The sequence below is a fragment of the Opisthocomus hoazin genome, chromosome 8 (genome assembly GCF_030867145.1).
Source record: "Opisthocomus hoazin isolate bOpiHoa1 chromosome 8, bOpiHoa1.hap1, whole genome shotgun sequence".
NCBI lineage: Eukaryota > Metazoa > Chordata > Aves > Opisthocomiformes > Opisthocomidae > Opisthocomus > Opisthocomus hoazin.
In genome coordinates, this window is record NC_134421.1 from 31925487 (window position 1) to 31997575 (window position 72089).

The following is a 72089-nucleotide window of genomic DNA, read 5'->3' on the forward strand; positions in this document are numbered from 1 at the left end:
TCTTTTGATGCAGCCCAGGATATGTTTGACCTTCTGGGCTGTGATCACATATTGCTGTGTCATGTTGAGTTTTTCTTCAACCAACACTCCAAAGTCCTTCTCCTCAGGACTGCTCTAAATCCATTCTCTGCCCAGCCTATATGTGTGCTTCGGATTACCTTGACCCATGCACAGGACCTTGCACTTGGCCTTGTTGAACCTTATGAGGATTGCACCGGCCCACCTCTCAAGCCCACCAAGGTCCTTTTGGATGGCATCCCTTCCTTCCAGCGTGTCGACCATACCACAAGGCTTGGTGTCATTGACAAACTTGCTGAGGATGCACTGTCCATGTCACTGACAAAAAAGTTAAACAGCGACGGTCTCAATACCAATCCCTGAGGAACACCACTCATCACTGGTCTCCACTTGGACATCAAGTTGTTGACCACAACTCTTTGAGTGTGATCATCCAGACAATTCCTTATTCACCAGGTGTTGTATCCATTAAATCCTTGTCTCTCAGTTTAGAGACAAGGATGTCGCATGGGACAGTGTCAAATTGTTTGCACAAGTCCAGGTAGATGACATCAGCTGCGCTTCCCTTCTCCACTGACGCTATAGCCCTGTCAGAGGAGGCCACCAAATTTGTCTGGCGTGATTTTCCTTACTGAAGCTGTGTTGGTTGTCATCAATCACCTCCTTATTTTCCTGAGGACATGGACTCTCACAGGGCTCAGACTGATAGACCCCAGAAGCTGCTCCTGCCCAAAGCTAGAGTCAGTACTCAATACAGTTAATTTTCAAAGAGTCAAGTGTGGAGATAAATCCTGGCTTAGGCATGCCAGCTAGTAGCACTACATAACAAACTTAGAAAGACTAAATTAAAGGATGCTTCATTCAAAAGATATTGCAAGGAAAATTTTGTACATAGAGCATAAATGTCCATGCTTCACTGCATGAATAAAGCTCTATTAAGAGTGTCCTGTAAATCTTTCTGCTACTTTATTTCCCCTCCAGGTAACCACCTGTTATAAGTCTCTCAGCCTACATTTTCCCCTCTGTTGTGATATTTCTGCCTTTGTCTCTGTGATTCATGCCAGCTTTGCTACCATTCAGGCATCATAATACAGTGTTACAATTAAGTCTGTATCTTTCATATTTCAATTAAAATATAGCATTCAGGATTTTGTCTGTTTCTCTAAAGCATCTGTACACCTTTCAGTACTGAGAAATAGCTACGACACAGGTACCAATTCATATAACCTCTGAATGTTATACAATCATTAGATTGCCCTGTTAATATCTAGGGCTGACTTCAAGCTGATAAACTGCAAACAATCACATCTATAAATCAAAGTCTAGGTGGAAGAGTTGTCTTCACAAATTTGGTTTTGCCAGCTGCCAGGACTAAGGAGGATTGTGGCTATATGGCAAACATTCTGCAAAGTGCTATGTATATGTGCTTTGCAGCTTTGGTGGTCAGGTGCTTGCAGAGATGTCTGTAGTAGGTTGATGCTTTCAGTAATCTTGCCTGTCACAATGAGGGTCTGAAAATACCACCCTCCAAGGAAATGAACTAAAGGTGATCTGAGACAAGCCATGACTGCAGCAGTCCTTTAACTTGAGACTAGGTAACTATGTCTACCAGCATCGTTTGTACCTTATATGAGCAAAATATTCACTATTCTTTTAAATTCTACAAGAAGTCATGCTGCCTTAAATTCTGAAACTCTTTCCTCTCCTGTACTATTTCACTGTTCCTGTCTGTTCAAACTACAAGACCATCACAATCCGAGATAGTGATTTTTCTATGAACAATAACCAGATTAACTGAACATATCGTTCAATGCAATATTGAAAGCATGCTGTCCTTAATTTCTTGAAAGAATTGAGAATCACTGTGAGAAAGTTAGAAACTGTTCTGAATAAACTAATTAACAATGGCCAAATGAGACCCTGACCTTGTACAACTTTTGCAAACAATCTTGTATAAACTTCTGCAAAGTGTGAAAAGTCTTTTGAAACACAACTTTAATAGTTTCACGGTTTCTTCCTTCAAGACGTCTGTAAAGAAATGTGGCTTACAAGGAAGCATCTGTATTAAGAAGAGAAAAAATAGTCTTCAAAATCCACCTCTAAAACAGAGCTCAGAATCTCCATCACACTTGCTGTTATGATTTAATAATATGAAGAGAAATTTCAGTCTTGACATGTGCTAAAACTAGCAGGCCTCTCATTTTTCCTCATTCTCGAGGCTATGTGGATGGAGGACACCTCAATGCTAGTCAAGTAGCGCTAAGAGATCCAGAGCCTTCAGGATCAAGTCCAGTAACAGGGTTGGAATGAAAGCTGTTTCTCTTACACCTTTTTAACATTGGGCCAGTACACAGCATCAACAGACAAAGTGTTTTTTTATCCAGTCTGAATCCTCAATACTTGACATTTTAGATGTACAGAAAATGGAAACCAAGTCAGGCTACTAAGAGGATAGAACAAACATGTAGGGTTGGAAATTAGACACATCAAAACTTAAGAGAGAGAAGAAAGGTAAGAGACATCAGAGATTCTGAAAACTCATATGTTAGTCATTAAACGAAGTGCAGAGGTGCTAGTCTGTTACTCCATGATTTGGAAAGATGTTGCCATAAGATACTGAGATGTCTGACGGTGTTTACCATGTTTTTGCATCTGCCTTTACTGAAAAATTCATCACAAGAAAGTAGATGATGTCAATCGAGCAAGTAAAAGGCTATTGCAATAAGAAAATGAATAATCTGTTCCATAAATATCATGGCAGGTATGACAGATAGTGGTGGGATTTAACTGCAGCAGGAAAGATTCAAGTTAGGAAGCAGAAAATCTTTAGAAGATTAGTATGGATAATGAGGGACCGGATTAATTTGCCTGGGGAAATTGTGGAGTCTTCATCTTTGGACCTTTTTTAGGACAGCTCAGGCAATCATTTGTCAAGAATAGTTCATGATAGGAATAACATCTGTCACAATCTGACTCTGCCCTGGGGCAGAAGGAAAGTCTAGATGATGCTCCTAAGGATTCTTCAGTTCTTATTTTTCTGTGACTTTTGTAGTTTACTCATATTCAGAGAGCTAATAAACAAGATTGTAGCTACTGGCTTTTTGTTACATGCATACCTGCAATCTCCAGAATTCCTCATTGCCTTTGGGAAGAATTATATGGCTATTGTAGCGGCATCAATAATTTTTATATGATCTATGGGACAAGTTAGCATTTGTAAACAAACCCATTGTGAGACAAATTAAAATCAGCCTTTCTTTGACTTCAAGAGGAGCTCAGTTGCGTCATGCAGATTCAGGCAACTAAACTGGCAGCTGGTCTCCCAAAGCTGCCTTTGTAGTCAGCACAGATAGGCACTTTCAGGGAGCAACTGAGAGCGTGAGACTAACTTATGTGCTCTGAAGACTCGCCAAATAACTGAGTAGGTTAAGTTAATTAATTTGGAAACCAGTAGCTGGACAGTGTTAATACTCTTCTTCCATACCTTCATAATACTTAAATTACCAAGCAAGTGGCTCTCATAAATAATAAATATTTAAAGAGAAAATATGAAATGTATTGTGGAAAAAATAACAAGAAATTAATCCCGTGGGCCAGGGCTCTCGAAAGCAGGGGGGTCCATGACTGCTGGTCGCTCTTTAAACAACACTTCTTCCATGCACAGGAGCAATGCATCCTCCTGAGAAAGAAATCGAGCAAAGGAGGCAGGAGACCTGCATGGTTAAACAAGGAGCTTCTAGCGGAGATCAGGCAGAAGAGAAAGGTCCATGGAATGTGGAAAGAGGGGCAGGCCATTTGGGAAGAGTACAGAAACGTGGTGAGAGCATGCAGGGATGCGACGAGGAAGGCCAAGGCCCACCTGGAATTGAAGCTGGCAAGGGATGTCAAAAACAACAGGAAGGGCTTCTTCAACTACATCAGCAGCAAAAGGAAGGCTAGGGACAACGTGGGGCCGCTGCTGAATGAGGCGGGTGTCCTGGTGACGGAGGATGCGGAGAAGGCAGAGCTACTGAATGCCATCTTTGCTTCAGTCTTCAGTGCTAAGACTGGCCCTCAGGAATCCCAGGCGCCTGAGGTAAGAGAAGAAGCCTACAAAGAGGATGACTTTCCCTTGGTCGAGGAGGACTGTGTGAGGGATCGCTTAAGTGATCTGGATGTCCACAAATCCATGGGCCCTGATGGAATGCACCCATGAGTGCTGAGGGAGCTGGTGGATGTCATTGCTGAGCCACTCTCCATCATCTTTGAGAGGTCCTGGAGCACAGGAGAGGTGCCCGAGGACTGGAGAAAGGCCAATGTCACTCCAATCTTCAAAAAGGGCAAGAAGGAGGACCCAGGGAACTACAGGCCGATCAGCCTCACCTCCATCCCGGGAAAGGTGATGGAGCAGCTTATCCTGGAGGCCATCATCAAACAAGTGGAAGAAAAGAAGGTTATCAGGAGTAGTCAGCATGGATTCACCAAGGGGAAATCATGCCTGATCAATCTGATAGCTTTCTACGATGGCATGACTGGCTGGGTAGACGAAGGGAGAGCCGTGGATGTTGTCTACCTTGACTTCAGCAAGGCTTTCGACACAGTCTCTCATGATATCCTCCTAGGGAAGCTCAGGAAGTGTGGGCTGGATGAGTGGTAGGTGAAGTGGATAGAGAACTGGCTGAATGGCAGAACTCAGAGGGTTGTCATCAGCGGCGCTGAGTCTAGTTGGAGGCTGGAGACAAGTGGTGTCCCCCAGGGGTCAGTACTGGGCCCAGCCTTGTTCAACTTCTTCATCAACGTCCTGGATGAAGAGTTAGAATGTACCCTCAGCAAGTTTGCTGATGACACCAAACTGGGAAGTGTGGTAGATACACCAGAAGGCTGTGCTGCCATTCAGCGTGACCTGGATAGGCTGGAAAGCTGGGCAGAGAGGAACCTGATGAGGTTCAACAAAGCCAAATGCAGGGTCCTGCACCTGGGGAGGAACAACCTCATGCACCAGTACAGGCTTGGGGTGGACCTGCTGGAGAGCAGCTCTGCGGAGAGGGACCTGGGTGTTCTGGTGGACGACAGGTTAACCATGAGCCAGCAGTGTGCCCTGGCTGCCAAGAAAGCCAATGGCATCCTGGGGTGCATCAAGAAGAGTGTGGCCAGCAGGACGAGGGATGTTCTCCTTCCCCTCTACACTGCCCTGGTGAGGCCTCATCTGGAGTACTCTGTGCAGTTCTGGGCTCCCCAGTTCAAGAAAGATGAAGTGCTACTGGAGAGAGTCCAGCAGAGGGCTACAAGGATGATGAGGGGACTGGAACATCTCCCCTACGAGGAGAGGCTGAGGGAGCTGTGCTTGTTCAGCCTGAAGAAGAGAAGGCTGAGAGGGGACCTAATAAATGCTTATAAATATCTGAAGGGTGGGTGTCAGGAGGGTGGGGCCAAGCTCTTTTCAGTAGTGCCCAGCGACAGGACAAGGGGCAATGGGCACAAACTGAGGCACAAGAAGTTCCGTCTGAACATGAGGAAGAACTTCTTCCCTCTGAGAGTGATGGAGCACTGGAACAGGCTGCCCAGTGAGGTTGTGGAGTCTCCTTCTCTGGAGATATTCAAGACCCGCCTGGACAAGGTCCTGTGCAGCCTGCTGTAGGTGACCCTGCTTTGGCAGGAGGGTTGGACTAGATGACCCACAGAGGTCCCTTCTAACCCCTACTATTCTGTGATTCTGTGATTCTGTGATATTCACAGAGTTTATAGATTTTGCTGCAGTCCCTCCTCCCATTTATGTGCAATAAATTATATCAGGACAAACTAATTGTTTTCGCTAACATCTTAATGTGAGAAATCTCAAAAATAGGCTGGCTAAGTAAGTATCTAGTCAAGAGTAAAAGAAAACAAACCTACTCTATTTTGGCTCACACTCAGAATAATAGTAAAAATAAGATAGTGTTAAATACAGAAGTTTTAGGCCTTTTTAGAAGTGTTTTGTAGGAAGAACAAAGTAAACACATTCAGCATAATTTCTTTTGACGCTCTTTTAGATATAGATTCCCACTTTGAAGTGACAGAGTTAGGGAAATATTAAAGAACACAGAACAAGGTTTTTTATCCTTCAGCTTCCTGGTATACATCAATTATTATCCTAAGATCAAGAGTTCTCCTGTTTCCATCTATAAGATTCAGTATTCTTTTCTTATCTAGCAAGGTCTTGCTGAGTAAATGCTTGACACTGAGGGAATATTGATGAGTGGCAAAATAACATTTTCTTCTTACTATCCACTAAAACAATCGCTCTGAAGACTGTCAGGCAGCATTCTGCACATGGAGGAACTGTGTAAAGAGTAAGGATCAAGTTGTGTCTGAACAGCACAAGAAAGAACCCAGTACTGCCTTGTTTGTTTGTTTGTTTATTTTTCACAGGATAAGTGTATCATCATTTGATCATATATTAAAATGGTTATGTACATTCCATCTCACTATTTCGGCTGGATATCACACTTCATTGAAACATTTATTCACACAGTCTCACTAAGACACTGTGTAACCAGTCTGCCACTGAAAAGCAAAAATTGATAGAGTTTAACAGAAAAATAAAATGTTTGCTGTCTATAAATAATGGGAAAGCCCACACAATTCTGGGGACTATAGCTGGAACTGTGATATTTAGAACTACTAAATACAGCCATGAGAGAGTTTTGATCCACTGAATTAAAAAAGATATGTGCCATATTAATACCATCATTACTGAGCAGATTAATCTAAACATCCATATTTATTCTTTCATAAATACTCCTTTAGTATACAATTTGTATAGATGTAAAAAGTTTTTAGCTTGCAGTATGAAATCCAGTAATAAAATTGAAATTATTTTTTTGTTGACCATACTGTGAAGTCTTTGTCACAATGGCAAAAATATCTTCGAAGGGACTTCACTATGGGGTCTTCCTTGTGCTGAGGGGGTCATAGTCACTTACATAGGCACCAGAATAAAAAGTGGTGCATATGGAGGGTTTTATTACACCCTGCTGCTACTGCTAGGGGAGGAGTGCTTCTCCCCAAGATCTCTCGTAAAAGGATATTGCTTCTGGACTGCTAACAGCAATGTTTCACATCTCCCATGCTAGTGCCTTGCAGAGTTGTGCAGGTTAACAACTTCCAAAACTTGGATAATGCTGCAGGAATTGATGCTGAATGAATAATTCATATCTACTTTTTCATGACAAGAAAAAAGAAGAAAAACTTGTGTAGCTTGACTCAGTTTCAAGTTACTGGTAAAGTGTTTGATTTTATCATAAATGTAATTTTTGCCCATTTACTGCTTTTGGCAGCAAGGCCTCTTCCAGAAGCTTGGTGGTAGCATAATGAAAAGTTAATAAACAGATTAGTACATTGTTTTCATTCTTTCCAGATGTTTCCTTCGTTATGCCTGACACATTACTTCCTAAGCAGAAAGCTGTAAAGAGTGCAAATTTTAGTATCTCTTAGAAGATAAAATGTACAGTTGCGAAAGCAGTGTGCAACCTTGTTTGACTGGAAGAAAATAGTTTGTTCTGGATAGAATGGGATATACATCAATAGACACACTTAACAAAAAAGAAAAAAAAGTAAAAAGCTGTGAAGGTCTCCAAAGAAACCAGATATGGAAAATCTTATTATATGTGTTTTAATGTAGATGGGACAGCGACTATACTGACTGCTTCCTCCCGATATCTACAGGTATCCAGCAAATGCATTCGGTTAACACTCCTTACTATTGTATTGCTACTACTAGCTGTTTTAATCACAGCAGGCTAGACAGAAGCAATGTTAATAAGCACTCTGTAAAATCTTTTCGTGTCTGAATTTAGAGTGTGGTTACTGTTTTATAGGGTCTAGACGTGAAACTGTAAATGATGTTTGCTACCAAATGACAGAAAAAAAGATTATACAGGAACATTCAAACCTTTAGTAATTAATTGAATAGCCTGGGGCTCATTCTCCACAAAAGTTAATAAAAACAAAAGCAGGAATAAGCTCTATTTCCTGCCTTTAAGTTATATTATGTAACCCACTTTCTGTTTAGAAATTAGACCATGAGACTTTATTGTATTTCAAATTTACTGTATTTTCTGCCTGGACAAGGTCCCATGCAGTCTGCTGTAGGATACCCTGCTTTGGCAGGGGGGTTGGACTAGATGACCCACAGAGGTCCCTTCCAACCCCTAGCATTCTGTGATTCTGTGATTCTGTGATACTTCAACTGGAATTTGCATACGAATACATAAACACCAGTCATATTCACCTATTAGTACAGAGGTTGCTTCAAAAGTCTTCTCATTATTTTCTTCTATGATTGTCATAATGTTTCTTGATATAAGTATGTGGTGTGAGTAAAATTATTTTAATAAGATTTTGAAGGAGTATTTCTCCTTTCAAAGGTTACTTATCCTGAAATGTCCAGCCTTAAGCCAGGTACCTATTTTCTCACATGAAATCTTTAAACAGTCCATGTTTGTCACTTTCCTATTTTATTGAGGCTTTTCTGTACAGCCCTGGATTTTTGGTTTAACCTCTTAGAGTGAAACCTGCAGCCTTATCATTTCTTTTCATTCGAGAATATAGAAGCCATCACTCTACAGCGCTGTCAGCTTTTCTGCTTCAGAGCTCATGTAGTTTAGTTGAGTCCTCTAATAGGGTTATATTTCATATATGCTGAATACACCCTTTATGCTTGTGTTACTTCTCTGAGAACTTACAGATTAAAATAAAGTAGTTTATTGCATAAAGAATAGTGACTGTATTTGCCATTAACCTCAATAACTTGCATAGACTATAGTGGGGCATATAAAACACTCCTAGCAGTGAGACTTGAATCAGTACAAGGCGTTTATTCAAGACGAAGTATTGCTTATAGAAAGCAGGCCACAGATATCTGTACTATTGTATGCTGCCATCTTCTGCAGCCGGGTAATTTGTGTTCTGGTATGTACCATATTTGAATGTCATGCCTCAGGCAGCTTATTTTCGTACAACAGTTTCATCTTCTCCTATGAAAATGATACTGAAAAAAGTTATGCAAAATACCTGCTGTGCTATAATTAATTTATAAATGAATTTTTGTCCATTAGTATTGTACTTAGAACTTTACATGCAATTATAATGAAATTACTACTAGGATATTTGTTAACTGGTTACATGAAAAACATGTATCTAAAAATCAAACCCATTTCACATCTATTTTGCATGTAAGAACATACTCAACTCTTTATTTTTTAAAAATTTGAAAGCTATATTAAATTTTGAAAAGAAGAAAAAGGACGATGCTTCCACAATCAACAGCCAAGCATTTCACTGACTGCAAATATCGGTTTATCTTTTTCTAAAATTTTATGTAAATGCATGCAACTCCAAGTTTTGGAAAAGTGAATTTTCTGCTCAGAGCCCAGTGACACAAATCCTCTGTGCTGCTAGGTATTCTTCCAAGTCTGGCAGAATTGGGCTATTTATAGAAATTTATAGAAAATACTTTTAAAAAAAGTTCTATGTGAAAACATCATTGTGTAGATTATAAATTCAAATATTCAGAAGTTAGGAATTGTCAGTTTAAGACAGATAAATTGTCTCTCTCTTTTTTTGTAAACTGGCATGATAACACAGGCAACTTTCCTGGTAATGCACTATTGCTTTCTGCAGGAACCCTGCCCCCTTTTGTGAGTCAGATTTACAGTATTGTTTGAGTGTAGTGATGTACAACTTTTTCCTCCATTTTTGAAAGTATCTCCTCAGCTACTGTTTGCTTAGTGCTGTCTCAGTCTTGAATTAATTTCCTTGACGTTTTTTATGTAAAGTTCTGGAAAAAAGATCTTAAACTTCTATTCCAGAATGAATGCCCCAAATCTCATCAGTCTTGACAAAATTCACATGCTTAGTTCTTAATCCACGTTTAAATCAACTCTCTGTCTACCAAGATGTTCTTCCACCTGCCTCCTTCCAGGCACTCACTTCAATGAGTTATCTTAGAGGTCCCTTCCAACCCCTAACATTCTGTGATTCTGTGAAAACAGCTACTGGATGGAGTCTTGCCCAGAATGTAATGACGGAGAAGGTTGTCCATGAAATGGAGATGTCATCCTCTTTAATGGTGTATGGTGTCAGTAATAGAAGTCTCCTAATTCCTAAAGAATTCTAAATTGCTTTGTGCAAAATGAAACAACTCTAGACAGGAAGGTACTTGCCAAAGAGGGCAGCTGGTCAATGATTTTGTCTCCCACATTCTTGGTGACATTTCTGATTCCTGTTTGTGTGCTTGGATGAAGGTGCTTTCCTTTCATTGTATTGTTTTTCAGTGGAAACTGTTGTCATCATTCAGCTTTGAAGTTACCAGCTGTACACAGTTGATCAGGAGAGGACTCAAGCCTGGACTGAATGGAAGTCTTTGGATTAGTGTTTTGTCAGGACCTCCATCAGCTTCCTGCCCCAGATGACTCCTCTCCCAGAGTTGCCCAAACCTGGGCATCATTTTGAAGTACCTATTTTTGCCCTTATTCTTCTGGATTTGCAGTTGAGATTGCGGGTGTTTAGAGAGGTCACAGGCTCAAAGCAAAATCACTCTGGGCATTTCTGATCAGGAAGAAACCTTCCGTTTAGAGTTCTTAGGGAGCCCTAAGGCTGCTGGTTATGCAAAGAAGCGAAGTGGCTACTCCACCATAAGCTGACAATAAGTTTTTGTTGAAAGCAGTTCTCAGCGACTGATTAAATGTTAATTATTTTTCTTTTATACAACCACTTGTTCACTCTTTCGACCCAATTTCCAGCTACCTACACACTGTGTTACCTAGAGAAACAGGGTGTTTGGCTGGTCAACAGGGAATTTGCTGGTCATTTCACAGCTTGCAAAGTGACAGGTGAGTAAGATTGAAGCTGAAAACAGGGTGCTATAAAGGCTAGGTGGGAAATGCCACATATAAGAAGCAGTGCAGCAAGGAAAAATCATTACAAATCCCTTCGTAGGAGAGAATGAGTCTAAGGACAGCTTCCACTGTCAACTGGAAAAATACTGATTTCATACTTTGATGCTATAGTGTCCTCCCCCAGCGTTAACAGTCATGTTGGAATATTGATGTCACCCCTACTGTCACTGATAAAGTTGGTGGGAGCTGTTGGCATGAGCTGCTAGCGCTGCTGTGCTGTAGTCCCACAGCTGTTTTTTAGTCAGAGATCTTGGAGGTTCAGGAATTATGGTCTCAGTTCCCTGATATACAAGGGACTGGGTTTCTTCAGTTGGAGACTGTAACCTCTTACTCCTGTAAGTGAAGGCTTCAAATAATGCTCTGGTCTGCCTCTGCAGTCCTCGGATGGAGCATGTTCATTTGCTCCTGGAGATGCAGTCTTGTTGTCAGTGCAGGCTACAAAGGAAAGGAACATGTTCCCTGTCAAGTAAAACTGCACAGAATTGACTAGAAGACTAACAATTCCCCTCTGTAGTTATGAACAGACCATTTTAAGGCCTGATAATTTAACCAAATGTGAACAAATGTTTAAAAGGTGAGAAAAACAGAAATTCCTGAGATGGAAGAAAATTGTCTTCCAAGGACCGTGTTGCCAGCTCTGAAGTACTGCAGCTTCTCAGTTAAAGGCTGCAACAACCAAAACTGGTTTAAATACCAGGTTTCACCCTGGGAATACCTAATAGATGTACTTTTACAAATAAATGGAGTTCAACAAACGTGTTGGGAATACCTGGTTAAATCCTCTGTGGTATCAGCTTGGCAAAGTCGTAAACTAGAGAAAACAGGGCTTAATAATAGAAGTTTTAGGCAACCCTGATGGTAGACAAAGGCTGTTTCAAAGGCATGTGGGCACAGTCATACACCTCGGACAGACATGTAAGGAATGTAAATAATGCTTGCGTGGATGCATTTAATCTACTGTGTTTACGGTAGCAAGGATTGTTCCTGAGGTAAGGGCTGCAGGATTTTATTATTCGTACATGTCATAGGTAAAAATGCATTACCTCAAAATATTTGAATATAAAATTAAGTACTTGGAAAGCAGGAAACAACTATATCATACAATACAACACATGGCTGATTTACTGAAAGTATCAACACAACACAGGGCTCAGAGAAATTTTTGGCCAGTGTAACTCCAGAACTGGAAAGGGAAAAGATATGTCAGAAGCTAACAAGGCTGAATGAGAAAATTACTGCTATTGTAGCTGGACTGCTTTCAGGGTGTGAGATAGTCTCCTGCTCACTCAAAAAACGGTTTAGCAAGTACTATACCATGCTCTGCGGCCCAGTGTAAACGTGTGCTCAGAGACCTAGTGAACTCGTCAAATTTTCAAGGGCTGCAAGAAGTACAGATGTAGCTAACAGCCACCACAAAAGCTATCATCTTTACTTGTACAGGTGTTACCAACTGAGACATAGGAAAGAGGTGAAGAATGACAACAGAATTTGAAGTGTAATAAAGTCAAAAAAGAAATAAAGTTATGTCTAATTTATGTTGGTTGCTCTGGAAAGTAATTTGCAATTAGGAATAGTAACATGTAATGTACTTGCACCACTGCCATATATGACAGATTATCTGTTTGATCCTAGCATTAATAACGACCTACAGAAATCATGTTGTCAAACTGGATTCTGCTCCACATAAATATATATATGTCTGTCTGTGATACCTAGGAGATTATATTGCCATTTACAATTTGAAATGACGTAGTCTGAATTTGTAACTAACATACAAATTTAACTTACAGAGCTCTCCCTGCTGAAATCAGATGAGGCCTTGCTTTAAAGCATTTCTCATGAAGCATATATGAGAACAATTGGAGCAGCTTTGTTTTGAAAAGACTTTCCTCAAGCAAACAGGCTTCCATTCTGGAACACAGTCAAGATGAATTTAATTCATTTCAGCCTAGGAAACATTAAACCTTAAATATCTCTCTCTTCAGTTGCAGGGTATCTGGGGAATTAATTGAGTTCTTTAAACTTATCCTTACCAATGCTTCATTGATGAGATCAGTACAGATCTGCAGTGTTCAGAGAATCTGTCATGTCACTTGTTCTATGAGGTCATAGCATAAATGAGAAATTACTCAGCAGCTGGACACCTTGTAAAGTGAAATAAATACATTAAGACAAAGCAAAATTTAAAAGGAGATAGAGGAATGCAACAGAAAAAAATCTGCCAGCAAAATGTGACCATCACACAACTCTGCCTCAGTTTTGGCCGCCTTCAGAACTGAGATCACTTCCTTGTTACAGCATTTCAGTGTGAGAACTCTAAACTGCACTAGGTTACACAAAACTTTTCTGTATTCTAGCAATGGCATTGTTAGATCTGGTCCTTACCTTTATAAACTTCCTTCTGTGTGCAGACCTTTTAGTTTCTGTGGAACTGCTCATAAAAATAAGTAGCCTCCAGGACAAAGTTAAGTCTCCACCACCTGGCATTAAAATTGTGGCTATTTGTCATTTAAATATTTGTAATAGCTCTGCTTGTAAAAACAACAGTAAAACTTCTAAGATTAAACTTATTTTTATGCAATTGATTGTAAAATTATAAGATTTCATACTATAGCTTATTACAATAATTTCATGGCACCCAATTTACTGGAACTATATTACTTTACAATTTATGCTCTTTTCTACAATAGTTTTTATAAAATATTTAGGTCATATAGAGTCCAAGAGATATTTTCTGTTATGAATATCAAAATCACAATTAATATTAAACAAAAATGTCTCCAATAGCATAATACATAGCTGTTTTAATCCATTTATCAGGGAATGAGTCTGTGCAAATGAGACTTTCTTTATGTAATCATATACATAGCAAATTGTCTTAGAACTATTAGTGTAGTCTTTAGGAACTCTCAAGTGTGTATTTAACATTCAGGATTCATTGTATGTTGGCATTTGCACAACTGTTGTCTCTAAAAGCTAATACTGTAAATCATCACAACGACGATTCCTTAGAGAATGATTCTTTCTGCCATGATGTATTCTATTTTTCTGTGAAATCTTGAAAACTAAACAGTTCTTAGTATTTGGGTTTAGAAGATTTTAAACTTAGAACTTGTTTGCACACGTGCATTTGGAACATACCTGCACCTAGAACACTGCTTTCATTTAAAAGAAATCAACTGTTTTCAAAAATTACATGCATGATCATAGCATACATGAGTTCCTGAATCTCATTCACTTTTTACAAATGTTACATCTACATGTTAACTTACACCTTTTTTTTTAACCAGTGCAGTAGATAATATCTCCCTATATTCATGATTTCTTAAATTAGCTTTCACAGAATTTCTACACTTATTGAGGAGATATGTAATATATGCCATATCGGTCCCAACAGATTTTAGGGGCAGGCTTGTGGCACTTCATCCAGAAAAGGCCAATGCAAATGCACACCAACTCAAGATGTGCTTCTGGAAGGAAAATGCTTCATTATAAATACTTTGGAAAGGAAGGCACAATACATATGAAGGTGCATTTACCTGATCTCTCTAAAGGCAGCCAGCGATGCCATCTTCACATATAGATAAAAAAGAAATTGAATAAGGAACAGTCTCACGCTCTTCTCTCTTACTCTTTTAACTTTTTTCAGAGAGCAAAATATCATAGGAAGATGAAATATCTTGTTAACTGATTGAAACTGTTAGAAAACCAAACAGGTTTTCAGGTTTAGAGTTCCACCATCAGAGAAGAAATAAATTAATGGATAGATACATAAATAAATAAATATTCTAATTATTGTCATTGTTCAGTCTGGCTTCTTTTGATTTCATTTCACATGGTCACCAGTCCAAACTACTTCCTCTTAGGCATAATCTTTAGACCACTATGGCTGTAACAACAGTACAAACACAAAAAAGGAAAATATTTATTTTTTCTAGTTCTGGAAGGCTTATACAACTCCAAAAAACAGTCAGTACCAACAAATCCATAGGTACCTGTTCAGTGAAATTTTGTACATCAGGTTGTAGAAATTGAATTTAAAATGTAATCTTACATCTCTTAAATATACTATCTCAGGTTTTTAAAACACTGTAATAATCTCAATATGATAGAGAAAAAACACCATGGCTTCTAAAGGAGTAGAAAAAAATGAATCTATTCCCCTGGATTCCTTGATTTCAGGAGAACAAGACTATTTCATTTATTTCTCTGGATTTTCAAAAAGACTTTGATAATAAGTGTATCAAAAGGCTAAGCATAAATATAATAATATACTTGCATTTGAAGAGTTGGAATTTTCTCCTATAGACAACACACCAAGAATACTAATGGTAACGGGATAGCATCAAAACATGTATCTTTTTAAGTGGCTTCACAAAGATACAGCTCCTAAAGTAATTATTCTCATTTTGAAGATCTTTGTTCCATCAAATCCTAACTTCAACTTATCGTTCCCCCAAACAGCAGAGTTTCAGAGTTCGTATTCAAATAAAGCATTGTACAAAAATATAGGATAGTCTATAGAATAAGAAAAGAATCCCCACTGCATTTCACATTTTATGAATGAGGAGTTGCCTAGCTGCCATAAGATCTCCTCTCTGAGACACTTAAAAGTATGATGCACCACACCTGGATCATGGCAAGCTACAGAATTTATATAGCAATAGACTTGAAGACCAGAAGTGATTGATGTGGTCATCCTGTCTGACCTTCATATCCCAAGTGGAAAAACTTCTCAGAAATAGGATTAGTGCCAGAATTTGAAACATCTTTCACCTCATTTTGAAAACAGAAATGTCATCTCCCTTGGGAAGTCTTGTTTCAATGTTTAGTTGCACTTTCTGATTGTTATTTGTGTCTTATTTAATCAAGTCATTGGATATTGTTATGTCTTTGCCTGCCATACCAACAAATCTCTCCTTACACATCTTATCTATGTGTTGATACCTGTAAATGTAAAATTTCCACTTACTAGAGTGATTGTAATTAAAATAAAGTAGATCCTTGCTGTTTTGACAAGACAGGAAAGCTCTAAGATAAAGAGGCTCCTAAATAACACTACTTAGACAAGCTTGACTTGCTGTTTTGGGGGGGACAGAAAAGCTCTAAGATAGAGAGACTCTTAAATAATGTTATTTAGACAGCTCGGCCTTGGGCGGGCAGATGCACCAAACTACAAAGAGAACGAGGCACCAAGAGGGCAACAAGACCAGAGCAAAACAACCTGGAAGGACATGGTATACGTGATCTTAGAACTGAGTTTGTGCAGAAACAAAGGTCAACCAGTGGACACTGTAAAGCAGAGAACAAGCCTTCATCTAAAGACTCCCGACAACCACTCAGGGATGCTAACAGACATGTGCAAAAGACATTAACATATGCTAATTAGTTCTTGGAAAAGTTACTAATATGCTAAGTATTTCTCAGAAATATAATAAATACGTATATTTTGACTGTATTTAACCTGCAATGACAGGGTGTTTGGCGTACACTTTTGGAGGAGAGATTCCCCCGTGCGCCCAGCACTGTAATAAATAGCTGCTTTATAGTCTTCCGACTATTGAGTCTTCAACTCCAGCTTTTCACAGCATCAGTGTAAGTACTACTGTATCAAGTAAGTTCTCGACCTTCTTTATGATAAGACGAAAAGAGGAGTTGATATTAGAAGACCAGGCCAATGTGCTGCAGTCTAAGATGAAAAAAAGAACTGTCATCATTACATAAAATGCTCATTTTTACGCTATGCAGGAATATTAGTGAGGAATTGAAACAGCCACAAGTGATGTAATACCAGGAGAAAATCCACAGACACTTGAAGATCTGGGGGACCTGAGAAGCAACAGAGAAAGTACATGGAGGATCTTCTCAGAAATGTCTCTCCAAAAAATGGGAAAGAAAAGCATATTGAAGTTGAATCTTTGGTTAGGTAAACAGTATCCAGGGACATTTTCTTTCATAGAAGAAAAAACAGTATTTATGGTTCTGGTGCAACACAAAATTTTTAGATAATCCCTTTCAAATACAGAAGTTAAAAAAAAAAAAATCAAAAGAGAGAGAGGTACAAATTCTAAAGTTTCCTTCATCCAAAATGTACTTGCCTGTTTTGAACAGTTGTTCATCTCAAACCCTTTCATTCTCTTTTCCCCCCTTAAAAGAGAGAGGGCATAAACTCAGCTCAAAGTGGAAAATATTTCCTGGGACATTAAGGGTCAACCACATAATCACTGGCATCAAACAGAGTTAGACTGAGCCTTTAAACATGGAGACACTATGTCAGCTTCATAATCTAATTTTGAAACCTTCTGGATGAAAGTAATTATCGTTATTGTTGAATTTTATCCATTTAGAGTGTGTCCTCTAGGGTGTTGCCCTAAATGACTTCTCTATAACTGTGACTATATTTTTATGCATTATGAGTCATATTAATAAACAAGCATTATAATTATAATGGTCCCAGCTGGGACTACTTTAGTTAAAGGTCATGTTTTGTTCAAAAGGTATATAGTTTAAATGTTATCAAGTTTAGAATTAAGAGGATAAAATGCAGTTAAACTTCCTTTTATCTCAACTGTTCTCCCTGAAATTATTCCAGAATAACTAGTCAAAAGCATAATCAAACTCACCTTATAAAGTTAGATTTCATGTGTTCTGTGTTGAAGTCTTGTGAAAGACTATTTTTTCATGATTCAACATGATATTTTAGACAGAAAAATAAAATAAATTGGAGAAATTTAAACCTTTTCTATTGAACAGACCAAAATTCAGGAGTGACATTCACTGCAGACTACACAAGCACAGCTGATTCCTGAGTTTCTTGCTCTGTCCTATCTTTATTAATTTTTAATTACATGTTTACCTCAAACTAACATTTAGGCTTCCAGAGAATGCATTCTGTTTTCAAGACATCAACGCTTCAGCAGTAGCTCTTATATCTGGAACCTGAGCACTGGAATCTACAATACCATAAGACTGTTTCAAACCAATATGTTGACCCAGTATGGGATTACCTTCATATTCTAATGGCAGTTTAGAAGATGAAGTCACTAGATAAATCACCAAACTGGGAAAGGAAGCAAAAATAACTGTCACTGCTTAATTCAAATCCACACAATATTATGATAATTTCAGGAAACTGAAATTGTTTTATAACAGGAATTTCAAAAAACCACCAAGAGCAAGATGACTCCACTACAATTTTTAAGACATCGTCAGGATTGTATAAAAGGTTTATTCTACTTTTTTCAAGACTTTATCACTTAGGGCAAACATCCCAAGGTGGATGGTACACAGCAAAATTTCTGAAAACATTATAGCCTGGATAAGTACGGTTAGAAAACTGTCAGACAGGACATAGCTACTACACAGTGGCAGAGCCTCTGCCAGACATCAGCTTTCTGAATATGGATCCAGTTAAGGGAACGAGCTTTAGAGATTCTGGCCAAAAGCTTGTGAAGAATACTGTCTTTCTGTTTAAAACATTTATTTCTGCAAAACCTACAGTTTGAGAATGAAACATATGAGCTCTGAGCACATGAATGGAAAATAAGATCTTCCAACTAAAGTCCAAGCCAAGCTGGATATGCTGTGGGAACACAGAATCTGCTAAAGTGCAGGGTAAATGAATACTCTTTCGTGTTTATAACTGGTACATTGAATTTAGTTGTCCTGTGCATTTGACTAATCATAGAGCTATCTGCCTCATAGTGATTTGTCTGACACAAATATGGCTGTAACTTCCACACATTTTTAATAAAGTTCTTGATTTTCACTCACTCAAGAGCCTCCTGGTGTCACTGTATATTAAATTTGCTGTGATTACTACTCCACTGACAAGGCATGACTGTATATATGTATCCCAAATATGAGACAATGGGATCCAATAATTGGCCGCTACCTCCAATGTTGCTCTGATTTTAGACACTAAACTGTATCCTTTATTTACACAAATGTTTGATTTCAATGTCATGAGCCTATTCTTTGACCATTAGAGGATACTCTCCCTCCTCTTAAATCCCCTGCAAAGTCACACAAAAGGCAGGAAAATCTTAACTATTCTAGGATCTTTTCCTTTGTAAACAACAGATTTCTATAGAGGGTCAGAAAGTGTGGAGGAGGTGACAAATGCCCACACAGAGTAGTAAGGAATAGCATACACTGTTCACTGACTGCCACACCATGGACACTAGAGATCAAGTGTTTTCATATTTGTTAGGAAATTCTGAAGAACCTGTTCTGGAGGCTGCTTTGGTCAGTCAATCTCCCCATAAAAGTCTCAGCAGAACAATCCTCTAATGCAGTCCGTAACATGCCTTCGAGAATACTTGAAGAAGCATACGGTACGCCTTTTATGCAACCAACCAGGAGCATCACTACATTAAAATAAAATGGTTACTTTTCACAGAATCACAGAACGGTGGGGGTCGGAAGGGACTTCTGTGGGTCATCTAGTCCAACCCTCCTGCCAAAGCAGGGTCACCTACAACAGGCTGCACAGGACCTTGTCCAGGCGGGTCTTGAATATCTCCAGAGAAGGAGACTCCACAACCTCACTGGGCAGCCTGTTCCAGTGCTCCATCACTCTCAGAGGGAAGAAGTTCTTCCTCATGTTCAGACGGAACTTCCTGTGCCTCAGTTTGTGCCCATTGCCCCTTGTCCTGTCGCTGGGCACTACTGAAAAGAGCTTGCCCCATCCTCCTGACACCCACCCTTCAGATATTTGTAAGTATATATTAGGTCCCCTCTCAGCCTTCTCTTCTTCAGGCTGAACAAGCACAGCTCCCTCAGCCTCTCCTCGTAGGAGAGATGTTCCAGTCCCCTCACCATCCTCGTAGCCCTCTGCTGGACTCTCTCCAGTAGCTCTTCATCTTTCTTGAGCTGGGGAGCCCAGAACTGGACACAGTACTCCTGATGAGGCTTCTCTAGGGCAGTGTAGAGGGGAAGGAGAACCTCCCTCGACCTACTGGCCACACTCCTCCTAATGCACCCCAGAATGCCATTGGCTTTCTTGGCAGCCAGGGCACACTGCTGGCTCATGGTTAACCTGTCGTCCACCAGAACACCCAGGTCCCTCTCCACAGAGCTGCACTCCAGCAGGTCCACCCCAAGCCTGTACTGATGCATGGGGTTGTTCCTCCCCAGGTGCAGGACTCTGCATTTGGCTTTGCTGAACCTCATCAGGTTCCTCTCTGCCCAGCTTTCCAGCCTATCCAGGTCACGCTGAATGGCAGCACAGCCTTCTGGTGTATCTACCACACTTCCCAGTTTGGTGTCATCAGCAAACTTGCTGAGGGTACATTCTAACTCTTCACCCAGGTCGTTGACGAAGAAGTTAAACAAGGCTGGGCCCAGTACTGACCCCTGGGGGACACCACTGATTACCAGCCTCCAACTAGACTCAGTGCCGCTGACGATAACCCTCTGAGTTCTGCCATTCAGCCAGTTCTCTATCCACTTCATTGACCACTCATCCAGCCCACACTTCCTGAGCTTCCCTAGGAGGACTTCTACTGCAATCTCATTAATTTCAATATTTTCCAGCAATGTTGTGTTGGAAACAGTGTCATCTAATGGCTTAATAAGCTCATCCTCCCATTGGGAGAAGTGCATGTAATTCGTGCAGGTATAAATGAAGCTGCATCCTGTTAACTAGCGGGGGTATAAGTGCTTGGAGACACTGGGTTCTGTACAAAAATAGCTCCAAAATATGTGGTCAGTCTTACACTATTTACTTTGCTTTAAATTTGCCTTATCTTGAAGAAGAAATTGTAGCATTAATGAGAGCAGAGTTATCTTTCTTGGGATTCCATAAAGGGTCCCCTCTTTTCCAGAGTTTGAGAGAAGAAAGAATCTTTAGGATGCCAAAAATGAGAAGTGGTTCTAGTGACAGGCTAATGGTATCCTAGTTGCACTGCAAAGCACGTGTCTTTGATTCCCACTGGATGTGGCCTGCAATGCGACAACTCCGTTGTTCCTGAAGAAAAAAACATCTGCTCTTTCTGCTGGGTCATATAAAAGAAAGGCAGGCATGAATTTGTGTGCTGTAGTATCATTACTGTATGGAAACATTTCAAAAGCTTTCCACACTGAATGAAGCCAAGAAAACTTGTGTATTTTTTGGCAAGTTTCACTTCTCAGAAGTAAATCTGCAAGGCTAAGCATTTTGGGTCACAGTACATACCTGAAAAAAATGAAATGAGAGAAAGTTGTTCTTGAGCATTAGCAAAAGGTAAGAGTGATGTTAAGTGTAATAAGTTTGAAACACCAGGAACATACAATTGTTCTGAAATCCAATTATGGAGATGTATTATTATTAGGTTCTGCTGTTGCCTCACTAAGGGAAAGTGTTTAAAATACAAATCACTGGGCATAAAGGTTGGTATGAAATCTTAAAGACATCAACTTTCTAAACAAACTCACAAATCACTTCCTTTGCTTGGGAAGGCAGATGCACCATTTTGAGGAGCCCCAAGAAAGAGGATGTAGAACACGTCTTGCTGTTTTAGACTTCACAGTCTAACGGGAGAAACTTACTTTGTGCCAATAGGCATTGCAAACAACTCACTCAACTTCTCTGCCAATATGGCAATTTGCATAGCATTACCCATAATGCTTCACATTGTGCCTTTGCTTTGAAAACAGATTTAATTGAGCCTTGCTGAGCTGCATTAATGTGTCTGTTTAAATTGAGCAAATCTAATTAGCTCGAATGAAAGTTATGCCACCTCTGGTGCAGCAAAGCTAATGCAATTAAAGTCAGCCAGATGTATTGAGTATTGTAAACATGCAGTCTGACTGGTGGAGAATAGTTCAGTATTCATCAGAGACTGGACAGTTTTGTAACACATTAACAACAGCTGCACTCTCTACAGTGTAGAAGTATATACTACGTTGTGTATATGACTTTTAAAATTCCAAGGATTCTGCATTCTACAACAGTACATGTTATAAGATCACAACAATCTCATCTACATCTGTGTAAACCCAGGTCTACTATTTTTTTAAAGAGGTCACTACTTGTATATATGGCAGTGCTACAAAATCAGTATTTACTTAACATTACATACAGAAAGACTATTTATACCAGAAATAATTTCTAAAGCCATTGACTATTTGTGTGCCTTTATGAACTGGATTTCTGAAAAAGCTGGAACAGGACAATAATTAGAGTAACTGAGGAAACTCCAAGATGCTCTTTGAAAACAATCAGAAGATGCTTCATAAGGTAAATATGTATTTTATTGTAATGATTAATTTTTTTCACTACAGATTCCTTGGATAAGACACCATATTCTAGTTAACTGCTATCTTTTAACAGGATGGTGCTTGAAAAGCTCAGATTATTTCTTATTCTTATATCGACTTGTTTTTAAGACTGACCTTACTATCCAGTTTTCTAGATGTCATGCAAAAAAGATATTAATAATTCCTGAAGGTCAAACTTTGTCCTGTCAATAAGGCAATTTGCATAGCATTACCCATAACACTTCAAAATGTGGTTTTCTTTGAAAACCTCATTTAAGAGAGGTGCAGAGATGGCTGCATGTCTTCTATACATTCACTGTTTCTGACTTAGATTCCCTTCCTAGAATGCCAAGATAAGTGAAAAAAATTGACTTTTCCTCTGCTAATTGATAATATTCTTCTTCCTCCTCATTTATTCCACTAAGCTATAATTTCTGTCAATAGCAATTAAGTCTGGAGTTTTACACTGTGGAAAAGACAGTCTGTGGAAAATGAGGTAGTTTGTGTTCTCTTTGTTCTCCCTAGATCTTGAACATACCACTTTCTAACTTTATGACTTCCCTGTCTGTAAAATGGACATAGCAGTACCTAAAGAAATTATGAGTTTGGTTTCCCTGTCGTCTGCTCCAAGAAATTCTCAGAGGCATAAACACTATAGAATGAAAGACACTTGTGTAACCAAGTTATTCAGAAGTAGTAGGTTAATCATAGATTAGAAAAATATCTACTCACAAAACATCTTGTGTGCATGTTTTAAAAATCATCAGTTTTATAGAATAGGAATAAAAGACATAAGCATAGGACAATTTAATGAGGAATTTGATTCTTTAAAACTAATAACCTTTACACTTCAGGAAGAAAGTTGTCTTAAACGTGCTCAAGAAAAAGTTTCCTCTATTTAGCTGCAGACCTCAAATTCTAGACTTTTTGTTGCCTGAGGATTTCTAAAGGTGACAAGGTAGCAAAAATCCATCTAAATGCTTCTTTACTGGATTTTTAGATTTTTCTACAGAATCTTCACTATAGACAAGGAAGGGATTTGATGAAGGGATGACTTAACACATCCTTTCTTTCCATGCTGTTTTTCTTGCTGGATGTCTTGAGTCCCTGAAATAAGTGTCAACAGCTTAGAAGCCGCTCTAAATGCTTTGTCCAGTGATCCACTGCTTTATTACTCCATACTGATACACCTTCCATCAACATACAGCCACCTTAAGGAGGGTCTAGGGTGTCAGTACAATCTTTCCACCATTCCTGTACTAAGAGTGTTGTAGTTAATTCACTCCCACCTCTTCTCTCCCGGGCCAGCTCATGACAGTGGGCTTGCAGTGGTATAAGGGTAGCAAGAAAGTCACAGTGACTTGTTTATCCTAAAGAAACATCTTCTGAAGAAAATTCATGCTGGGGGGTGAAAGGGGCAAAATGCTACACACAGAGGAAAAGAGTCACTGAACTGAATGTTAGTTAAAGTAACAAAAACAATTATTTTGAACTTAGCAGGATACACCTCTCAAAAAACAAGAGAAAAGAAGAGCTGCAACTTGACATCTACTGCTGCTGCTTCAGCCCTGCCACAGGTTCATTATTGCCTTCAGAAACACCTGTATTCAGACATAAAGGGGTCTTTTTTTCATGAGGAAAAAGGGACATTCTGTACCAGCTAAATGAAGCTCTATTTCACCTTGTGAACAGGTAGCATGTAGCAAACAACAGAGATACTGAAAGATTCAAGACCAATAAAAGAATTATGAAAGACCTGTAGGTGGCCAAAACATAAAGACTTCTCTCACTTAATGTGTCCTTTCTTTTCAAAAGAGGCAGTATCTTCAATACTTGGTAATTAGTAATTGAGATATCACTGTAGCTAGCCATAGCTCCAGTGAATTTATTATCTCCAGCCTTTTAAAACATGAAAAGGATTGTCCTATCAAGCCACATAAATTAAAAAAAATAAGTTTTAACCCACAGCCAGATACTTAAGAATAATTTACAAAGTATTGTGTAAATCTTACAGACGGCACAGTTGAGATGGGGAAAGGGATGGGACCATCTAGTTTGTCAGTGTGTATAATCCAATTTACCTGAAAGAGAAATATAAAGGGTTCCCCACTGTGTTCCAACAGTAAGCTCTCGGGTTTGCCATGTTGATATGCAATTAACGGCTAACTGAAAATAATGACTGCGCTGCAACATCCACATGAAGTCCTTGTTCAGAGAACAGCAACTTCAGTATTTGTCTCCTGACTGTGTGGGCTCCAGGCTACAAGGATATTGCCTGTGCGGGTGAAGGAGGGAGCTGCACGCCCTCCTTGCCATCTCTTCTCTGGCTTTGTTCACTAAAGCAAAACTGGTGCATTTTCTTCCCTTTCTGGCAGCATCTCTGGAGAGGTAAAAGGTGCTGTCATGCTTAATTATCAACCATTGTTTCCTTGGATTGTTTGTTTTAGAAAAACTATGATGTCATCCCATAAAGGAATGGGAAAGAGTATTTTTGGTTTAAAAATCCTCACTGCATGCAATTTTAAAAGCTCACATAGTGTTGACATTGAAACTGATAAACAGCAATATAGCGGGCTAAAAGATACAGTATTATGACTATTCTTTTATGCTACTGCTAGTGAGGGGAACAAAAGCCACAAAAAATACACTATTTTATCAAAAGCTGTGAGAAGGAGAAAAGCCTGGTGAGAATCTGAAGAACTTAGTATTAGCAAAAGAAACATCTTTTTCTGGAAAAGTATAGACTAGCTACGTGGATACATAGGGAACAAATAATTAAGGTCATTTGGTAAGGCTACTAGACAGTTGCCAACAACCTGACAATATAATACAGCAGAAAACACTGTAGCAGTGGTAGAGTCACATGCAGAAGCACTTCAGACTGGATTGAGCAGCTATAATCAACACGATCTGAAATTTAGCAATTCGAACAAATAAACAAGAGCCAAGGAAGTAAACACACAGCTTACAAAATAACAGAGGAATAGTGTTTCTAGACATTTTTAGACATGAAAGGAAACTTTGGTATAACAACACAGAATAATGTCGTAAGACAATTATAGTGGGACACAAAGGTGAAATTCAGACTCTGAATCAAAATTCCTGACTGTGAGATGATAAAGAAAGTCTATCCTTGAGCTTTAGTAGGTGTGGAGTCCTGGCTGGATGAGAGGGGACATAGCTTGGTGCGTTGAGCAACCCAGGTTCCGATCCGGAGTTGAGCCTTAGGAGCGGCAGACACGGAACACTGCTGGGAAGGTAGAGCGACGAGCTCGGGACACTGGAGCAGGGGGAACATCACCGTTTCCTGCCACACTGTCACTTCCTTCCTGCCACTCTGTTGTTTCCTGCCACAGCACTGTTTTCACATCGAGATGCAGCTCTGCACCAATCACAACGAGTTGCAGTAGTTTTGCCTATATATGGATTGGGGGTTTAACCATTCAGATGCTGTAATAGTTTTGCTATATAAACCTTGTTTTTGCTGACTAATAAAAGTGAATGATCATACTCATATTGGGGTCACATCGTTACAATGTTTCCGTAACCCACGCCAATATTTTGTAGCAGCGGATGGACAGTTTCCCTGCAGGAGTCCCTCGGTCTGCAGTGAACAGCTAGAGAGGGGGCGTGGGGACAATGGCTGGGAGGGTCCTGCCTGGGTGCAGACGCGCAGGGCAGACACAGATGGGCGACTCCCAGGAATTTTCGAGCCACACTGGGGCTGCCTGGCGCAGCTAAATTTTAACGTGGAGGCCGTGGTCGCAGGCATGGAGGTGGATGCTGCAGCAACATTGCTCGTCGGTATTCTCTCTAAGAGAGGAATAGACACAATGGCAAAGCAACTCATGAAGTTGATTAAACTGGAGCAGTGATGGGGTCATTTTGCGGATATCCCGCTACTGTTTTCCGTCTCGGAATGGCAAGAGTTAGGAGAGACAATGTGGGAAAGGACAATAACCGGGGAGGAAAAGGAGAAAAAGGAGATAAAAGCCATCCGTGAGCTCTGGCGAACAGTATTACGGACCTTAAAAGCCATGAAAGCTGAACGAGAGGTGGCATGTGCTGCAGCTCAGATGCTAGCTCCGGAGCCTGGGAAAGATCACGTGCCTAAGCCTGGGACATGAGCACGAGTTTTCGGGCTACCTGCCATTAGAGGTATGACTGGGATCACCTGTAACACAATTGCCGAGATTTGGGCGAGTGCAGAGCGCGGTTCCAGTCTGGGCACAGAGGGGGGGGGGCCCACCGGAAGTTGCCGCTAGAGAGATCAAGTCGAAATGCGAGCCAGACGCAGTAGTACGACCGCCCCCGGGGAGAGGGGAGGAGTCGAGTGCGGAAGTGCGACTGTCTTCCGGAAGAGGGGAGGAGCGGCTGCCTTCGGAAGAGGGGAGGAGCGACTAGTACCACCCCCAGAGGGGGAGGGAGAAGGGGCGCGGCTTACGACATCGGCCCCTCCTGGGGCGCGGCCTGCAACATCAGCCCCTCCTCTCTATCCACCCTTGCCATCCTCCAGCGAGGCATCTCCACTCCCGACGCCCTATGATGACGGTCAGAACGAATTGCAAGGAAAAAAAGCGTGCGATGTTTTGCAGTCAGTTTTGCAGAGTCTTCAAGACATGAGCTTGCAGTTCCAGCATATGTCAATCGTTGCCAACCCCCCCCACCAGGACAATGAGGCTTCCTCTCTGAAATGTTTAGCTGGGCCTCCGGCATGGATCACACCTGCCCGCTGGAGCGGTGTTATAAGAGATGCCATCCTAGATGGACAGTGGAACGTTGCCACACGTATGGGAGGTACACAAGCCTTAGCCTGTCCTGTGGTACAGGTTAATGGACAAAGCAAATGGGAACCACATGACTGGAAGTTTTTGCAACAGGCCCGTAGCACCATAGCGCAATATGGGGTGAAGTCTGAGGGCACTCGACAAATTGTTACCTGGATTTACTCTGCTGACCTGATGTGTCCACATGACTGTCGAAGTTTAATGCGATTGTTACTCACCCCTACTCAGTTCTTGTTGTGGGGAGCGGCGTGGGCACAACAGGCTATGGATGAGGCGATGTGACATCAGGACCAGCAAGATCCTTATCATGGAGTAACAGTGGACATACTTACCGGACAAGGAATTTATGCTAGTCTGGAACGGCAACTGACCTTCCCCGCCCATGTGCTTCAATTGTCAGCACGTCTTGCCCTGGAAGCTTTCTTTGCACTGCCTGGTTCGTCCGCTCCACCTTTCGGAACTGTAGTGCAAGGAGCCACTGAAACTTACAGCAACTTCATCGACTGGCTGTATGATACGTTAATGAATCATCCAGATTTAAATGACAAAAGCAAGCAGCAAATGTTTTGTGTGTTAGCCTTTGACAACGCCAATAAGACTACAAAACAGCTTCTGGCAGGTCTGCCAAGAGGGGCAGGAGTTGAAGACATGCTGTCCAGGGTCGAGAGGGCTGGAGCACAAAAGCAACAGGCGACGGTCCCTACTGCCGTGCAAGGCGCGGTCAGAGAAGTTGACCAACTGCTTGCAGCTGCAGTGCAACAAAACAGTCCTCTGCAGGTGCAATCGTCAGTCCGTTGTATTTGCTATAGGTGTGGGGAAAAGGGGCACGTCAGACGTTGCTGCCATAGCACCGTCTGGTGTGAGAACTGTCAAAAGGATACTCATGCCACAAAAGTATGTTCGGGAAACGAGAGGAGGAGAGCGGACAGAGGCTGCGTGTGGAAACAAATAAATCCTCCGAGCAGAGCAAGAGTTTTTCACAACAGCCTCAAGCCGCAACAAGAGGCAGCTTGGGAATTGACTTGGAAACCACAATAGACGTTGTACTTAACGACATGACCTTACATGAGATCCCTAGCAATGCGGTCGGACCAAGGATTAATTCAAACAACAGAATGAAAGGACTTTTACTGGGACGTTCTTCTGCCGGCGTTAAGGGACTACTAATTGTTCCTAAGGTTATTGATGCAAACTATGCGGACCAGATTCATATTATGGTCCATACTCTTTGTCCTCCTTTGTCTGTTCCAAAAGGCAGTAAGATAGCGCAGGTTCTAGTGATAAGCAGCTAATCGACCATTCTTTAGCAAAGACTTCCCGTGAAAACCGAAGTCTTCATTCCACAGACCCTGCAGTTTGTTTCACTACGAAGATGGACCATCAGCCTAATATGCGCGTTGTGTTGAGTCAGAAAAATGCATCAGTACAAATCTATGCTATGCTAGACACCGGAGCTGACATCACAATCGTAAGTACGGGTGTTTGGCCAGAGGAGTGGCCACAAAGTGTTCCCACATCAGCTGTCGCAGGTGTGGGGGCACACTCCGCTCCCATGATGAGCCAATACCCTGTGCAAATAACCTTTCCTGAAGGGCAGGAGGTCACTTTAAAGGTTTATGTCATGCAGCTGCCCGAAACTCTTTCAGCCTTAATTGGCCATGACGTTTTGAGTCAAATTGGAGTTGTACTAACTACTACCCCTTTTTAGTTATGGGCACTGGCGAGCAGTCACCCAACCCACCACTAACCTGGCTTTCCAACGAACCTGTGTGGGTTGACCAATGGCCCATGACGAAAGAGCGACTGCAAATAACAAGGCAATTGGTAGCAGAGCAACTCGCTGCAGGCCACACCAAGCCTTCAGTCAGCCCATGGAATACCCCCATTTTCGTCATTCCGAAAAAGAGCGGCAAATGGCGCCTCTTACACGACCTACGTAAGATTAATGAGCAGATGCAACCCATGGGAGCCGTACAACCTGGAATGCCATCACCTGCAATGCTTCCGTTGGGTTGGCACGTGATCATTGTTAACCTAAAAGACTGCTTTTTCACTATACCTTTACATCCCCGAGACACTCAACGGTTTGCCTTTTCGATACCGGTAACCAACAAAGCAACACCTTCAGAGCCATATGAGTGGGTTGTCTTGCCACAAGGCATGAGAAACTCACCTACACTGTGTCAACTTTATGTGGCTTGGGCCTTAGCTCCACTCAGGGAGCAATGGCCGAATACCATCATTTATCATTATATGGATGACATCCTCTGCTGTCAACAGGAAGCATTCAATGACGATTCCTTGATACAGCTGAGTACTGTTTTAGCCAGCAAGGGCCTTGCTATTGCCCCAGAAAAGGTTCAGCGATCTGCACCATGGAAGTATTTGTGGTGGCGCATCTCTGATGCTAAGATCCAACCACAAAAGTTGGAGTTAGCGACAAATTTGCACACATTGACTGATGTACAGACTTTGCTTGGAGATATCCAGTGGGTGCGCAACTGTGCTGGTATTTCCAATGCTGACATTGCACCATTGACATTACTACTACGTGGCTCACATCCCAGCACAGCAGTCACCCTATCACAGACGCAGCAAACAGCTTTGCAACACATCATACAGAAGCTTCAAACAGCTTGGGCTGCTAGGCGATTGCTAACCCTAACTGTTTCCTTGCTTATTTGTAACCCTGCCGAGTCACTATATGCCGTTGTTTGTCAATGGCAAAACAAGAAGGGAGAGACTCATTCCTGTACAGCATCATTGAATAGTCCTGATTTTGCCACTGACAAGCCTATTAGGGGCGAGGATCCGTTTTACATACTAGAATGGGTGTTTTTAAGTGTGCAGCCAAAGACTAGTACACAGACACGATCAGAAGCTGTGGGAGAGCTAATCAGAAAAGGTAGGACGAGGATAGTGGAAATATCAGGGAAAGAGCCACAGGACATCAGTATACCGGTCAAAGCAGCAGATTTGGAATGGTAGTTGAGGCATGCTCTACCCATACAGGAAGCTCTGTTAGGCTATGACGGGAGGATACTTTCCCGACAGCTGAAAGGGAGCTTGTGGCAGTTCTTGAAGCGTAATCTATGGCTTGAGTAGTCCAGAGTTCAGGAGAAGCCACTGGCCGAAGGAATCACAGTGTATACAGATGCAGGCAGGAGGCTGCGTAAGGCAGTTTGTGTTTGGCAAGAAGGGGGCCAGTGGTGTCATCATATGATACAAGAACAGGATGGAGATTCGCTACAAATTTTAGAGCTGACTGCTGTGGTCTGGGCTTTAACTAATTGGTTAAATGAGCCTTTAAATTTTGTAACTGACTCCCTTTATGCAGCCAGGATAGTGCTTCGAATACCGGATGCCTTGCTTAGGGAGGCAGTCAATCCTAGATTAGGCAAGCTGTTTATCTAGCTGTGGACTGTACTGTCTCAACGGGCCGTACCTTGTTGTGTCATTCATGTACGTAGCCACCAATGGGATCTGCGACTAGGGCACGGCAATCAGATTGCTGACAACTTAGTCAGTCCCGCATGCCCTGTGCCTCCAGTAGACAAGTTTCAGCAGGCCAGACAGAGTCATGAAAATTTTCACCAAAATGCAAGAAGTTTGCGAAGGCAATTTGGCCTGACAGAGAATGAGGCTCGTTATATTGTACAGGCCTGTCCTAAGTGTGGAAACCAAGGACCAGGTATAGGCCAAGGGGTAAATCCAAAAGGGCTGCAGGCACTTGCGCTGTGGCAGATGGACGTCACGCACTTCTCCGAATTTGGGCGACTGAAGTACATGCATGTCACAATAGACACCTTTTCGCACCTGTCTAATGGGAGTACCTAGCTATAATGTTACTCATTTTGCTAATTATAGTGCAGGCAGATGTACAAAGGAGATTCAAGTGAGTAATTGCATTGCCAAACTCATACAAGGTCTGAATCGCACATTGCCCTGGGATCCTCAAGAGCTGAACTTGCTAGGATAGATGAGGATTGGTAACACGACCAAAAACTGGACTCAAACTTGTTTTGTATTTGCAGGGCCTGCTATTGCTAGGCCTAACCATCACCATTTCTTCAACCAGTCAGGGTGGACAAATATCACTCCAATTGCTTCTTATTATGACTATCAGGGCCACTCTAGAGCTGTCACCTTCTGTGGCAACAATGATACGAACAAAAGAAGCCCCCAAAGTCTGGGTCGCCTATGTGATGGAAAGTGGTTCTCCCTTGTGGAATAATGCTACACCTAAAGCCTTGCCTCCTGACGTGTTTTTAATCTGTGGCGACAGGGCATGGCAAGGAATTCCTCGTAACGTCTATGGCGGCCCGTGTTACTTAGGTCAGCTGACATTGCTAGCTCCAGATCGACAGTGGTGGAAGAAGGTAACAACTTGTCCCAAACGAGGTGTTACAGGTCTTCCTCCTAACTGCGATGATCAAATCACTCTCCCAAGTACCACCGAGAGAGCATTTCTGGCATTATTGGTGCCCGGTGCCGCTGGCGGCGCAGCATTAAATCAGCTAGGGAAATTGACGTGCTGGGCAGAGAAGCAAGCTAGTGTTACCGCAAAAGTCTTGCAATCCCTGCTAGAAGATCAGAGTAGTCTACAACATGCGGTACTGCAAAATAGAGCCGCAATTGATTTTTTACTGCTGGCCCAGGGACATGGTTGTGAAGATTTTGAAGGCATGTGCTGTATGAACTTGTCCGATCATAGTAAGTCCATCCACAAGCAATTACAATGGCTCGAACAGCACGCCAATCAAATACAACAAAACCAGGGATTTTTTGATGGATTGCTCACGTCGCTTTTTGGTAATCTGCCCAATTGGTTTAACAGTTTAATTATAGAAATTTTGCATATATGTATCTTGTTACTTGCTGTTGGAATTATAATATGTATTTGCTTTAGCTGTCTTAAAAAGGCTCTCTCCAAGATGACGAAGCATACCTGGCTTGCTCAAAAACAAGAAGGGGGAATTGTGGAGTCCTGGCTGGACAAGAGGGGACATAGCTTGGTGCATTGAGCAACCCAGGTTCCGATTCGGAAGTGAGCCTTGGGAGCGGCAGACACAGAACACTGCTGGGAAGGTAGAGCGACGAGCTCGGGACACTGGAGCAGGGGGAACATCACCGTTTCCTGCCACACTGTCACTTCCTTCCTGCCACGCTGTTGTTTCCTGCCACAGCACTGTTTTCACATCGAGATGCAGCTCTGCACCAATCAGAACGAGTTGCAGTAGTTTTGCCTATATATGGATTGGGGGTTTAACCATTCAGATGATGCAATAGTTTTGCTATATAAACCTTGTTTTTGCTGACTAATACAGGTGAATGATCATACTCATATTGGGGTCACATCATTACAACGTTTCCGTAACCCACGCCAACAAGTAGGTATAACCTTTTTTTTGCCAGATTAATTGCATCCTCCACATAATGCTTATATCTTTTTTCTTCTTCATTTTGCTGTATTTCTAGCATATATATATGTCCAAACACATGCATACATTTATTAAAATAAGCACATGAGTTCCAGACTTAACTTTAGAACACTTGCTGCAATACTTCATACAGCTTTCACCTGATAAATAGCCTCAAATACTACTCCTGCTGTCTTATTTCAGACTTTGGATGAAAATATTTGGTACTCCAAGACAACAGGGATCACATAGGAAAAGAGTCACACTACATATCACAGAAGCACAGAATCACAGAATGTTAGAGGTTGGAAGGGACCTCTAGATATCATCTGGTCCAACCCCCCCTGCCAAAGCAGGGTCACCTACAGCAGGCTGCACAGGACCGCATCCATGTGGGTTTTGAATATCTCCAGAGAAGGAGACTCCACATACCGTCTGGGCAGCCTGTTCCAGTGCTCCGTCACCCTCAAAGTCAAGAAGTTCTTCCTCATGTTCAGCTGGAAATTCTTGTGCTTCAGTTTGTGCCCGTTGCCCCTTGTCCTGTCACTGGGCGCCACTGAAAAGAGTTTGGACCCACCCTCTTAACACCCATCCTTAAGATATTTATAGACATTTATAAGGTCCCCTCTCAGCCTTCTCTTCTTCAGGCTAAACAAGCCCACCTCCCTCAGCCTTTCCTCATAGGAGCGATGCTCCAGTCTCCTAACCATCTTTGTAGCCCTCTGCTGGACTCTCTCCATTTTCTTGAAGTGGGGAGTCCAAAACTGGATGCAGTACTCCAGATGGGGCCCCACTAGGGCAGAGTGGAGGAGGAGGAGAATCTCCCTCGGCCTGCTGGCTGCACTCTCTTTAATGCACCCCAGGATCCCATTGGCCTTCCTGGCAACGAGGGCATACCACTGGCTCGTGGTTAACTTGTCGTCCACCAGCACTCCCAGGTCCTCCTCCACAGAGCTGCTCTCCAGCAGGCCAGCCCCTGGCCTGTACTGCTGCATGGGACCAAGGCAAGGTGCTCCTTTCTCCAGGCTTTCTCTCCTCCTTCCAGGGGCTAGGATGCCTGAGGGATAGCCTTAGCAACAAGGACTGAGGCAAAGAAGACATTCAGTAACTCCACCTTCTCTGTATCCTCTGGCCTGGTGCCTCATTCTCTGTATCCTCTGACACTCGCCTCATTAAGCAGTGGGGCCACATTTTCCCTAGTCTTCCATTTACTACAGATGTACTTGAAGAAGCCTTTCTTGTTGTCTTTGTCATCCCTTGCCAGATTCAATTCCAGGTGGGCCTTAGCCTTCTTCGTAACATCCCTGCATAATCTGACAAAGTTCTTATATTCCTCCTAAGTGACCTGTCCCTCTTTCCATGTTCTGTAGACCTTCTTCCATCTGAGTTTTCCTAGAAGGTCCTTGCTTATCTATGCAGGTCTCCTGCCTCCTTTGCTTGATTTCTTACTCATGGGGATACACCGAACCTGAGCATGGAGGATGTGATGCTTGAATAGCGACCAGCTCTCTTGGACCCCCCTACCCTCTAGAGCCCTAACCCATGGGATTCTTCCAAGTAGGTCCTTGAAGAGGCCAAAGTTAGCTCTTCTGAAGTCCAAGGTTGTGATCCTACTTATTGCCCTGCTTCTTCCATGCAGGATCCTGAACTCTACCATCTCATGGTCAATGCAGCTAAGGCTGCCCCAGCCTTCACATTCTCAACGAGTCCTTCTTTTTTTGTTAGTACAAGGTCCAGCAGCACACCTCTCCTTGTTGGCTCCTCCACCACCTGTGTCAACAAGTTATCATCAATGCTCTGCAGGACCTTCCTGAACTATGTGTGCCAGCTGTGTTGTCTTTGCAGCAAATATCATTCCTCCATGGGAAACTGGGCCTGTGTTCATGAGGCTCCTTTCTGCTGCCTGTAGAGGCCTCATTGACTTCCTCTTCCTGGTCAGGTGGCCTGTAGTAAACACCCACAACACTGTCACCCGTATTAGCCTGAAACTAACATGATACTTTCTTTATTTGGGAAAGCAGTTTAAGACAACTAAGAAAGCCCTGTGTAATTAACATATAACAACAAATTTTACGTGTTTCCTCCAGCAGCAAAGGAATACGTCTTGCTTATTCTACACAGAAACTGATTCAAACTGAGATTGCTCCAGATTTTAAATCTTAACAAAGACCTATCAAATTTAAAAAATAATTTAGTATCATTATTATTTGCTAATATATCTGCAGAGGTCATACTAATTTTACATATTATGGCTGTGCAAATCGTTTTTGAGTCATTTTGCTATGCAGTTCCAGTTAGAAGATCTCTAGTTTGTAAAAGAATCAAGGTGTTAAGTCAACCTGTCACAATAATTATAAGTCTAGAAGATAAATCGATTAAGTTTTAGTTATAAAAACTGAGCAGCTTACCAGGTATAAGATCAGACAGCAGAATACAACACAAATATGTTCAAGGCCACAGGACTGTAAGCGGAAAGGAAGAGCAATGATACTGATTAGAAGAAACTGAAGGAAGAATACAACCTAAACAACACAAACTGAGGGAATAACATGGATAACATGCAACAAACTCAATTCTCCTTTATTCACAGCAAGTTCTTAACCTTTGAAAATAAAACAAAAATTTTTAGTGTACTAAAATCAATTTGCAAGCCAGCCTTGGGGAAAAGTGCACATGCCATTAGAAAACATTTACTTTTGCCAGATATATTAGATCCTGCAACCACTTCAGTTATTAAGATAACACATGAAGTTATTTACACAATGCTTTCTCCAGAGAAAGTGTGAGTGCATGCTTAATGCAGGTAACAGGCAGCAAAATTAAAATGAGCTTTTCCTAGCAGATGCAAAATTTGATGTGAACTTTATATCTAGTTCAATAATCTGAGTGAGAACAAGGTTGACACTCCCATTACTTCCATTCTTGGAGAAAGGGACCAATATCAGCTTACGTGGTGTAAGGCTGCAATTAATTGTAATTGGGTCTGTCAGTAGGAAAGCTTGCTGGGAATGTTTTGACAGAAGGCTCTTTTTGTAAAACAAACAAAGAAGTAAAATAAAACAAAATGCCCACTGACGAATCGGGACAAAAATGTGGTGGGAAAAGGTCAGCTATCAGAATTAATCTCTTTGCAAAAGTTTTCTGGTGTAATTCTCCAGAAAAAAACACATACTTAAACCCTTAGATTTTTAAAATATGAATAAGGTTTAAAAACAGTTAAGAAAGTCTTTTGGAAAGTGAAATACTTATTTAAGTGATCCAAAATACGTTTACTTCCATCCCTTAAGGTACAACATCAATATTGTTATTTCTCTTTGGGAATGGAGGAAAAGAGCTCAGAAAATCTATCCCAGGACAGCTTTTTACAGCAGCTCTGGCTTAGATGTAACCTCAACTAGGTCTATGGGCTTACCACAATATTAAATAAGCTACATCTAGATCTTTGATGTCATTTATAAGCTTTATGAAAGGTATTCAGCATTGTTTTAACTCTTTAGTGCAATGAAGTTCTCTCTGTAGCCTTTCCCTGCACTCTAGTACTAGTATTCATGGTTTTTGTTAAAAAGAAACACTCCCAGAGGAACTGAGCACTGCAACCATATAGGTATAATTTCTGAGCTTTTTCTCACAAGCCACACAATATCTAGAAAAATAATTGCTCAACAGACTGAACAAATACTTTTCAAACATATCTTAGGTCTTCACAATATGAAAAAGAATTTTAAAACAAACAGCTCTATTCTATATGCCATTCCTTATACACAACATAATATTAAGAGGTCTAACCATTCCTTAGCCAGCAGTTACTTAAAGCAGCATTTGCCTCATGTGAGCTCCTAACTATCCCTACCTGCATGTTTAATACACTAAACAAAGTCTCTACTCTCATTTTCACAGTCCCATTCCAATCAGAGGGACTGCCTGGGTTCTCCCAGGTGCGTCCTATAAAAGAAACAGCATATAACTACTCTGAGTTTAATGGAGGCTTTTTTTGACAACCACAGCAAAAATCTGTTTTAAAGAAGGAGACAAGAAAATATTCTCTTTTTTTCCTATGTTACTCATAATTCTGGCTTCTCCAGTTATGAAATGCTGTTCATGAATCTGTATCATTTCTTTAACAGTGCATTTAAGATAGAAGCAGGTCTCTCCTGCATCTCCCTTTGCTTTACGGAGAATACATAGATGCTTGAAAGCTCTCTTAACAGGGCAATTATTGCCTGATGTAATTTACCCTCCAGTGTAATGCTCTGAGAGGCATTAGAAAAAGAAAGGACTCACAGCAGCTGAGATTAGGCAATATGTGCCTTCAAATGGCACTGAGTGAATTATATCTGGTAGAAGAGAGAAAATAAATACACAGGTTTCAGGCAAGATTTACCAAACATCTATATAGAACTAAGTTCTGGGTTTGTTTTTTCTCATTTTGTGTGCTATTTCCCTGTTGGTGCGCTGTATTGTAGAAGTATCCTGGCTGTGACAAGATCAGGTTTTTTCCAGTATAACTTTTAGGAGAAAGAGAGTAGGAAAACTTTTAATGAGAGAGCTGAAAGTGGCTCGTATTTCTGAATGTCCCTCAACTACCAGTGCATGTGCAAGAGTTATTTAACTGGTTCTACACGAACCCAGCTAAAGAGACTGGAAACTTTCAAAGAAGATGTGGGTTTTGTGCTCTTCAGAGAGTAGATGGTCTTGTGAGCTATCTAGTGGGTTATGAGAGAAAACTCTGAAGGGGGTAATAGAATGGAATGGAATGGAATGGAATGGAATGGAATAGAATAGAATAGAATAGAATAGAATAGAATAGAATAGAATAGAATAGAATAGAATAGAATAGAATAGAATAGAATAGAATAGAATAGAATCACAGAATCACAGAATCACAGAATCACAGAATCACAGAATCACAGAATCACAGAATCACAGAATGGTAGGGGTTGGAAGGGACCTCTGTGGGTCATCTAGTCCAACCCTCCTGCCAAAGCAGGGTCACCTACAACAGGCTGCAGAGGTCCTTGTCCAGGCGGGTCTTGAATGTCTCCAGAGAAGGAGACTCCACAACCTCCCTGGGCAGCCTGTTCCAGGGCTCCGTCACCCTCAGAGGGAAGAAGTTCTTCCTCATGTTCAGATGAAACTTCCGATGCTTCATTTTGTGCCCATTGCCCCTTGTCCTGTCACTGGGCACCACTGAAAAGAGTCTGGCCCCATCCTCCTGACACCCACCTTCAGATATTTGTTAGCATATATTAGGTCCCCTCGCAGCCTTCTTCAGGCTGAACAAGCCCAGCTCCCTCAGCCTCTCCTCGTAGGAGAGATGCTCCAGTCCCCTCACCATCCTTGTAGCCCTCCGCTGGACTATCTCCAGTAGCTCATCATCTTTCTTGAGCTGGGGAGCCCAGAACTGGACAGAGTACTCCTGATGAGGCCTCACTAGGGCAGTGTAGAGGGGAAGAAGAACCTCCCTCGACCTACTGGCCACACTCCTCCTAATGCACCCCAGAATGCCATTGGCCTTCTTGGCATATAGAATAGAATAGAATAGAATAGAATAGAATAGAATAGAATAGAATAGAATAGAATAGAATAGAATAGAATAGAATAGAATAGAATAGGAGTAGAATATTTCAGTTGGAAGGGACCTACAACGATCATCTGGTCCAACTGTCTGACCACTTCAGGGCTGACCAAGTTAAAGCATGTTATTCAGGTCATTGTCCAAATGCCTTTTAAAGACTGACAGGCATGGGGCACTGACCACCTCTTTAGGAAGCCTGTTGAAGTGTTTGACCACTCTCTCGGTAAAGAAAGCATTCCTAATGTCCAGTCTAAACCTCCCCCAATGCAGCTTTGAACCATTCCCATGCGTCCTCTTGCTGGATCCCAGGGAGAAGATGTCAGCACCTCTCTCTCCAACTTCCCTTCTCAGGAAGCTGTAGAGAGCAATAAGGTTGCCCCTCAGCCTCCGTTTCGCCAAACTATAAGAGCCCAAAGTCCTTAGCCATTCCTTATAGGACATGCCTTCCAGCCCTTTCACCAGCTTTGTTGCCCTCCTCTGGACACATTCAAGTACCTTCACATCTTAAATTGTGGGGCCAAGAACTGAACACAGTATTCAAGATGAGGCCTTACTGACACTGAAGACAACGGGATAATCACCTCTTTTGACCATCTGATTACACTGTGTTTGATGCATCCTAGGATGTGGTTTGCCTTCTTGGCTGCCAGGGCACACTGCTGATTCATACTGAGCCTGTTGTCGACTGCCACCCCCAGTTCCCTTTCTGCAAGGCTGCTTTCCAGCCACTCCTCTCCCAGCTTATACTTGTGTCCAGCATTACTCTGGCCTAGGTGCAGAATTCAGCATTTGGACTTGTTAAATTTCATGCCATTGATGATTGCCTAATGCTCCAATCTATCTAGATCCCTCTGCAAGGCCTCTCGTCCCTCAAAAGAGTCAACAGCACCTCCCAGTTTGGTATCATCAGCAAACTTGTTAATGGTGCATTCAACTCCTGCATCCAGATTGTTGATAAATATATTGAACAGAGCAGGCCCTAAGATTGAGCCCTGAGGAATACCGCTGGTGACCAGTCACCCGCCAGATGTAGTCCCATTCACAAGGTCCCTTTGAGCCTTGCCCTTCAGCTCAGTTCTTCATCCAGCACACCATGAACCCACTCATCCCATAGTTGGGCAACTTATCCAAAAGGATGCTGTGAGAGACAGTATCAAAAGCCTTACTAAAATCCTGAAAAACTGCATCCACCACCTTCCCTTCATTCACTAGGTGGGTGACCTTATGATAGAAGGATATCAAATTAGTTAAACAGGACTTTCCCTTTGTGAACCCATGTTGACTGTGCCTGATGATCACATTATTCTTTAAATGCCTTTCAGTAGTACCCAGTACAATCTTCTCTGCATTTTTTTCAGGAACTGAGGTTAGACTAACAGTCTAGTCTGTAGTTTCCTGGGGCGTCCCTCATGCCCTTTTTGTAGATTGGAATAACATTGGCTAGCTTCCAGTCAGCAACGACCTCCCCAGACTCCCAAGACCTTTGACAGATATTTGGGAGGGGTGCTGCTGTAACATCCACTAGCTGCTTCAGTACTCAAGGATGATGAAGCGGAAACTTTCATTGTCAGAAAAATCAGCCTCTACCTTAGACTGTTAAAAGAGGTAAGAACTGCCTCAGGGTAGAAGTCAAGGCTGGATCCTTTCAAAGACTTATGTAATGTATTTAAAAGCAGCAATGACTGTAATTTAGAAACTTCCTTCATAAATCTTGCCTCCTGTTAGCCTATTGTGATGCCAGGTTGGGTCAATTAGGAAGCTCAGAACAGATGAAGTGGGACTCCTGAAAGGAAGTATGGGGAAGTGGGAGCTCAGTAAGATGAAGCATCAGATCCAAGGTGATTATGATCATCACAGGGATTTGTACCCCCAGAAAGGAGAAGAGGTGCAGGGACTGAAACATAAAATGTGTCAGAGAGGCTCAGAAATTAATATTCTTCCTGATAACCTGCTAGCTCAAAAGCCTGTAGGCTTTCCAGCTGGCTATACTCCCTCCGTATAGAGGTGCAAAGGTGTCTGAGAGAGAAGAGACATATATTGGTCCTGTATGGTAGGTCCACCTGGCTCAGTGCTAAGTGAGTGGAGTTAGAAGTTTGGCTTGTGAGGCCTAAGTACTGAGGCAATAAACACAAGCTTATCAGCAGGGCATGTCCTCTCACATAAACTTCATACTGCCAAGGTGCATCTGGACTTACCTGATTTATGCCTTGTCAGCTTGGGTCTCTTTGTACTTCCTAGGATTCCCAGTTCTGCAGTTAGTGCTGGGATAAGAAAGAAGCTGCGTCTATAGGAGTAATGCCTCTGGACATGAGAGGCTGAAGGCACTGCATCAGTAAAGTTCTGGCCCAAGATTCATTAGCTCCAGAAAATTGCTTGACACAGCTCAGAACTACATTACGTTACCAAATTATGGTGCCAGAGTGCTATGCACACATAAGAGATGATGCACTAGTCAGAGATGTGCCATGTTGCAGGAAGAGCATAGTTATTTATGTGAGCTAACACACAGAGGTGCAATCACTTTCGAAATCAGTGCAAAATATTTCTTCTTGCTGAGCTCAATTTTGGAATCTAGTGTGTTCATTAAACATAAAAATTGTGCAGCCCTCATATCTGGGCACTGTGCTATAAGTTTTCATCTGAAATGACCTCTAGTTCAGAGAAGGCCTGCAATTTCACCTTCTACAAATTAATCCTACACAAACTCAGTATGATACATGAATCATGTAAAATCTTTCTGTATCATTTTTAAGGCCTAGGGGGACACCCGTTCAGAGGATGAAAAAAATAACCTGATACTTGCAGCCAGGATTTATTGAATATAATTTTTAAAGAGATTGCATTTATCAGACACTGTTGAATAGATACATGTTGTCTGGGGTTTTCCAAAGAATTTCTAGTTGCCTGGAGGTTTGCGGTCCAGATCTTGAATCCTGTCCAAACAGCAGGAAGAAAGATGGAGAACTGGTCTTCTGAAGACTTCTACTCCAAAGAATCCTTGGAGAAAAGCCCAAAAGGTAGATTCACAATGATATCTTCAAGCAATACACGCTTAAGCAGGGGAAATACTAGTGATCTAAATAGATGTACTCCTTGCTGTTTCTTTGGTGTAACAGAGGCTACCCCAGCAGGGACTTGGCATGCTGCTTTACACATTTATATCACCCCAGACAGCACTACTCAACAGGGGCAGATGTCTGGCTTTGTATTTTAACAGATGACCAATCAAAGATGTAGGGCAGTCACACTTCTAATGAAAGACTTTTAAAAGTCTTGGATATTCTTCAGATATGCTATAGTCCTTCAGATACAGTGAAGTCCTGTCCACTGAGATCATAGCAGTAGCTATACATAAAGAATTTGGAAGTGCAGATATACTGTTGGAGGGAAAAAAAAAGGAATTCTGTTGCAAATTCAGTGTTGTCATGCTTGAACCCCAGTTACTTCACTTTCCAGGGCAAATGAATAGAACTTTATTCAAGACCTCTAGCTGAGACTCTTAGTATCTGCCTGTTGGGGACAGCTAAACATGTGGACTAATGAATGCTGATCAGTTTATAGACAATCATTTACCTGAATGAATTAATGTAATGAAGAAAAATGAATAAGCACCACATTTGGGGAAACTGATCCTCTTTGAAAGAGTATTAAAACAAGACAACAAGAAGAAGATTTTCTGGAGTGCAATGTGTGTTTTTCAGCTTGTCCATCTCTCAATGAGTCTCGCAACGATTCAGCTTTAGGAATCAGTTCCATATTCGTCATAAGCTTGTTAGGAGAAACCTCACTTCTAAATAATTCATTTTATGTTTTACTCTACTCAGAAACTAAACAGGGCTAATGCGTAAGGCCTGAGCCCTGCCCCATGATTGTTCAAAATATTAGTGTAATGCTAGGCATGGTTTTGAACTGTGTTGAGTAGGAGTTGTCCAGGCAAAACCCAGGCAGGGTATGGAGGTTAGTGTAGACTAAAAATCTTTCCCGCTACACAGATTAGGTATAGTCACCGTATGTCAGGGGACAAGCAAGTGTAACTTCAGAGATGTAACTGTGATGTAACACTGGACCTCAGTGCCAGAAAAGAGTTCTTGGCCTGTTTGATACAGGTTCAAATACTGCATAACTTAATGTATAAAGCGATAATCTGCAAAATTCCCTGAGATGCCCATTTTGCTTCCCTGTGCAGAAATAGAGTTTGTGCTAACACAAAGCTGAAGATCACTTAGACAAACTAAATTTTCATCAAAGCTATAAATAGGGTTGTGAAAAATGTACAGCCATGGGTCAGGAACATTTTCCATAATCCTTGTGTTCAACTGCGTATCCCAGCCCTCCAGCAGTGTGAACTGTTGTGTTTCCTGCCGAAGCAGAGAACTGGAGATATATTTTTCTTTAATACGGAAGGAGACACTTGGAGAGTTGTAAAGGGAATCAGATAGCAGTTAGGAAAAATAATGCTTCAGCCACACTACTCTGTCTGAGACAGTTCATTAATTTTTCCCAGGCTGTTTTCTCAAGGAGAAAGATCATAGACTTACACCTTCATGAGAAAAGCTGAGATTCTCCTTCGTCACATTCGTCATTTTAATGAGTAAACCATGAGTTTCAAAAACTGATTTTGACCATGGAAAATATGAACTTTTTTAAGAATAATCAAGTTCTCTTTAGTTTGGCTCAGCCATAATCAAGTGATGTCAGATTGCTCCTTTGAATAGCACAGAATATAATTAGGACAGGAATAACTACTTACTTACTACCTGTTCTGACGTCTTGATAGTGAGCTTTATATTTAGATTTTTATATATAGATATTATTGTTTCCTATATGTCAAATAAGTATTTCTATGTATTTAAAGAAACAGTCTGTTTCACATTTATGGTAAACTGCTTCACAGCAAGCCACATCAAACTGTCGCAGGACTTCACTTTAGTGATTTTATTTAATAAGATTAACACACTTTACACTCAGACCCTTGACTTGTTTGAGGGATGTCTATAAGAGTACATAAATAGTGTTCTTTGCCATATTTTTTGTGAAATTGAGCCAAGACCAGCATGGACTTGGGACTATTCCTCATGCATTTCTCTTGAAATTTTTAAGATTTGTTTGAGAAATCTCCTAGGATGAGAATTTCTTAGTTTTCTCCAGGCTTGAACAATTTTTCATAGTGTAAGGCCAAGAATTTTGATGATATTCACAAAAATTAAGATGCAGTTCTTTTTCAAATTACTTGTTTTTATAAGTGACTAAAGAGACAATACTTTTTGCTGCCAGTGGTAAAATCCAAATGACAGTGAAAATGAATTACCTTTAATGATTTTAATTTATTATCAACAGATTTTGTATTTACAAGAAGAGTTTTATCAGCTTTGTTATTATATTCGGGCTAAGATACAGCTTCATTTTGTCAGCCTGGATTCTGTCCACCATGACTACTGGAGTTTAACATCATTTCAGCACATAGTACTGTTTAATAGTTTGGCAGTACAGTTTCAGAGAAAATACTGTCAATTATTTTCTGTGTTGTGACTTGGGCTCTGTTTCAAAGGGGACGTAAGTCAGACATTCTTTTACTTTGATGACTGAGAGCCCTGTGAAAAAGATTCTCAACAGTCAAATATCCATCTCCCAAGGGACAATTTTTCATGAGATTAGGGTCTAATTGTATGCAAAAAATCCATGTAATCAAGCAAAAAGGCTTTAGTCCTAAGTGTCTGATTGAACTATTGTGTGGTGGATAATCCTGTTTGACAACCTGCTGAAATTATGCCAGGTAGTTCACGCATTCTTCTCATTAGCTGTGGCATGTCTTTCAAGAATTGTACATTACAGAATGTTTTAAAGAAAAGGAAAGAAAAAAGGAATATGTAAAAAGTTTAGGTATGAGGACTGAACTCATCACCCAAATCTGGCCAATTTTAATGATTAGGGGCATAGCAGTGATAAATACCAACAGAAATCCAGTGCCATTTTTCTTAAACAAGAGAGATATGAAACATGCAATATGACCTCACAAATGTGTGTGATACGTGCACGTGAGTATCTGTGTGGGGAGAGTTGGAGAAAATAATCAGGATTTCGGCTGATGACGGTTTAAAACAAGAATTTTCTTCAATTTTCTCACACAATAATTCTGTTGAACATCTTAATGATACATGAACTCAAAATTGCTACAACTTCTCTTCATTGATTACAATTAGCACAACTCTCTAAGTTTTAAAGTTACAACTTAAGAGAAATGTACGTGATTGCTATTTTTTTCTGTTTCCAACACATGGTCATAAAAGGCTTCCAGAAGGATCTTGAAAGAGTAGTTCAGAAGTAGTAGATGGCAAGGACCTGAGACTACCTAAACCAGATAAACTCAAATTATATTCATACTATAGAATGTAACAGAAATGGTTAGTATATCAAATTTCAGTCCTCTGAATATCATCTGTATTTAAATAATTTCTTCCAAGTCACATCACCTCAAGACATCCTAGACAGATCCATATTCACAGTGCTGAAAAGCCATTTTGATTTAGAATTATGTCTGGCTTTTGGCTTTGCTAATATTTTTAGCAGACTGGTTTGGAAACATGACTTCTGGCTACCTAACTTTCTCTGTTGCAAAGCTACCAAATCTTGAAGTACAGCAGTGAAACTCACCAGGCATTGGTAGACAATCACATTGTAAAGGAAAAATGAGAAAATTTTAGCCAGCAGCAATAGATTTCCCTCTAGTTTCCAAATTACTAAGCTCACTGACCTGTTCCAGTCCCCTGAACTCAAGGTACAGTCATTTTCTGCCAAATATATTGTCTGCTATCATCTGCAAATGAAATCTGGACAAACAAATAACTTTACCATTTGTCCAGTATTTCTGGATAGCTCAGAGAACTGACAACTGTGCATGAACAGTCAAGGTGTGCAGGACTCATGACCAAGGCACAAATTGACTCAACTGTATGCAGACAGTGAGACAGATGTTTGCAGAGGACCATGTATGTCCTCCATGTAAGAGCAGCAGAAGCACAGCAGCAGCTCTGTGCCCTGGACACACTGAACACCCAGCTCGTGTTACGGGGCACATGCACCCATCTTCCCAGCTGAGATTTCCCACGAAAAAAAAGGGAAGAGGGGCAAAGGAACCTGGTGAGATAGCTTGCTTGAGAATCAAGAAGACAAGGTGATCCAGGTGGGCAAGCTGTATGGAGAAATGGCAAGATTTCTGGCATATCCTGATGTGAGCCCAGTTTAGCCACACTTCAGTGTATGCTCTTTCACAAGCTGGTTAAAAGTGAGCTTGTTCCACAAAAAGTTTCTGTTCTGGAACTTTTACACAAAAAACACTTTCTGTCCAGGTGGAAGCGATAGCACTTCACTGATCACTACCTATCCGCTCCTCACTTAGAGGAGCCTCATAAGAATTTGTCTCTTGTGGTATGACTCCTAAAAGGTATTTAGTGACAAGAGAACAGGCCATAGAACTAATACAGACCTGCTGAATTTAAGTATTCATTCCGATGTACACATCATCATATACACTGTTTTACCTCTCAGCCTCATCCGACTTCCATTCACTGTTCTAGGACTTCTAACTCGTGTGTTTGCTCTGTAGTGACTTCTTTCCTCTTCCACAGTTCTCCACTGGATGGATGAAGGAGCAGAAGTGGACAGAGCATGTCGCACATGGACTGAGAGGCTTGTGAACATGGGTTTCCAGACTTCAAAGAGTTCTTCCACTTTGGAAAAGTATTTACTCCAAAATTGTTTAATGTTTTGACATATGTTACAATGATTTAATAATATTTAACATGAACACTAGTCTGATAGAAGGCTGAACATAGAACTGCAACTCCGTTATGTTTTATCAGTCTATTCTGTAATCTGACCAAAAGATATCAAATTAATTAAATAGAATCATCCTTCCATAAGCTTATATTGATTACTGCTAGTTCTATTACCAGACTTAATTTAATATGATGCTTTATTTTTTATTGCTTTCAAACAGCAATTTTGTTTCAAATTTATTTGGACTTCCAAAGATACATGTATATACTATTACAGAAATCACTTTTGCACATGAGCATTTTGTGCATGTGGGAAAAGCTGTGAGGAAAACTATTGTTGGTGTTCTTGTTGTTCTATCTTAGGCAACTCTTAATAACAGAAACACCATGTACTCAAGTCGAGGCAGGGCCTAGTTGTAGAATTGCCAGACCAGTTCAATCCAGCACTTTAGCACATAAATGGAATCAAATGATCAACTGAATAGATCTGCTTGAGCATGTGCTTAAATGCTGTACTGAATCGGATATTCAGGTTCCAGCTTCTTAAAACTTCCCAGAATTAAACCCCATATTTTCTACTTATAAGTACAGGATAAAATATCAGATCATTTTCACAAGGACATAGCTGCTTCTCAAGTCAGTCAGCCAAATTCTGATTGTAGGTGTATCTTCAGTACAAACTGAAGCATAGGAAGTTCTGTCTGAACGTGAGGAAGAACTTCTTCCCTCTGAGGGTGACGGAGCCCTGGAACAGGCTGCCCAGGGAGGTTGTGGAGTCTTCTTCTCTGGAGATATTCAAGACCCGCCTGGACAAGGTCCTCTGCAGCCTGCTGTAGGCGACCCTGCTTCGGCAGGGGGATTGGACTAGATGACCCACAGAGGTCCCTTCCAATCCTGAACATTCTGTGATTCTGTGATTCTGTGATCTCAGAGAGCCCATAGTCACTCCTAAGACATCTTACTTTGCACAAGTGGAAATAAGAGCCCAATTAGCCCAGGAGAAGTCATGTGTACTTACATAGGAGCAGAACTCATGTTTTTTCTTTGAAGTGGTGAAAAGCACTGTCAGCAAGTGAGTGCATGAGACCAAGAAAATCAAATCAGGTCTTCATATTTCTTAATTACCAGCTAAACAGGAAGCAGTTAGTCTTGGAGGGAATACTTAATTTTTAACACCCATTAAAATTGAAAGAGAAACATAATGTTGAGATACTTAAGTGTGCTGTGGGGTTTTTTGGCTTTTCTAAAGATGTCCATTGAAGTTCTGTAGCTATACATGCATCTCATGGATAATTCGTTTTTAAAATGTTTACTTTAGGTCTTCAACCATTTTAAGTATAATCTTCAAGTGGTATGTAGAAGCTAGCTGAAGAAGCTAGGTGAAGAACAGCACTGAAATACTTGTTTCTTTAAGGTTCAACTAACCATAGAAATATTGTTAAAGCAAACATATTCAGCCTCAGACATTGTATGGGATGGAATAAATAAATGTCTCAATGTCTCTACAGCTACTCATAAAAACATGAAGAAATGCTTCCAATACACTCATAGTGTAAGTGTAGCTTTGTTGATCCAGTGTAGCTCTTATTTTCTTCTGCCCTTACTATAATTCTTCCTTTCTAATAAAGAAGAAAATCACTTTGGATGTGGTTAAATAAATACTTATTTTTGAAATCTAAAATAAAAGGGATTGTTAAGCTTAAAAGATCAGTATTAAGGCTTCTAAAGACCACAGCTGAGGCCACAGGAGGTGATCATTCCCCTCTGTCCAGCACTAATGAGGCACGACTGGGGTGCTGGGTGCAGCCCTGGGCTCCCCAGTACAAGAGAGACATGGAAATACTCGAGCAGGTCCAGCAAAGAGGCATAAAGATGATTAAGGGACTGGAGCATCTGACATAGGAGTAGAGACTGCAAGAAAGGGTCTTGTTCAGCCTGGAGAAGAGCGGGCTCAGGGGGATCTTGCTGATATTTAAAAACACCTGATAGGGGGAAGTGAAGGAGATGGAGTCAGACTTCTCTCACTGGTGACCACTGACAGGACAGGAGACAATAGACTCAAACAGCAATATAGGAAACTTCATTTAATATAAGGAAACAACTTCCTTTTTTAATTTTTTTCACTTTTTAATTTTTATCACTGCCTATACTTTCCAAATTTTTCTTTGTTCTAGAAGGATACTTCTTCTTTCCTCTTTTCCCTACGAGGAGAGGCTGAGGGAGCTGGGCTTGTTCAGCCTGAAGAAGAGAAGGCTGAGAGGGGACCTAATAAATGCTTATAAATATCTGAAGGGTGGGTGTCAGGAGGATGGGGCCAAGCTCTTTTCAGTGGTGCCCATTGACAGGACAAGGGGCAATGGGCACAAACTGAGGCACAGGAAGTTCCACCTGAACATGAGGAAGAACTTCTTCCCTCTGAGGGTGATGGAGCACTGGAACAGGCTGCCCAGGGAGGTTGTGGAGTCTCCTTCTCTGGAGATATTCAAGACCCGCCTGGACAAGGTCCTCTGCAGCCTGCTGTAGGTGACCCTGCTTTGGCAGGAGGGTTGGACTAGATGACCCACAGAGGTCCCTTCCAACCCCGAACATTCTGTGATTCTGTGATTCTGTGATTCTTACACATTTTGTTATTCAGACAGCAGTGTTGACAGAGATTTTGTCCTTAAAGGACTGTGAACTTTCCTTGGAAAGACATTCATCCCTCTATGGAGTGAAAGTCAAGCAGTTTAACTGTAATATCACAGGCTCAGAAGAGCTTTGTGAAGTCTCAAGGATCATTACAAACGGCCAGGGTTAACAGAGTGACATATATTTCTTAGGTCTGTTGTGGCTTAACTGAAACCATGGGACAAGTCAGACATACAAGAATGAGATCTGTATATATGACCAGGTCTCATGTCTGATAGATTGTGTAAGTCCTAGTACTTTCAAACCAAATCGTAGAGGTGTATGGAAATGCCACTCCTGCAATCTTGTCTTAGAGTGGGCTATTTATGACCTCCTTTTAAAGGTGTCTAACTGGTACTCCAACCTCTCAAAAAAAGACAAAAACCTTTTTGTCCTTTTGCCTTGAAGATGAAACTCCAGAGTGAATTACTCCTTTTCTCCACTAGGTCAGAGCTTAGCTCACATATCCAAAAAATCAAGGGGAATATGAGGGTACCAGTTAAATGTAACTGAAATCAATCAGGACTTGGATGTGGTGCAGGACAAATTGTTGTAACAGAAGTTATAAATACTTACATTTTCCTTAGGCACTCATATTTAGCCTTTGTCTTCTTATGAATCCAGCATTCAATAAGGAAAATTACAATATAGAAGTAAGGATTACTCCTACTGTTTTATTATAGTTGTACGTGACAGTGTTGCACCCACAGTATTCTTTCCAGATGTACTCATGAGTATGTTTATAAATGTTGGATTAGGAGTAACTTTTCAAATATTCAAGCAGATGGAGCATCTGCTTCTGTCAAGTCTATAAAGAGGGTGGGGTGTTAATAAAGACTTCATTATTGGCACAGCAAATGTGAGAAAGATTACTATTGCTTGTAAAAGCAGTAAACACTGTGAGAGGTACAGTCTGCATACGGATGGTGAAAACTTTCTGAAGGTCTCTGCCTCTCTCATCATTAGAGTGTGTATTAGCAGCCTAGCAAAAGAGGAACTCTATTAAAGAGACAGGAGAAAGGCAGGGTAAAATGCTGGAAGAAAAGCCACATGGCAGTAATCGTGGTGAATAACTCTAGCTGTAGAATTTCATTAAATGAAATTAACTTTACAGTCACAATAAAATTTGAAACAGTAAAGGTTATGTTCTTTCTGGAGAGAAAAACCTAGTTGTTTCTACTTTAGAGGGAATCACGTAGGCATTTGAAAGTGTCTGTAAATGTACTATTAAGCCCTGAAGTTCAATTACAATGAACCATGAAAGAGGAGTAGAAATCTACATATAGGTGTAATGTAAGGTGTTACTGTATTAAAATTACTTGAGATCTATGAATCTACGTGTGGGTGTGCATGTGCACAGTTGCAAGTCCCAGGAGGGGAAGCTTCAAGGACATCAGTCTTTATTGCTAAGCAGTGTTACATGTATTAGCTTACTATTCCTCTGACATTATTTGCTTGCTATTCACTTTTCCACTGTTGCCCTCTCCTGCATCAAATGTAAGGATTGCAAGAAGAACATTGCCAAGACTTCTTTTGTCTCCTTGCAGCCACAACAATTGCAATCTCTTATGTGAACCGCTATTCAATCACAGTGCTTTCTCTCCTTACAGAGAGTTGCTTTTAGCATATTTTTAGAATTCCTAATAAAAAATTATTACCCTCAAAGGCTCAGACATCTAAATTGGGACAGCAGTGGTTTCTGGATTCCACCCCCAGCCCTGTTGTGCTGTTCAGAAAAATAGCATGAAATCATTGTTCTCCAAATACATAAAACACAATATGGTCATTTTGGTTTTCATTTGAATATTCACCAAAAAGTTGTTATTAATATTAGTATGATTTGCTTAGCAATAACAATTAGTTTTGAGTGACTTCTGTCCTCAGAACAAAGTCTTCTCTTTACACCCGAAACATGCATACAGGAAGAAGGTTTTGGTCATGACAGAAGAAGGATGGGGAGAGCGAGCACTGCCAGCCAGAGTTCTTATTTATAAACACTCTGATTTATACATCTAAAACAATGCATAAACTAATCAAGGTTGTAGCACCATTTAAGCTACCTTTAATACTGGTGGCATTCCCTCAGGACAGTTTCTCAAAGAAAAAGTCTGAGTCCCTCCAGCAGCTTCACATTAAAGTGTGTGTATAATATGTACGTATGTACGTATGTACATAAATATTTATATACATACATGTGAAGCCAGCCAGCAATCTAACAGTATCTTGCCAGTTGGTGATGGTATGCTGCCTGGGAGTGACTATTCTGTCATTGAATTTAACCTTGTTCTGTTGCTACTTTAACCCCTAATACTACTTAGCACTGCTTTTGTTTCCTCTCTGCCAGTGTGTGACCTCCCTTTTCCAAGCCTAATACAATCAAAGTGAAAAGAATAAAATGGAATATGTTTTTATGCATCGTTACAGCTTTCTATACGTTTTATCATTGTAATTAGCTTTACAGTACCAAACCAGAAACTGCTGAAGTGTGTTGATGGGAAATAGCTCTTTCCAGATTTCAGCCACAGGATCCAGAGCTCCGGGTTGTGTTGTTTCCCATGCTAGGTCTCCTTTAGTGCTGAGCAGACTTTTTTGTGATTTTGGCTGTTGTTGTGTTTTGTTTTATGCTGGTAAAGTCCAAGAGCATATTTTGATTAACAACAAAGGAGAACATACAAATACATTTAGTTAGGATGAATATCTCACTAAAATTCACTATGTACAACCTAGAAGTCTTTATTTAAAGCAGATTTACATACAATTTAGATTTATTCTTCAGGATCCCAGAATTTAACAGCATACCTCTGGAATCAAAAGAATATCTGTACCTTGTGTGTAGTTTAGCAATGTTTTCAGAAACATTATACAGTTGGAGATATTAAACAATTTAACCTCAGTGAATTATATTATCAGCAAATACCAGTTACTCTTGCAAAACAGAAAGTAATACTTTCTTTTCAAAAGGGTGGTCCTCAAGAATTAACTGGGAAAAAAAATGTTGATGTCCAATAAAACAGCAGAACAAGAAAAGATCGTGGTAGAAGAGTGTTAATTCAGACTTCATCTAACATATTACTCAGAGAATGGTCTTTTACTAACTCTGGTGTTTCAGGTATTCTTTTAAACCTTTAAAACTTTGTGATTTTACTAACATAAATATATTTTAATAGCGTTTTCAATGGCCTTTTTTTCCTAAACAAGTTTTCTACATTGAAAAGCTCGGAGAAGAACACACCTAAAATGTTCTAAGAAATTTTCCAAGCAGCTAAGACTACTCCTGAAATGTAAACATCAGTCTTCAATTCAGGGAAGAACAGCAATACATGTCCACAGAACAAATGGGAAGTATTTCAGCTAATGTCTCACCCCAGTGACAGTAGTCCAGCAGTAATTTTACTTTCCTATCTCCTTCATATGACTCAAAATGAGGAGGATTCAAGTGAATATATACAGTTAAATATTTAACAGTCCCGTCCCCCCTATTCCTACCTTCCCTGCTCTCCTTACCTTTTTTGCTTTTTGCGTATGCCTTCCTAGACGATTTCTTCCCTCCCTCTCAATCAACATAATGTACACCCTTATACTGTCACTCCATGTCCTGTTTATCTCCAGACCTCAAAACATCAGAACACCTGTAAAAAGTTCATGTCAGGAATTAACTCCTCTTCTATGATTATACTTATAACAAGGTAATTTCACAGAGGTATTGTCTTTGTACACTACCAGAATAAACTGAATCAAACAGTGACACTTTACGATACTATTATAAATCCTTGTTATGCCACAGAATGGATGCTACACTTCTTTTCCCTTCACTTCAGAATCAACATTCTCTTTATACCCAAGAGCTGAGACTGGAATGTAGATATTTTGTAGCCTGTATGGGGACAGCCCTTTCGATTATTCATCTGATAACACTGTCTTTCTCTTAGCATGCTGTTACTATCAACCTTTCGCTTTGCCATAAACAGCAGAAAGTGAGCATAGCAATATATTCCACTGTGCTGAGTTTAATTATTATTAAGCAAGGGATTGTTGACTGGTCTCCCTCTCTTCCTCCTTTTCAGAATGAGCAACGGCAGAAAAGGTAATTTTTCCCAGGCAATCAGTTTTATTATTCTCAAATAGATTAACTAGAGGAAGGACTCAGTGAAACAAGCTGTTACACTGATTATGGAACAGTAAGGCTTGAAAGATTCCTGAGAGCCATGGCCAAATATGAAAATGTACATGAAGTAAAAATGAGGGCAAGCCAAAAAATGTTTTAAGGATGAGCAAGGGAAACGCCAAAGGGGCATATCAGAGCGAAAGGTCTTATGTTCACTGAAGCAAGCCAAAATCTGAATGTAAGCACAGTGAAACCACAGAGAGAATGACATCACACCACTCTCCACGACACCAGCAGTTTGCTGAATTTTTCTCATTTTTTTTGTGCTAGTATGCTTTCAGGTAGATTTCACATAGGAATCCATGTGCTTCAGAGGAAACCGAGAGGAGTAAGTGTGGGGGAATACATACTGTATTATTCAAACACAGTGGAAAACATGTAGGACTGGGAAGCCTTTAGACAGAGCACAAGAAACAAGAATAGCTGTAAGGAGATGATGTTTCTTTTGGGTTAAGAAAGTTGTTCATTCGTTGTAAAAGAAAGTGACCTTTTTCTGTCTGAAAATGGTATCTCCTGCTACTGTGAATTTGTGCATGAGCAGCGTGGTGACAGGGAATCATCAGTCAGGCAGGTGGTCTTGGTGACTTGGAGCGCTATTTTAAAAGTTTGTCCACAAACTGTCAGCATCAGCGACGACCCTGAAAGAATAACTGGCTTAGAAAGCATGAGGATCATCAGAAGCTTCAAATATTACATGATTTCATTAGCATCTTGTTATAAAGAAGCTCTTCATTGCATTTTTTTATGTGGGTCATAGAAATAGAATATGAAGATATGTAAAGTCTGTGACAACTCTTGGGAAATGCAGCCATGCAGTGACCCTAATTGTTACTAAGGCAAGCCACACAATACAAAGCAATGGTGAAGAAGATGGGAAGGAATAGTATATTTTATAAAGCAACCCTGTCATCTAGACTTCACAGAAGGCAATAAAGGTGGTGGGCTGCCTCAGCTGCCTGAAACTCCATCTCCTCAGTAGTGTCCCTTGCAGATTTATTTGGACATTCATGGACAATTTGCCAAAGGGAGCTTTGGGGAAACCTCCTAAGCCACTGGCCTCTAAGAGGTCCCTTCAGAATCCTTGGGTCTCCTTTCTTCCAGTCGCCACCGCAACAATGGTAACCAGGGCACATCACAACAGTGAGAATTCATTGACCATCTATTTTTTCTCTGTCATCTTGCATCACTTCTATGCAAGAAAGGAAGAATATTATGGTAGAAGATGCTCTAAACAGGTGGAAAAGAAGGCATAACTCACTGACGTGAAGAACAAACTCACAGCAGAAAATAAAAGAGAAAATTTATAGCAAAAGTTACCATCACAAGTCCACTCATCTGGCTTTGATATCTGGTTGCTGACAACATGTTCGTTTGCAGCAATCACTGAGCTTGATTAAACATGGTTTGTCTCTTTGCTGGAGGTGATAGAAAGATTTCTCAGTCTGTAATCAAGAAACAGCCAAACTTTGAAAAATACACATTGAACCGGCAGGCTTCACCTGAAACCAAATTTATATCATACTCTCTGACGATAATTTCTATGACCAAGTGCTAGAGGTTTGGTCAGTCTTCCTTACTTCACATTTCGCAACTCAATTGTGCTGCTATATAGGGAAATTATAATTATAGCACTTAGAAAAACTTTGTATTTCCAAAGGTCTATTCAAAAGCTAATTACTAAAAAGTGATATAGTTAACCCCACTGGCTGTATATCCTGGCAGGGCTACACTCAAGGGACAATTCTGGGAGGTCAGCAGCCCTCATACCCTATCCTGAACTGTGCCACTGACTTCCTGAAAGAGTCTTGTGAGATAATTTAGGAGCGAATTTTGCTCATCCTAGTCACACTCAGTCTAAAGAAAAAACTTACAATCACTTCATTAGGATTTCATTAGTCCACCTGACTAACACTGTACTCTGTGGATAGCCTTAATGAGGGATCTTTGCGGTGAACAGAGTAAAACAGTAATAATAAAAAGATGTATTTGGTTTGCATGGCAAGCTTCCCCTACGTCCAATGGAGCCAATGCCCCCAGCTTCAAGACAGACCCGCTGCTGGCCAAGGCAGAGCCAAGCAGTGACCATGGTAAAGCCTCTGGGATAATATATTTGAGAAGGGGAAAAAACCCCTGTGGAACAGCAACTGCAGCAGGAAAGAGTGAATATGTGGGAGAAACAAGTCTGCTGACACCAAGGTTAGAGAAGAAGGAGGGGGAGGAGATACTCCAGATGCTGGAGCAGATATCCACCTGGAGTCCATGGAGAACCCTATGCAGGAGCAGGGCTCCTGGCAAAATCTGTGGATGTCTGGAGAGAGGACCCCACGCCAGGGCAGGTTTGCTGGCAGGACTTGTGACCCCATGGAAGGGACCCATGCTGGAGCAGTTCTTGAAGAACTGTGGCCCATGGGAAGGACTCACTTTAGAGAAATTCGTGGAGAACAAACTTGTACTGCTGCAGGGCAGGAGGTAAAGAAAATCAGTAGTGAAGTTGAGACCAGGAAGAAGGGCGGTGGGAGGAAGGTGTTTTAGCATTTAGTTTTTTATTTCTCATTATCCTACTCTGATTTGTTTGGTAATATATCAGACTAATTTCCCCAAGTGAGTCTGGTTTTACCCATGACAGTAACTGGTGAACGATCTCTCCCTGTCCTTATCTCGACCCGTGAGCCTTTTGCTACATTTTCTCTCCCCTGTCCAGCTGAGCAGGGGAGTGATAGAGCAGCTTTGGTGGGCACCTGGTGTTCAGCCAGGGTCAGCCCACCACAAGACAAAAACTGAAAGAATAAAAAAATTATCTTGGAACATTAATATAATTTTTACTTCAAATGAGTAATGAACAGGGTGAAAATATATTTTTGAAGACTTTTCAGCCTGAAAGTATTTCCTTAAAACCTTGAAGCATTCACAGAGCTTGTTCATAGTCATTAACTGTGGAAAACCTTCCGCATGGATATTTTATTCTTAGAGCACAAAGCCACAATACATATAATAATTAAGGTACAGACAGAAAAGATTGAATGTTAGCTGTGTGGTCTGGCTTCTTGGTTGATGTTTGCAAGCTACATACAGTACAGCAAGAGATTTATCTGTTATCTGTGTCTGTAAGTCAAACCAAAGAGTAATGTTCCGTTGTCCTCACTACTGGAGAGAACACATAGTATCTATAGGTATTCTCAAAAACACTTTGATGTTTATCCGCAAAACTATTTTCTCTTTCCATATGTTAAGTGCCTTAAAATATTCCTAATGTTGTCTGAGGAAAGTCCACAGAACTGTGGGACCTTTGTAGTCACACTAACAACTTGGAAAGGCCTCCTTCTAAGAGAAACAATGTATTTTCAGTTACCCTTACGAAAACAGTAAAGCCCTCTTGTAGGCAGGTTGTAAAGGTAAAATTTCTAACCGCACTGGCCAGTCTATCATGCCTGATAATGTTTTTATAAATTAATATATGGTTGAGGTTCTTATTTTGAGAAGTTTAAAGGTACACTTGATCAACCGGATGTTTTTTATTTATGCTAAGACACACTCCATTGCAAGGCCTTTTGTTCCATTTCCAGTTGCCCTTCTGGAAAGTGTGTGAAAAATGTGAGAGACATCAGTGTGACTGTTATACGTCTCTTTATGATTACTATTCTGCTATTTGTTATGAAAGAGTGAAAGGTTAACTTATGAGCTGGATGACCTTGTATTTCTGGACAAAGTCAGAAGTTGGTTTTAGGCAACACCCATTATCAAAATGTACAGGAATATATAGCTTGCAGACCTTGCACATTGTACCTCTGAATATACCTTTACACCCATAGAAAAGAGTGTGAAGAAAAGATCAGAAATGATAACTTCTGAAAAACTCAGCTCCTACGAATACTGGGAAGAGACTGTCTCTGGAGAAAAGCAGAGTGCTTTATCATCCTGACTGTTGCAATATCGAGAATAAATTAAACTGATCAGGAAAATAATTTTAAGATGTGTGAAGTCTTTTAGTCATTTTACCACTTTCTGTCCCCTCTGTTCTTAGAGGAAAAGAAATTCTTACTTAAGAGCAATTTATTCTCTACTACTCCAAGGACCTAGTAAGCAATACTGGACACAATACTCCACGTGCAGCCTGACAGACTCTGAGTGGAGTGGGGTGATCATCTCTCTACCTCATATAATAACACCCCTGAGGAGGCAGCCTGGGATCCAATTTGCCTTTGCTGCTGCAGCAGCACACTGCTGACTTGTGTTCAGCTTGCTGTTCCCTGGGACCCGCAGGTCCCCTTCAGCAAGGCTGCTCCCCACACAGATCCTAGTCTGTACTGAGCTATTTGGTTATTGTATCTCAGGTGCAGAACTTTGCACTTCTCTTTGTTAACTTTCATACTGTTTTTGCCAGCCCACTCTTCCAGCCTGTCCAGGTCTCTCTATAAGCCAGGTCTCCCTTCTGATGTGTCCAACTCATCTCTCAGTTTCGTGTCATCAGCAAACTTGCTGATGCTGCTTTCACTCTGACCATCCAGATCATTTGTGAAGATGTTGAACATTGATCACCATGAACTCTTAGTCAGTTTCCTACCCATCTTGCACACCATCCATCCAGTCTGCATCTTGCCAGTTTGTCTAGGAGAAGTTTTATACTTCTAGAAGTATTACAGTTTCATAAATCTCAGCTTTCTCTCATACTGTATATTAGGCAGTATATACTACCAAGGCTAACGGTTGCACTTATAACTAAAGTGAACTTGAAAAACTAATTGCTAGTTGCAGTTGTCATTGAGATTTGCCGCTATAGTTTTCCAACTGAGGTGCTGCTTTTTTTTTTTTTTCTCCCTGGACATTTATTTGAAATGAAGGAAAGGCATGCACATATCTTAGTTTGCCATATGCTTTAATGTTCAGTAAAATTAGTTTGGAACAAAAAATGGCTAGAAACACAATTTCCAGTGTGTCTGCAGAGTAATATCCCTGCTTGTAATGAACGAAATCTAATCTTTCCTATCAGTTTACACTCTGTTTCTCGGTATGACACATATGGTAAACTGATGTAGATCTAAATAAATACCACTAGTAATAATAAGGGGAAAAGAAACATGGGAGAAGAGACACATTATAGCATGGTTCTGCCTTACTGTTAATTTGAGATAATGATTCAGCATTAGGCACTAGAGTAAATGTACCTTGTGACTAGCCAGTCAGAAAAGGCAGATTTGGGCATAAAGGCAACTGAATATTACAGAGATGAAGTGCAAACCAAGTTCACATCCAGAGCCACAGTGAATATAACCTCATAGCAAAGTCTCTTAAGCAGTAATGTTATTATTAACTAATCCTTTAGAAAAAGTTGTGCTTGCATAGATCTCTTCATTTCCTGGGTGGGTGAAGCATGATCAGTTTGGGAACTTCCTTTCTTCCACACTGCGCTGTGGTTTAGACAAAATTAAACACATACTATTCAGAGGTAGGTATCATTGAGTGATGCCATTAGCACAATCTGGATTCTAGTCAATGTGTCCTTACACAACTTGTCATTTTCTTATTCTTAGATGTTCAGTAAACTACTTGTTAGAACACTTTAGAAATACAAGGTTTTATCTGAAGATACACTGCACAAAATACAACATTATCCCATGAGAAATGAGTGTATAAATATGTTTTGATGGCACAGCTCTGTGTCAAACACTTGGACTCTGGTTTCTAAATTTGCACTTGAGAAAAATATTGTTGGAGGCTTGTTTTCAGATCATTGGTAAGCTTAAAATATGTATGAAAATAGGCATGGCTTGGAGTATTACCTTGGACTGATTTTCCCTACACAAGAATTTAGACATATTACAAGTATAATTAATAATGATCCAGAATTCTTGGAAGTGATTTAAAGCAGTTGATTTAAACATCCATTGTATGAAAAATTAGCCATAAAAACTTATGAAAGAAAAACCATTTGGAGAAATTCACATCTAGAAAATTCATTGCTCTGGTCTTCTATGAGTAGTGGTATGTGATATCATCCAGGTTTTATATCTGATTTCTAAATTCCATTGCATGTCCTATGTACATAGAAGTCCAATAAAATTTCTAAATGTAGATAAAAACCACAATGATGTTCAAATGCATGGGAAATATTGGACCTAGGAGATATTCTCCCAACTTTCAGTAAATTCTTAACTCCACCCCCCAATCCAATCTTGATACGATAGCAATAAAATGCAGCTTAACTTCGCACAATTGTTATTTTGTGCTCAGACTAAGCAGTTAAAACATAAAGGAAAACATCCACGAGACACCAAATGAAAAACGTGTGGGAGCCTAAGTATATTATGCACACTTGCACTTACTTCAAAGCAAATTCAATTTGTTGTTTTTTTTTTCTGGTGACCTGATAATTTAAATACAGGATCCCTTGGATCCAGATTAGGTTCTGCAACAAGAAACTATTATGTGATGATAAGCTCTGAAGAACACCAATACTTTTGGATAACCACAAGCACATGTGGGCTACTATTGAACTACATATAAAGTTCAATAAATGTAATAATTTAAGCATGCTATTTAAATTGGTGACAGCCAATATGGCTTCACTAAGGCCAAATCACACCTGACAAATCTGGTGGCCTTCTCTAACAGGGTTTCAGTGTTGCTGGATAAGGGAAGAGCAACTGACGTCATCTACCTGGACTTGTGCAAAGCATTTGTCATTGTCCCACATGACATCCTTATCCCTAAACTGGGGACACCTAATGTGACGTACGGACCACTCCGTGGATAAGAAATTGGCTGGATAGTTGCACTCAACAGCTAGATGTCCTAGTGGAGATCAGAGACAAGGCCAGTTTGGATGGGGCTCTGAGCAACCTGGTCTAGCTGAAGATCTCCCTACTCACTGCAGGAGGTTGGGCTAGATGAGCTCTAAAGGTTCCTTCCAACCCAAAGCATGCTATGGTTCTATAACAAGTGGTGTTCCTCAGGGGTCAGTATTGGGACCATCACTGTTTAACGTCTTTGTCAGTGACATGGACAGTGGGACTGAGGGCACCCTCAGCAAGTTTATTGACAACACCAATCTGTGTGGTGCAGTCAACACGCCAGAGCAAAAGGATGCCATCCAGAGGGACTTTGACAGTCTTGAGAGGTGGGCTTGTGCGAACCTCATGAAGTTCAACAAGGCCAAGTGAAAAGTCCTCCACACAGGTCAGGGCAGTCTGAAGCACAAATACAGGATGGGCAGAGAACGGATTCAGAGCAGTCCTGAGGAGAAGGACTTGGAACTCTTAATTGAAGAGAAGCTCAACATGACCCAGCAATGTGTGTTCGCAGCCCAGAAGGCCAACTGTATGCTGGGCTACATAGAAAGAAGCATGACTGGTTGAGGGAGGCGATTCCGCCCTTCTGCTCTGCTCTGGTGAGACCCCACCTGGAGTCCTGCATCCAGTTCTGGAGCCCTCAGCACAGGAAAGACATGGACATGTTGGAGCAGGTCCAGAGGAGAGCCAGAGTTGCTCAGGTGGATGGTACACCTCTACTAAGAAGACAGGTTAAGAGAGTTGGACATGTTCAGCCTGGAGAACAGAAAGCTGCAGGGACACCTTATAGAAGCCTTTCAGTACTTAAAGGGGGATTATAAGCAAGATGGGGACAAAATTTTAGCAGGGCCTGTTGCAATAGAACAAGTGGTAATGGTTTTAAACTAAAAGAGAGCAGATCTAGACTACACATAAGGAAGAAATTCTTCGCTGTGAGCTCAGATGGTGAGGAGTTATATATCCTACCAGTTGTAAATATTTATATTTTGACCTTTGATTAAACCTCACTTTGACACAAGTCCATAGCAAACAGTCAGTTAAGAAAGTGAAGAATTCCATTCTATATAGACATGCAAAGAATTAAACAGGAAGACTTCTAGAGAAAGCACTTTGAAATCTTTCAGTAATAAAATTTACAGTATTTTTTTAACCATTTTGGATTAATATTTTGTAAAAGAAACACAAGAATTTCACAGATCTAGAAAATTATCTAATATTCTGCTTTGTGATTTTGTCACTCTTCATGACAGATATGAAAAGTATGTTCTGAAATTCTCATGAAGAGGAGCAGATAGGCGATTGTTTTTTAAAAGTTCCTTAGAGCCAGGCTGTGAAGTTAAAATTTTGACTCCCTGTTGGCAAGCAGTTTAAAAAAAAAAAAGGAAAAAAAGTGAAATAAAAATAAGGTGAGATAGGATAACTGTTACAGAGACAAATCTTGCCTGATGTTATCATAACAAAAAAAATTATGATGAAATTCAGACACATAAAAGAAAATCACATAACATTTAAAAATTAGATTTCCTGTATATTGCCATGTGTGATGACAGCTCAATCTCCTTCCCCATCCAACAGATGGTGTTAGTGTAGTCATCTCTTATTTAACCAAGACAGTATTATGAGAAAGTGAGGCTTCATGTCAGTGATGCAGAATGTTTTTCCATACACAGTTAGCTGCTGTCCTCTATTCAAAAGGTCAGTTTTCCTGTTTCTATTGTGCTCTTGAAATTTAGGTGTTATTCAAAATATGAGTAATCAATCGGTGCTAACATATAATATGAACATGGTAATTCTTATCTTTTCTGCCAGAAATGGAAAACCAATTGATTTTGGAAGCTATGTTTGACACATGCCTATGTATTTTGGTCAATGAACTGAACAGTATAGCAGTCAAAAATAGAAAGATTTCTCTAGACAAGGGGGATTACTTTCAAGTGAGAACAACTAGCATTATTCCATTGTATGAATTGTCAGGAGTAAACTACTCCTAAAAAGAGAGTGGAGAAATTTCTGTTTCCTGTTTCAGACACTTATTTTAGAATAAGATAGCTCTCCATCTTAAGGAAAATTCCTTTGCCTCAAATGTTGAGTAGAAAGGGACCAGCTGTGACTAGACAGGTAATTTTTAGATGGCTAGCATCAGATGGGATGAATCCTACCCTGTAATTAATCACTTCTCACAGTGGGACTTCTACCGTATTAAGTGTTAAATACTGTAGATAGCATCCCAAACCCTTTTATGTTTTTTCCAGGTTTTGTGCTCAATTAAATGAATGACATTATATTTACTGCAAAACAACTAGAAGCCATTATGTTTTGCATCTGGGGACAAATTCTAAAAATCCTGTAATTCCTCTCTTCTAGCCCAGGATCCATCTGTTTCTGGATAGCCAGAGTCTTTCTAAAATTCCTAAGCCACCATCTGAGATAACAGTATCATATGTCTAAATTTTCCATGAGACTTTCTCTTTTCCATCTGGACATTTTACCGTTCAGGATTTTGAACACTTCTATTATTATTTGTCCAGGAATTCTGGGCATATAGCTGCTCAGTAACAGCCAACTGTTTTCTTCTCAAAAATCCTAGTTTGAAATATGGCAGCCCTAATTAGGGGAAACCATCTGTTCTTGCTGTGGTGCTTAGGTTTGAGCACAGCTAGATATATTTATCTGGACAGCTGCAACTTTGCAAGTGCTGCACTAATCAATAGTTTTTGGCTGCAATTTTTGCAGCAGCAGCAGTTACATGTACATTTTCTTTCCCAGCTGCAGCTGCACCAACAAGAGAATGAAAAGAGCGGAACACCGAGGAAGCAGAGCATCCGGAGGTGCTGATTCACAAGGCATTTTCTTTGGGATCTCTTTACTTCATGTTTTAGTATGTGAGGCTCAGGAAAAAAAGGACTGATCAATGGCTACAGACTTCAAGATGACAATGAGCATAGCAAGCTGCACTGCTGTGCAAGGCTCCTCTGACTTATGAAGCCAGCTCACTGCTGTGAGAATTCATTGTCCATTCACTGAAATGCGACCATTGCCATACTGAACCTCCCAACTATAGCTTGACACTGGCACTTGCTGCCCAGTTGGGCAGAGGCAGATCAGCTGTTGATGTTGTTACAGTGGAAATTAATAAATCTATTAAAAATGTCCTGTTGCTGTAAACTTTAAACTAAAACTCAGAAATCTAATGGTGTTTTGGCACATGGGAATGGACTTCTCTAATTGCATTGGCAAAACTGCACATTTCTGTCATTTTTCAGTGCAAGGCTTGAATTTATAACTGGAAAGTGTTTTGCTGAAAGAACACCCTTGCTAATGTACACTGGAAGAGTAAATGGCAATGGTATTTCTTTAGGAGCACAAATTTGTTTTCCTTTCTGCAAAAAAACTAATTTACTACCACAAACAACAACACAGATATTGGTGAGGCAACTTTTTTCTGCTCTTTCTACTCTTCTTCAGCAAAATTTGCTAACCTGCCTCCTCTATGGTTTATGAAGTCTGATAGAGGATTACAGAATAGAACAACTGACTAAACTTTTGAAAGATGACAGTAGAGTATCTACTTCTCTGCTGATCTTTTTGTTTATACCTGTTATATCTGAGAATCTGTCAAGTTATGGGACCTTCTCTCTAACCATTTCCTGGTTGTAGCCCAGCTTGTCATCCATTCCACCAGAAGGAGGGAGCTGGGAGACACGGGAGATCCTAGGGATTATAAGAATCATTTCTTCCCCTCATCTTGTCATAAGAGCAGGCAGCACAACCTCAGGCAACAGACACTTATTCCTTGGACCTTCAAGGAAGAGGGTGAGCAGTTGTGATCTTCTACTCAATGTCCTCCAGTCTTTCTACATGTATGATCATTTCATCCTTCTGTCCCATTCCAGATCCTCTTTTTTTTTCATTCATCATCTGCCATACTGGATATTCCTCATTTTTCTGTTGCTCCCAAGAATGGGCTGATGCCAGTCTTTAAGGAGAAAATGAGCAAGGACACAGCTGTAAACAGGAGCATAAAGGAGGTGTTAAAAGAAGAAACTCACTTGTAATTGTCCATCCACAGCCCAACACACTCCCAGTGCCCAGGTTTCTTCAGTTCAGAGAACTTTCTGTGCTGAAAGTACATAAAAATGCTAGGTAACTCTTTTACAGGTCAATGCCCAGTCTCCTCACAACTCAGTGTAAGCATTTGGCATCCCAAAAAACAATTTTGTCAAGGAATCACACAGGTTTAATACTTTATTTCTGTCTGTTCTGAATCTGGGTACTGCTCCCTTCATTTGATGGCCACTATTTCTTGCACTGTCAGAAAGGATGACACAGAGATCCCTATCCACACGCTTTATTCCAATCATGGTTTTGCAGAATTCTATTTCATCCTCCTTAGATGTCATCATTCTCATGTGTGGTTTCATGCACTTTGAACTGAAAAAAAGAGTATTTGAAAACTATTCATGATTTGGCACCACAGGAAAAATACATGGGATACAGGGGAGACCCACACACAACGTGTATCTCATGTCTGTGTTACTTGGCCTCAGGGTCAGAGAACAGTCCCTGATCTTGCTTTCCTTTCTCATTTCTTTGATTCATTAACCAGTCTTTAGGCAGTTATTGAGGGATCCTGGAGAAAGGACTATTTTGACACCATTCTGTGCTTGGTTGTTAGCATCAAGAAGTTCAGCCTTGTCATTTTCGGAACCAGGCAAGAAGGAGCTACAACTGTTCAAGTAAAGAGTTTTCTGTTGATCACACTCCCTGCAGTCTGTAAATTGGGATTAGTCATCCTGGGGGCAGATGAAGTAAAGGAGGAAATAGAAAGCAACAGAAGATAAGAAGTCATGTTGATTGAACTTGATTGCCTTCTGGGACACATCTCTTCACCACTTCCACCAGCTACTGGTGCATCTGTTTGTCCACCTGCATAGGAAAGCTTTACTCTACAATTGTGCCCCTTTTCTTGCTGGCTATTCTTCCTCTAATCTCTGGGAAATTGTGAGGGGTTCTTTTCTCTTGTCCTGTGCTTCTCTTGCTTGTTAGCAAAAATCTTTCTCTCATGGAACAGCCTCCCTCATTCCCAGAGCCTTTCTGAAATTCTCAAAATATTCCTGACTTGCTTCTGTCTGAGAAGACCTATACCTGTTGAGTAAGAATATAAACAGGCAGTTTTTACTAATGGTTCAGTTTCTATGGAGTAAAAAGATTAGAACATTTTTGCAAGGCTGGGATGATGTTTTCATGGCATCTTTCTCTTGTTTTGGGAGACCTGAGTAATGGACTGTCCTTTTCTTCCTTGTCTACTATGTGATCTGGGCAATGGGGAACTTCCTTAGCACAGAGAGATTATAATAACTGGGGAGAAGGGTGATCACTGTAAAGGATATATTGAATTGCTGCTGTGCTTTACTCCATTTAACATCCAAAAAACCAGCATGAGCCTGGAAGACCTAGGGCAAATATTCGTATTAAGAATGCCTGTGACTTTACATGCTGGGGGTTGAAGTGAAAAGGCAGCTGCAGGCAGAATTTTTTTACATCTATGCAACACCTTTACCACTAGCATAAACATATGGGTCCAAAAGTAATTTATAGTGTGATGAAGACAATAAATAACTTGGGCTAGATCCTCGGCTGCTACAAAAGCTAATGGAGCTGGTCTAATTGCACCTTCTGAGCTATATGCTTCTAAGTAGTACATATTTTTTTATGTTTAGAAGATAGAACCCATGTCGCTGAAGTGTTAAGGAGATGTAAAAAGAGAGGATACAATGTAATTTTGCATTAAACAACAAGAGAGAGATCTTTCAGAAAACTAAGAAACCATCAGCAGGTTTCTTGCATAAATGGGTACACCATACTGTCTAGAGGTCTGGACACTGTGACATTCAGTTATCATATTTCCTGGTCAGAATATGTCAGATCAAATCTCCTACCATTCTCCAAAATCCAATAAAATATGAACCTGCACTTCTACTTCTGTCTCTTATAGCATAAAACTGAAAGTAATTTGCTTTTGTCTTTTTTTTTTACATGTCAATATACTTAACCTTTTTAGAGGTTGTATATCATGTATTTCTAACTCTTTACAATGTGTTTTCTAGATAATCGATAAAAATACCTCACAATTATCAATCATCAGTTTCTTAAAGACTCCTTTATCTTTAAATCATTGTAGTGATGCTGTCATAAAATATGGTTTGTTTACTACTATTTTATATGTGCTGCAGCTGTCACACCATTACAATTAGCTTCTGTCTTTGTGATCTGGAAACAGAGAGAGGAACTTATTTTCTTCATACTGCATGGAAAATAATTACCAGTGATATTATGCATCGTAACTGAAGGAGGATTTTTACATCATAACTTGACTGGTATCTAATTTTGTAAGACAAATGTATTTAACAACAAATATTAGAAGAACTTATATATAATACTATTAAGATACTGCTTTAAATTTCAGAAATTAATTCTTTCGTCTGGACAATCACATAATATTTCTAAGGCCTTAATAAAGCTCTACTGAACAATAAAATATTTTTATCACCCACATATGATGAACAGGATCACAGCAACCTGAGGAAATAAAGAGTTGTTCGGCAAAACAGTTCCACTGTGTCTTTTTTAACAAAATAACAACAAAGGCAATTAGCAGTAATGGTCAAATCCCACTAGATTTGAAACCTTATTTATTTCAGAGTAGAAGCTGAAATTTCAGATATTTATCTATTTAAATATAAACAGTAATGATAATAAACCCCTCTAGTCTGCAGTTCAGTCATCTTAGGCAGACTCTGAAACATGTGTAGAATCTTCCTGAGAACAGTGGGGTTCCTGCCATGATCAGAGGTCTGACCACATGCATTTTACTGCAGGAAGTGTTTCGTCACGAATTATTCAGGTATCCTTCCTAATCAGAAAACCTTGAGAATGAGTTCTTTTGCAGTATTTTGCTCCTTGTCCTTCTAATCTCAGAACTGGAAGAAAAGCAGAATGCAGACGTGAGAATGAATAATAGGCGACAACAAACACAGCCAAACCTTGCATACATCCAAGAAGAACCAAGATGTTTCAACTTGAATTGAAAGTGTGAAGTATTCCTTGACTCTTGACCAGAAAAAAATGGGTTTCAAAAGCCTGTGTGAAAAAATGTCACTGAAAGGTTATTTTATATTTGCCATTACAACATAAGGGGAGGGAGATCTACACACAAACCCACAATAAACTACTGACTGGAAAATTGCAAAAATATCCTTGCCATCCCTCAATCATAATTTATTGCCATAAAAGGAAACAAGTTCCATATTTCTGCATGATAAGAACAGTGACAAATATAAATACGCATTTTTATGTAGAAATTTAAAATTAATCAGATTTTGGTGCCTGCAGGGGAAAAAGAATCTATACTGCAGTGCAAACAATGTCAAAGAAAAAGGAACAGTCATGGATCAAGTTTCTGATAAAAAAAGTTGCCCCGGGAAATTCAGATATTTTTTCATGATGGTTTTACATCTTTATACAGTGTAAAGACCCACTCTTCATTGAGCATGTGATCTGAGGCAGCAAAATACATATCCTTCAATCCCTGGTCATTATCTGGTATTGAGATTAAAAAAGAACAGCAAAGCAAACATCTGCAAGAAGACTTTCTCATTTAAAAGATTAACTCTAATATAAAATTACTTTATCTTGTCTTGCAACTATTTGGAAACTCATTAAATTTACAACAGTCACTTCATATGGAAATTACTTCTCTCCCCTGAAGAGACTGTTAACTGTAGTCACGTATTTCATGGTCTATGATTATACGAAGTTGCCCTGTTTCAGCAAAGAGCTTGAAATCTGTACAACATTAATGCAATGACAAGGCCTAAATATGGAGTTCAGAGTGACTTTCTTGCCTTTTCTTCACGTCTGCCTACAGAGAGGCTGACAATGCATGTATTGCCTTGCTAATTGAGCATTAGATTAAGTGGACTGGTGTATTTGTTGACTGGATTTTAGCAAATAAGTGGAAGAAGTAATTGCCATCATAAGCACAGCAACAAATCCGCTTTACATTTTAATTTAATGTGTTTGTATGGGATCTTAATCCGTACAACAGTTACACCCTACTGTAGCTAGCAGTAAATGTGAGGCATAAAGAATCTTTCTAATAGCGTGTCATCAGCATTTGCATTTTCAGTTTGGAAAAAATCACTTTGGAAAGGTTGATGCATTTAGAAATATTATGGTCAATATTTTGCAAGCTGATCAAATACTGTATTTTCTAGAAAACAACTGCAATGCCATTGCTCTTCATAAAAGTTGTTAAACAAGAAAGCCAGTGAATTTTAAATGATTGTTGCAATGAAAGTTAGTCATATATTTGGTAAATAAAACTATCCACTTGTAAGCAGCTTTAGGAACCTATATAATCCAATGTTTCTCTTCAGTTTTTGCCTGTCAAACCCATTATAATAAACGCAAACAAGTCCTTGAACTTATTTTTCCGAGTATTATTACTTTGTATCATGTCTTGTTTTCACTGGAGGAAAAAGGTTCTTAACATAGTGGTTAAAAAACACAAATTTTTGAGACAATCCTTTGGTCCATGTGTGAGGATTTGGAGGGTACAGGCAGAGGTTCATGTCCCCAAGCAGCTTGGCAGGGCAGCCACACCCATGGGCCAAGGAGCTCAGGGCAGGTCAAGCCGGGACCCCAGCCCCACACCCAGCCCAGGCCCTGCTGAGCTCATATGGGCTCCCCACATGGACCCAAGCCTTGCCTCATGGGGCAGCCCCAGTCCTGCTGCTCCCCGACGTCACATTGCACATCTTCCGACCATAACTGCCGTTGAATGTAAAAATTACTTACATCTTCTCGCACTACAAAAAGCTAAGCTTTGTCAAAGTACCATCTGGCAACAATTTATGTTCTTCTATAGGATAAATCTCACCTTTAAACACCAAGATACTATATTCATTTACATGGAAGTTAACTCATCATATAATGGTCCCCAGCTGCTCTGACAACTGCTCTAAGAAGAACAGATAAAATCAGGAACAATACTGGTTTGCAATATAGAACTTGTAGATACAGAACTAGAAAAAGAATGAGAAGTGCAAACTCACTTTACATAATCAATGAAAGGTTTAACAATAAAGTGTAAGAAGAATTGTACATAGAGGAGATGCGTGAATCACTGCCAGGCAAACACACAGGTTGCTGAAATTGAGTAGACAAAGATTTAACATCCACTGGCTTCTTAAGCACCTTCCCAATATAGACTTGCCCTCTTCAGGATTTGACAACTCAGTGCCTGGAAAGCCTTACGGTACCCAGAGCTCTGTCTCCTGAGGAATTCCTACAGCTTCTGCTAATGTGGAACTGTAACAGGAATGTAACAACAATCCAAAAGAAAAGTGCCAGTCTGGACTCAAACAAATAAAATATTACACAATTCCCTTATTTGAGATAGAACTGCCACTGAAAAACTGCAAATTATGACCTGCGAGTATAAGCACTCTCATACTTGATCTTCATGGAGACCTTGGTCAAGTCCTCCCAAAAAGTGAAATCCATTAAATGTCAAAGATAACCCCCTAACGTTAACAGTTTTAAGTACCTTTTTTGTTAATGTCTTCTACACAGAGATGCTACCATTATTTTGCTTTTTGTTTGCATGTGGCTGCCCTTCCTTGACATGACAGTTGTAGCTGCCATTTTGGTTCTGGCCCAGTTTTCTAGTTCCTACATTACTGTATTGAAATTGTGTTCAAAAATGTGATCCCAGCTGTCCTAGAAAGCTTTTAGTTGCTGAGGAGAAAAGGAGATTATTATTGTTATTGCTGCTTTAAATGTAATCATGAAAGTGGCAGAATTTACACACTGTGATTCCCATGCTTCATGCAAGAACAGTGGGTTTGTCACACTATATAGGTAATGTACATCTCTGATAGTGTTTAATTCCTTCTACCTAAAACGAAAAGTAACAACAGAAATCATCAAGATAAGTGTTAATGGCAATAAATTATTGTATGCAGTCACTGTGCCACACACATAATGTTAGTAAAGCATTTTATGTGTGATTCAAAAAAACATGGTATCAAGAACCTCAAGTTTTTGAACAAGATACGCTGCTGCTATAAATCGGTATAATTGGTGTCAGATTTTTGGTAAGATTAGAATGGTTATTTCTCTTCTAAGTAGAATGCATGAAATCCTAACGTTGAATCACTGATTGACTTCTAAAGTTTATGTTCAGTGTCTTCTAAGTTTGTGTGGTTTAGTATTTGATTTTAATTTAGTCTGGCTATGACCAACGAGTGGATAGACATAGACAGAACTGCTTTTTGTTTATAAATGACCTACTAATAACATCTACCAGTCTCTTTCATATATGAAACACCCATCCTCAACGATACTTATGATACACAGTTGCACTATTCCAATGGTTGAGTGGTACAGCGCTAATATGTGTATCACGTCAAGATTTAGGACAATACACTTTCTTAATTATTTTAGTTATCTTGTAAAATAACCTAACATTTTGCTTCTTTCCTCAAGAGATGTTCCATACAGTGGAAGGATTGCAAAGCATCAATGTATTCATATATGTGTATTTCAACAGTACAATGCTTCTGCCTGGCAAAGTCTTGAACAGCTTGCTTGATGCTGACATGTTGTATCGGCAATGTAGGTATCTGGTAAGTAACTAAGAAAAGATAGAAGCATGGATCACTCAATATAGTTAATATCTACACGCACCTAAATAAGCAGCTGATTTAAGAGGCTATTATAGATAAAAACAGAATGCTGAAAAAATATAGAAACTGACAGATGCAAATACAAACAAACAGGAACATGAGAAATGAAAGGTGGGGAAAAGTACATGTCTGTATAGACAGGTTCATATGTGTGTGCATGAACACACTTTCATACATGTACTCAAATATTGCTTGGAGAGGGAAAATTCAGATTACAGTAGAGGCCTACACATTTACGTATCCTGCAACTTTACACTTATGTAAGATGTCAATATATATATACAGTGGAATTAGTGGTCAGAATAAGATTGAAGATAGAAGCTTACCTTGCCAGTTCTCAACCCCTAAAGATCTTGTACAGGAAATTCCTTTTTGTCGGATGAATACTTAAAGCAGATTGAACCATTGCTCAACATGCAATCAAACCAGACACTTGTAAACTTAATTATGAATTACAACCTAAGCCAGAACGTCAGTGCTGGCTCACTTCACTCCTTCATCTGTATACCCTCAGGGATTACAATTCTAATGCCTCTGTCACTGAGTAAATTATATCATTAAACTAGCTTTCATAGAGAGATCAATTGTGCCTCAATTTTTTAGGTTTATTTTTACATCCCAGAGCCATCTTCGGGACTTCATATTCAACAGACACATCTAAAGCATTATTTAATATCACCTATATTTTTCATTTTCTTAGAAAACATGTTTCTACTTTTATATTCTTGCCCCTCCATATTATCCCCAAAATAGGCACCTGGACGTTTTTACTTTATGGTTTACTTTAATGCCTCTGATAGGGCTGATGTTATACTTAAATTATCAATCTGTCCTTACGCAGACAACAACTATTTCTGTTTTAGAAATGTCATATCCAGCTGTGTACCCTCCCACTCATTTTACTATTATTCCTTCAATCATACTATCCATACAGAATACATAGATACATGTGTGTGCACACATGTACATGTGTGTGTTTAAGTATCTACAGGTGTATAATGGAACTTAATTTCTTGCCTGGTCAGATTTGCTTATGCAGTTCCAATTTGTCCTGTCTAATGAGACAACTTCTAGCTGTAGTCATATTGACAGTAAAAGTAATAGCTTTACAAAAGCAGTAACCTGTTGCTGTACATTGCTATATTGAAAAATGGATGCTCTGGTTTGGAGCACATTTTGTTATTGAGCGACTACTCTCCATGATGGAAGATATGTGTGAGAGAAGAACACTCCTAATAGCCAAATGTTCTGATAACAAGGACCAATTAATCTTAGTCTATTAGAAATGAGGATAGGAATTAACTCCAATAAACTACTGTGAAGACAAAGTTCAAACAAAACTGAACAATATTAAAGTTCTTTGCAACTCTCCTTTCATACTCTGTGCCAAATGTTTTGCACTCATGTTAGTCTATGGCTTAATACGGTTTCTGAGATCCAGTATGTCAGTAATGCTGAGAAAAGCTCAGAACTATAAATTATCCTGGCAGAGAGTATTAACTAAACCCAATTGACTAGCTGCATTTAGATTAGCTCATCTTTCCCTGTTGTTATCTTTAGGGAATTCAGCTTAATACAGCCAGGTCTGTGGCAAAGCCAGCTATCAAGCTGGAAGCTCAGCTGCAGCTCTGCTTGCCCTGGCTACTAGTGCAGAAAGGACTCGGGAACACCAAGAGCTTATAGCCTGAACTGCAACAGGTCCTAACTGCAGCCTTTTGGTTGACCACACAGGTTGTTAAGAAGCTCCTGGTTCACTGACGTTTGACATTATGGTTTAGTCTTTATGTACTAGACCGATGCAGAGTGCTTTCCTCTGGCCTTCATAATGCCACAAACAAAACTCTTTCACTTGCTGTGAGCATATTCACAGTGTTTCACAAATCTTGGGTGATGATTAAATACCGCACATTTCTGAGCTCCGAGAGAAGTCAGTTAATGGGAAATTCAAAATCTTTTGCAATGCTGAGCTTATTGTAATTCACGTTTACC